We start from the raw sequence: 60,948 nt of genomic DNA, 5'->3' as shown, positions 1-60,948 counted from the left end.
ATTGAGATGTTTGAAATCAAAGGATGATGCAGCTTGGTGGGACAAATTATCATCACTTGATAAATTAGTAGCAAACTCCTCCTAGTTATTGTTGTCAAAGCTGCTGCCCTTCAAGAAAGCCTTCAGAATATCTTTATCAGTGTCATAGAGTCATGGAGGTATAGAGATGTACAGCATGGAAACAGACCCTTCGGTCCAACTTGTCCATGCCAACCAGATATCCCAATCTAATCTAGTCCCACCTGCCAGCACCCGACCCATATCCCTCCAAACCCTTCCTATTTATATACCCATCCAAATGCCTCTTAAATGTTGTAAATGTACCAGCCTCCACCAATTTCTCTGGCAGCTCATTCCATACACATACCACCCTCTGTGTGAAAATGTTGCCCCTTAGGTCACTTTTATATCTTTCCCCTCTCATCCTGAACCTATGCCCTCTAGTTCTGGACTCCCCGACCCCAGGGAAAAGACTTTGTCTATTCACCCTATCCATGCCCCTCATAATTTTGTAAACCTCTATAAGGTCACCCCTCAGCCTCCGACGCTCCAGGGAAAACAGCCCCAGCCTGTTCAGCCTCTCCATTTAGCTCAAATCCTCCAACCCTGCCAACATCCTTGTTAATCTTTTCTGAACCCTTTCAAGTTTCATAACGTCTTTCTGATAGGAAGGAGACCAGAATTGCATGCAATATTCCAACAGTGGCCTAACCAATGTCCTATACAGCAGCAACGTGACCTCCCAACTTCTGTACTCAATACTCTGACCAACTAAGGAAAGCATACCAAAGGCCTTATACACTATCCTATCCACCTGTGACTCCACTTTCAAAGAACTATGAACCTGCACTCTAGGGTCTCTTTGTCAGTAGGGAACATTTCCTTTATCCACACCCTCTCCCACAACCCCCCTCCCCTCCCCCCACTCCCCCATCCTCTCCCAGAACTTTGGCTATTTGAGACTTGAAAAAAACGGATTCTGCCGGGGTGTATAGTCCATTGAAGTTAATTTAAATAGAAAATGTGGTGGAGGCATTACTGGTGGATATCTTTAACATTCTTTATGTCACTGATACACAGTGCAAGTCTTCCTGCAGTCCCCGAGTGTGATGACATTTGTTATGTACACTAAGACTTTAGTTACTGTCTTGAGGAGGAGATCTGTAACAAATATTTTCAAAATCTGAACTGCAGTCAAGCAAGGCTGTGTGATAGAGTCCATGTTATTTACAATTCAACTAACAGGAGCACCTAGAATCATAACAGCGTGGAAGCAGGCCATTCGGCCCATTGAGTCCACACTAACCCTCTGAAGAGCATCCCACCCAGACCCACTCTATCCCTACATTTCCCATGGCCAATCCACCTAACCTGCACATCTTTAGACCGTCGGAGGAAACCGGAGCACCCGGAGGAAATCCACGCAGACCTTTGGAAACTCCACACAGACTGATGCCCAAGGGTGGATTCAAACCCAAGTCTTTGGCACTGTGAGGCAGCAATTCACTGAATCACCATGATGTGCTAGCAGCAGTGCCACACTATCTAACCAATAAAGGCAGCAAAGTTTCACAAATTAACGTGAACAGTAAAAGTAAGTTGGAATCATCAACAAAGTCAGATGAGATGAATGGAAGTAAACATAAAATGCAGATCTCTCTTACAAATGCCTCTATACTTCTAGCAAAAAAGAATTACAGCTGAATATTAAACAGTTGTTATTTTTCAGATTTGTTTGAAATGACACAATTATAAAATCCCTGCTGCCACTTGTCAAACAGTTGATCTTTGTTAAACTCTCAACCATTCAAAGCTAACAAATTCTCTATCATACAGAGTTTACATCATTTTCCTAATCCGCTTGACTGATTTGTCCAATAACATCTTTAAGAATTAAATATTTGCATTTCAGCGTTTAGCACATCTGATGATATTGGATGCAATCGGTAGCAGCCCCTGGGCTTCTATATGGAGACTCATAACAGCTTATTATAAGAGGACTCTGGATACAACTTCTGCAGCAACCTCACGCTGAGAGACACACTTCCAAGGGAATAGATTCTATCTCTTCTGATTGCTAACTATCAAAATTATAATTTTTAATATCCTCAGGCATTTTGAGAGCATGGGGTGGGTGGGGCATGTGATGGAGACTGTACAATATGTAGGAAATACATTTAATTGATTACCACATTCAGGGATAATGTTGCAATGAATATTAATGACTTTGTCATTGTAATAACATAAGAGATTGACTTACAAAAGGACCTCCCTGCAGTTCAGTAATATATCTGGCATGCAGCCTATTGATTGGGTGCTCTTTGTGCAGTATGCATGAAGCAATCTGTACAGTCTGGCACACTGACTGTATTGTCTTTGTAGCAGATGGATCAGTGTACAAGAATGGTTCAGAGCATACTCAGGGTATGTACAACGCAACAAGCCCTAACTGGAAGTGTCTCTCACTGTAATCACTGATTCTTAATGAGAACATTATTTATGAGTTTATAAAAAATCCAAAGAACTGCAAATTCTGAAAATCAGAAACAAGAACAGAAATTGCTGGAAAAACCCAGCAAATCTGGCAACATATCTGCAGAGAAAGCAGAGCTAATAACTCGGGTCCAGTGTGATCCTTCTTCAGAATCTTCTCATCCTGAAATGTGAACTCATGATTTATGAATACTGAGCACGTACAATATCATGATCTTTTGTATAACATGTTTTATATCTTTAAAATGCATTCTTCAATTTTACCAGTTGACTGGATGGAACATGTGTCTTTGAAGCTTCACTCAGTAATACCTGAATAAGTAAGTGATAACATTTTTAGTGGAACCAGAAGAATCAGACTTCTCTGGACTTCACATGAACAATATAGGCTGCTACCACCTTGAGGACCTACCCAGTTGCCCACTCACCATTCCACCTTTCACCCATTCCATATCTTGGTTCAGGTTACCTTCCAGGTCAGCTGATATTGCTCTCACTGAAGCAAGCAAGCAAGCAATCAATAGCAAGATGCCCATTTAGGGTGTACTGTCTGTGACATGGTAATGTGGCCAAGCCCACTTGAAATGGCTCAGACCTCCTAAGTGAGACCTGGGATAGATGGTTGTCTGATGAGGAAAGGATGAACAGACAAGGCTGATGTGTACTGGAGTTAAGAAGAGGAAGAGGTAACTTAATTAAAACATACAAGATCCTGTGGGGTCTAGAGAGGCTGCATGGGAAAAGGATGATTTCCCATGTGGGAGATTCTAAATCAGGAGTCACTTTAAAAATAAGGGATTATCCATTTAAGATGGAGATGAGGAAGCATTTCTTCTCACAGCTAGTTGTAGACCTTGTAAACCTCTTTCTCAAAAAGGTTGTGGAAGTGGATTCTTTTAATGTTTTTAAAACAGAGGTAGATTAATTCTTGAGAAGAAAGGGGGTGAAAGAGTATTGTGGGCCAGCAGGAAGGTCAAGTAATCAGACATGAAGGGCAGAACAGGCTCAAGGGCTACTCCTGCTTTTAATTTAAATGAGGAATTGGGCTGGTCACGTGATTTTCATTACTTGCTGAACTTCCTGTCTGCCTTCAGTCCCAGGACATGGCAATTTCATTGCAACCAGAAATAATGTGCTTTTCAGCTGCCCCTTTGGAAAGTTGCCACCTCTCACTTTATTCACTTGTGGGATGTGGGCATAATTGGCTAAGCCAACATTATTGCCCATCCCTAATTGCCCAGGGGCTGGCTAAGAGCAATCACATTGCTTTGTGCCTGGAGTCACATGTAGGCCAGACCAGGTAAGGGTGGCAGAATTCCTTGCCTTAAGGAAATTAGTGAAACAAATAGATTTTCAAAATCGACCACATTGTTGGATTCCAGATTTTATTGAATTCAAATTTCACCATCTGCTATTGTAGAGTTTGAAACCATGATGTCAGAACATAGCCTGGCATCTCGGATTGTTTCTTCAATGACATTACCATTACCAGACCACTTCCCCTTAAGTAGGGTTTTGATTGTATTTTTGATCATAGAAAAATCAAAGATTATGGGGGAAAATGCAGGAAAGTGGATGTGAGCAATATTGGATCAGCCATGTTCATATTGCAAAGTGGAACAGGCTCAAAGGTTCAAATGGCCTACTCCTGTTCCTACTTCTTATGGTCTCATTTAGTTGGTAAACAGTAAATGAGATGGGAGAAAATTGTTATTCAACTGTTTGTCATGTAGCTGGCATTCACCAATACTTATTTTGTGCCACAACTACAATTATTATCACTGTGACAAAGTGTTAGAATATTAACTAATTCTGTAATCTCCTGAAACCATGAGAAAGGTTTCAATGTGCACATATCCAACGCAGTTTGGGGAAACTGTAAAGAAAAGACTCTTAATCAAAGTTCCATTTCATCCAATAAGCCTGTACTTACTTATCTACATTGGCTTCTAGTCACCCAACTCCACCAATTTAAGATTTTCGTCCACAGATTTAAACTGCACCTTGGATGTGTGAATTCCATCATCAAAAATCTTCCATAACCCTCTGCAAACTCTGTTGTTTTCTTATTCTCACCTTTATAGATTCACCAGTCACTTTAACCCGCTTTCAGTAGCTGCATCTTCAGCTGTCTGCAAGAATTCCCTCCCAATATCTCTTCATCTCTCTGACTCCCCTAGAATCTCTATGAAACCTTTTTCCTATCGCCAATCTTTTAGTCACTCCCTTCTCACATTTTTTTTGACTTGGTGCTTCTTTTCTGTCCGATACTTCCGTGAAGTATCTTGCATGTTTTCTACATTAACAGAGCAATATAAAAGCAAGTTGTTATTGAAAACTCTGTTTCCATACATCACTCATTAATTCACTTATTCTAAATTTAAAGTTTGTATTCCCTATAAACTACTCTGGACATTCCGGCAAAATTAATAAGCTCTCCATATCTACTCCAGCAAACCCCTTAATTATATTAAGCATATTAATGAGACCAGATCTTAATCTTTGATATTTAAGAGATGACAAGCCTTGTCTGTGCAACCTGGGCTCAGATTTGAAACTTTTAGTCTCAGAATCACTCTAATGAATCTATGCTGCATCACCTTAAAAGCCTCAAGAGATATGGAGGTCAGTATTCAATGCAGTACATTAAATGGGATCTTTCCAGACCAATGACCTCACCCGATATTTTTGTTGTGTTATTTTAGTGTGCAGTACTTTTAATTATTTTATGTCAACACATATGTGTAGCATCATAAAGAGGAAAACTTGAGAGTTTGCACAGCTACACACACACACAAAACTCAAACTCACAGGAATATTGGAATCATAGAATCATGGAGATATACAGCATGGAAATAGGCCATTCAGTCCAACCTGTCCATGTCAACCAGATATTTGATATGAATCTAGTCCCATTTGGCCTATATTCCTCTAAACCCTTCCTATTCATATACCCATCTCGATGCCTTTTAAATGTTGTAATCGTACCAGCCTCTACCACTTCCACTGGCAGCTCATTCCATATATGCACCTCCCACTGCATGAAGAAGTTGTCTCTTAGATCTCTCTTAAAGCTTTCCCCTCTCAATTTAAACCTATGGCCTCTTGTTTTGGACTCACCCATCCCAGGGCAAGGTCCTTGTCTATTTACCCCATCCCTGCCCCTAATGATTTTATAAACCTCGATAAGGTCACCCCTCAGCTTCCAGTGCTCCAGGGAAAACAGCCCCAGCCTATTCAGCATCTCCCTATAGCTCAAACCCTCCAACCCTAGCAACATGTTTGTAAATCTTTTCTGAACCCTTTCAAGTTTCACAACATCCTTCCTATAACAGGGACACCAGAAGTGGCTGAAATAATGTCCTGTACAGCCGTAACATGACCTCCCAACTCCTATACTCAATGCACTGACTAATAAAGGCAAGCATACCAAATGCTTTCTGCACTATCCTATCTACCTGCAACTCCACTTTCAAGGAGCTACAAACCTGCACTCCAAGTCTCTTTGTTCAGCAACACCCCTCACGACCTTACCATTAAGTGTATAAGTCATGCCCTGATTTGCCTTTCCAAAATGCAGCATCTCATATTTATCTAAATAAAACTCCATCTGCCACTCTTTGGCCCTTTGGCCCATCTGATCAAGATCTCCTTGTACTCTGAGGTAAGCTTCTTCACTGTCCACTATACCTCCAATTTTGGTGTCATCTGCAAACTTACTAACTATACCTCCTATGTTCATATCCAAATCATTTATATAAATGATGACAAGTAGTGGACCCAGCACCGATCCTTGTGGCACACCACTTGTCAAAGGCCTCCAGTCTGAAAAGCAACCCTTCACCATCATCCGCTGTCTTCTACCTTCGAGCTAGTTCTATATCCAAATGGCTAGTTCTCCTTGTATTCCACGTGATCTAACCTTGCTAACCAGACTACCATGAGGAACCCTGTTGAATGCCTTACTGAAGTCCATATAGATCACATCTACCGCTCTGCCCTCATCATTACTTCTTCAAAAAACTCAATGAAATTAGTTAGACAAGATTTCCCACACACGATGCCATGTTGAATATCCCTAATCAGTCCTTGCTTTTCTGATTACATGTAAATCCTGTCCCTCAGGTTTCCCTCCAAAACTTTGCCCACCACTGATGTCAGGCTCACTGGTCCACATTTTTCTGGCTTTTCCTTACCAACTTTCTTAAATAGTTGCACAATGTTAGCCAACCACCAGTCTTCCGTCACATGACTTGTGGCTATTGATGATACAATATCTCAGCAAGGGGCCCAGCAATCACTTCACTCTCTTCTTAAATCAGAGATTTATTAAATTGTGACAGAACTTCTAATCCTCTGTATTCCAGACTCTTTGAGATAAAGATCAACATTTGATTAGACTCTTACATCACTTTTTTTTCAATCCTCTGACAAGTCCAGGTCTGTTTAAGGAAGCTGATATTGCAAACCATAAGGTAGCGATGGGTAAAAACAAAAGGCACTAGATTTACTTCCTCACCTGAATCATGCTGGGTTGTCGAAACCTGTCCACAGCCACAGGAATTTTTTATCATCATTTTGAATATTAAATGCCGTCAGCAATCAAGAATAAGGAAGGAAAGTAAAGGAAATTAAAGTTCATATAAATTGCAGACCAAATGCTCTGTGTGGACCAAATAAACTCACAAAGCACACCCCTTTAAGAAGCCTACCTATCCCAGAAATTCCAAAGTGCGCATTTTATGTTGATGAAGTGTGTACTGCAATTCATAAGGTATGAATTTTGCCAAAGAAGCAACTTCCAATAAATATTCAAAGCAACTTGAACTGTGGCATCATAATTCTGTCCCCAAAATTTAAGTGTACCAGAGAGTAATTTGGGTGCATGAGCTTGGGGGACCTATTTTTACAATGTTTGCCTGTCAGTAGTGTGTTTCTGCATAGCATGTGACATTTCAGAAAACAGGTGTCACAAGCTTTTTATAATTTGGAGGAGCCGGTGTTGGACTGGGGTGGACAAAATAAAAAATCACACAACACCAGGTTGTTGTCCAATGGTTTTATTTGGAAGCACTAGCTTTCGAAGTGCTGCTTCTTTATCAGGTGGTTGTGGAGCAGGACCATAAGACACAGAATTTATAGTAAAAGGTTACAGTGACATGCTGCTGAAATATATTAAACAAACTTACATTAAGTCTTTCATCTTTTAGAATTGGTTTGCTAGTTTTGGTTCATTAATATGTCAATCCCAGAATTCCTTTTAAGTCACATTCTCAAGATAAATTCAGATTTTCTGACAAAAGGTGACATCTCAGCTTAGGTAATATATTAAAGGTGTGAGGTTGAAGTCTATCTTGAGTCAGACTGATTCTATTTCTAAAGTGGGATTTACAGAATCTTACATGGATTGACTGTAGGTTATGCATTTTTTGGTCAAAATAAAATATAATTCTGCAAATACAGATTCAGCCATAAACTTATATGTGTGTGCATGCTGGAGAGTCAGAGCAAGTGTGTGCATGTGAGTGTGTGGGTGTGAGTGCATGAGAGATTGTGTGTATGTTTGTGTGTAAGCTTGGTAAAGTATGCGTGTGAGTGTGATGGGGTACAAGCCTGTGAGAGGGTGCGTGTGTGGGTGTGAGTGTGGGGTGTGTACATGTGTACGGATGAGAGAGAGAGTTTATGTACAAGAGAGGGTCTGTGTTATTGTGTCAGTATGTAGGAGTGTGTGTATGCACTTTTGTATGTGAGAGAGAGTGTATAGTGCTGTGATGTCATCTGTACTGTGACATGAATCCAAGCTCCCGATTGAGGCCATCCTCATGGGTACCGAACTTGGCTATCAGCCTCTGCTTGGCCACTTTGTGTTGTTGCTTGTCCTGACGTCCAACTTGGAGAATGGTCGCCCGAAGGTCCAAGGCTGAATATCCTGGCCTGCTAAATGTTCCACAACTAGGAGGGAACACTCCTGCCTGGTGATTGTTGTGCAGTGTCCATTCATCTGTTGTTGTAGCGTCTGCTTAGTCTTGCAATGTACCATCCCTCAGGGCATCCTTGCCTGCAGGGTATGAGATAGACAATGTTGGCCGAGTCACATGAGTATCTGTCGCGTATATGGTGGGTGATGTTCCCATGTGTAATGCTGGTATCTGTGTCGACACTCTGACACATCTTGTGGCAGCTGCCGTGACAAGTTTGTACAGTGTTGTGGTTGATATTGTCCTGAAGCCTGAGCTGTTTGCTGTGAACAATGATCTGTTTAAGGTTTGGTGGTTGCTTAAAGGAAACTACCCAGCCTTCAGGAAAACATTGACCACAACACCGTACAATCCTGTCATGGCTGCCGCTGCAAGACATGTTATACTGTCGACATGGATACCACCATTACATGTGGGGACATCACCCACCCTATATGCGGCAGGTACTCATGTGATTTGGCCAACATTGTCTACCTCATATGCTGCAGGCAAGGATGCCCTGAGGCAGACGCTATGACAACGGATGAATGGACACCGCTCAACAATCACTAGGCAGGGGTGTTCCCTCCTAGTCGTGGAACACTTCAGCAGGCCAGGACATTCAGCCTCGGACCTTCGGGTGACCATTCTCCAAGACAGACTTCAGGAAAGTAACAAAGCAAAGTGGCCGAGCAGAGGCTGATAGCCAAGTTCGGTACCCATGAGGATGGCCTCAACTGGGACCTTGGGTTCATGTCACACTACAGGTGACCCCACTGCACCATACACTCTCTCACACACACAAGTGCACGTGCACAAACACACTCCTACATACTCACACATTAACACAGACCCTCTCTCATACACAAACTCTCTCTCATCTGTACACACGTACACACCCCACACTCACACCCACACATATACCCTCTCACAGGCTTATACCCCATCACACTCACACACATACTTTACCAAGCTTACACACTCACATATACACAACCTCTTACACCCACATGCACACACTCACTCTGTCTCTCCAGTACGCACACAAATATAAGTTTATTGTGTGAATCCATATATGCAGAATTATATTTTATTTTGCTCAAAAATTCATAACCTACAGTCAATACATGTAAGATTCTGGAAATCCCGCTTTAGAAATAGAACCAGTCAGACTCAAGATTGGTACAGAGACAGACGTTAACTTCACATATTCATGCATTGTCTGAGCTGAGATGACACCTTGTGTTAGAAAACATGAAGTTATCTTGAAAATGGGACTTAAAAGGAGCTCCTGGATTTACATATTAACGAACCAAAACCAGCAAGACCATTCTGAAAGATGAAAGACTTAATCTAGATTTGTTTAATATATTTCAGCTGCATGACACTGTAACCTTTTGCTATAAATTCTGTGTCTTATGGTCCTGCTCCACAACCACCTGATGAAGAAGCAGCACTTCGAAAGCTAGTGCCTCCAAATAAACCTGTTGGACGATAGCATGGCGATGTGTGATTCTAATCTTATTATATGTTCAGTTTTCCTGCATTCATGCATTTTATATCTAAGAAACAAATGTGTAAGAAATATAAAGACTGTACCCATCTCTGAGTTTAAATCCATCTCTAGTAGTAGATTTGGAAAAGTTGAAATCATGCTAACGTGGCCTTCAAGTCCCAGTGAAGATCACACAACACTCCCAGCCTGTAATAAAGCCCGTTTTCATTCACCTCCTACAATGATCCAGCGTCATCAAATGTTAGCATTACTCACAGTTATTCCTTCAATTACTGAGGTAACCGCACTGTGATCACTTATACAACGATGAGAACCATCTTTCTGTAAGTGTTGACACTGTCCTCATTTGCTTTCTATCAAATTGTACTCATCTCCGTAGACATTCAGTCCTATACAAATAGAGAAAACCTTGTGATGGGTCCAAGTAGTATCCACTGCCAAAAACTAAAAGTACTTCTGACTATTGTAGCAGCAATTGCAGCTCATGTCATCGTGCCAACTTCGAGTGAGGCATACCACTTCTCCCAGGATAAGTGGATGGCAGACTGACAACTCGCATTTAAGCTGCAACTCTCACCCTGTGCTACATGCGGAAAGAAAATTTATTGTGCAATAGAAACATTTCCATTGACAATTTTATTGATGGATTGGACACTTTGATGGCTCATTTACTGGATTAATTGATGCAATAGAGGATTGTGAGTTACCTGACAACTGCTAAATGCAATTGATTGATGTTGAAGGAATTTGCCCAAATAGTAAAGGCAATCTCACACAACAGAAGGCCATAAAGGAAATGAGTGAATTTAAATGCTGGATTTTTTAAAATATTGAATATTGTTTAAAAGAGAGGTGTATGGCAATATTCAATTGTTGTCCTATAATCAAATGACAAAATAATAGCTTTTTGATCTTGGTACTGCTCTGGGTAATAAATGTGTATGTGTTCTTGGTGATGTTTCAGTTTTTAATAATAATCCACCAGGAGCATTTATATTATGGTTTACAATAGCCCTCAAACCTTGGACATCTGAGCCTTCAGGATCAGGTGCTATCACTGAGAGGATGTCCCCCTTTACAACACCATGGTCATTGCCTCTTAAAACAGTTATCACAAAAAATGGGTCACAATGGTTTGTTCAAACAGGCTTATGTTTCACAAATTTGTGTTACACACTGTGCTGCTCATTGCCTTCAGTCACACCTTGTCTTGCTTTATTGAGTGCGGCGGGTAGCTCTTCTGTTTGATCTCGAGTCGGAGAATTGTGTCTGATAAAGCTGGGCTGGCTTCCCTCCAACACCATCTGCCCAATCCCTTTGCCATCTTGTAATCAGCTGCTGCTGTGGAAGTCAGGATAAAGTCCGACGAAAGTACAAAGTTATCCTTTGATAAGAAAACATTTAGATTTACAATGTAGGAAACAAGGCAGTTAAGCTGCACACAGAAATCTTTCATAAACAGAAATGTGACATTGACCAGATAATCTGTAATGGTTGAGGGATAGATATTGGCAGGGGACAGGGAATAGATCAAATTGATTTCTTCATGGGATGTTTTAAAATCCATCTGAATGAGTAGAGCAGCCTCAGTTTAACAACTTATGCAGGTGACGGTGTGGTTTGGTGGCTCAGTGGTTAGCAGTGTTGCCTCAGAGCATCAGGGACCTGGCTTCAGTTCCAACCTTCTGTGATTGTCTGTGTGCAGTTTGCATGTTCTCCTTGTGTTGTGTAGGTTTCTACTGTGTGCTCCAGATTCCTAACATAGTCTGAAGATATGTAGGTTAGGTGGATTGGGCATCCTAATTTGTTCTATAGCGTGGTGGCTTAGCCATGGTAAATGCAGGGTTAAAGGTAGAAGGGGTGAGATGCTCTTTGAAGGGTTGTTGCTGCCTTAATGGGCTAATGGCCTCTTTCTGCACTTAGGCATCATAAAACAGGGCCTCTGACAGTGTAGGGATTATGTTACAGCAATCAGTTTTTCTGGATCTGGTCTTGAACCCAAAACTTTCTACTTTAGAAGTGATTCTGCAGTTTACTGAGCCACAGTTGTCAAAGCAAAGATAACATCGATGAGTGATAAGCTCTAAAACTGATAGGTAGTTCACCAAATGCTGGGATGGGCCCACTTTGATTATTCATCTCACCTCATTAGTTTGATTTGTGTTAGTCATTAATTGGGTAGGATTTGGTCTGAAATTACACCAGAAAGTCTAATCCATCTTAAACTTCCAAAGGAGAAAGTGAGGACTGCAGATGCTGGAGATCAGAGCTGATAATGTGTTGCTGGAAAAGCGCAGCAGGTCAGGCAGCATCCAAGGAGCTCCTTGGATGCTGCCTGACCTGCTGCACTTTTCCAGCAACACATTTTCAGCTCTTAACTTCCAAAGGGCCAGTTTGACTGCAAACCAATATATTATATGCTGTAGTTTTAAAGCTGCTGAAGTTATTGTCTGAGTAATAACGATGTTGCATAAGGTTACTTTCCTTTACATTTTACTCGAAAGATTCAGCCACATTTTACAATAGAATGCATTAAGCAGCAACTCAGAATGTTAGAATCATTCTTGGGAAAGACAGCAGGCTCGATATTATTTTATTCATACTTTTATTGGTTATTCCAATGTTATTATTATTGGCTTAGCCCAACAACATAAACATTTTTAAAAAGCTTATTTAACTGAGGAATTATGTTAGAAGATCAGAAATTAATCCATGTTATCCCAATCTTTTAGTAAAGGCCAAATGTATGATCCTGTGGAGTATAAATCTATTTGCCAGGCACATTTAGTGGGAAATATATTGGTTCCCATTATAACAGAAGCAATTCGATTGTATGGTGAATAATAGCTGATAAATCCAACCCAACTTGAAATTATGAAACAAGTCGAGTTCAATGAATTTATTATTGCTTTTTAAGACATTCAAAGTGAATAATCAATGGCAGGCCCATCAACTTTATGCACCTTGACTTCAGGAAGTATTTTTAATGAGAATGTTCCACTCAAGATTCATGACTAAAATAGGCAGGGGGGGTGGGAACATAAAATAGAAATTCAAAAGAATAATTAATCTGCCATGTATTTCCTATGGATGGTCTGTTCATGTTGGAGCTCCTTTGTGATGGTTAGCTGCTTTACTGGGGTGTCTGTCTGAAGACAGTGCTCAATAAAATTCTAGAGAGGAGGGAAATACTCCGCCCATTTTGGGTGATAATCTACAGAGGATCTCCCAGTAAAATCAGCACTTTTCCCTTCCACTAAGTTATGACAATCTGGGAAAGATTCACAGAAATATTCTTCCATTTCAGACGCAGTGACACTTTGCTGAAGCAACACATCCCAGTGTCTGGCTCACTTTGTCTTTCCATCTTGAAGGCAATTGACAATGGTCCCAGAAGGAAATATTACTCACCGAGTGAGTGGTTAGCATCTGGAATGCACTGCCTGACAATGTGGCAGAGTCAGAGTCAACTGAGGCATTCAAAAGGGAAATGGATCGTTATCTGAAAAGGAAACCTTCGTTGAACTACAGGGAAAAGATGGGTGAATTGAAACTTCAGAAAGTCAGCACAGTCTCAATGGACCTCTCTCAACCCTGGAACCATTTGATGCCTCAGATGTTTCTCCACTTCTCCCTGAGAAGTCACAAAGGTCTCCCTCAGCCACATTTGATACAGCAGAACAATTTAATTTCTGGTAGTTCTAATCTTCCTAACATTCCCTGTTTTCACCAATGTTTGAGGAAATAATCCAGCAATTTGCCAAACGTGATGTCTTGCTCCTAAACTTACTTCATAATCAACATTTGCAGGGTTCCTTTCTTTCCTTTCTTATTACCATGGGCCTCACACATACCAGGTTGGCTGGCTGCTCTTCCTTCCCATCCCAATGGCAGAATTTTTAACCTCTCCTAGGGCTGGGAAAGAGTTACATAGGTGATAAACATAGCACCATTGGCCAGTACTAAATCCCCCTTCTCAATTCCCCTTGCCCGATGCCCTTCTCCCCTTCCGTCTGCTCCTAGACTATTTCCCTGGAGGCCAGTAGCAGGGCAGAGAAACCGACAGGGAGTTCATTTGATTAATTAAAGCCACATTAACACAGGTTGAATGACACTGGCTGGGATTTTCCTGTTGGCCCCCAGGTCTCCTTCCAGGGGACAGATTAGTTATGTGGGTGGCTGATCCAGTTGAAAAGGCCTGTTTTCATTTCAACTTTAAGGAAGATTCCAGAAAGGTCACCTCCGGTTTGAATCCCTCTCTTTCTCACTTATCCCTTGCTTATGGAATAAATAGCTTCTTCTCTGAAAGTGAATCGTGGGGCAGGGATTGGTATGAAGACCCAGGTATTCACAATATATATTCATGATTAAAATTAGGGAACTCAATGACAAAATATACAGATGAGACAAAGCTGGGTGGGAGGGTGAGCTGGGAGGAGGATGGAGAGGTGTTGCAGTGTGATTTGGGCAGACTGAGAGAGTGGGCAAATACATGGCAGATGAGTATAATGAGGATGAATGTGAGGTTATCCCTTTGGTAGCAAAAATAGGAAGGCAGATTATTGTTTGGGAGGCTGTAAATTGAGAGAGAATGTTCAATGCGGCCTTGTGCATCAGTCACAAGTGGAGTGTGCAGGTGCAGCAGGCAGTAATGAAGGCAAACTCTATGTTGGTTTTCAGAGCGAGAGGATTCGAGTACAGGAACAAGGACATCTTGCTGCAGTTATACAGGGCCTTGGTGAGGCCACACCTTGAACATTGGGTGCAGTTTTAATCTCTTTATCTGAGAAGGATGTTCTCACTGTAGAGGGAGCACAGCGAAGGCTTACCAAATTGATTCCTGGGATGGCAGGATAATGTGTAAGGAGAGATTGAGTCAGTTAGGATTATATTCATAGGAGTTGAGAAGAATGAGGTGAGATCTCACAGAAACCTGTAAAATTATAGCAGGGCTAGGAAGTTTACATGCAGGAAGGATTTTCCCAATGATGAGGGAGTCCAGAACCAAGGACCATAGTTTAAGGATAAGAGGTAAACCTCATGGGGATATGGAGGGAGGGCGGGATTAGATTAGATTAGATTAGATTACAGTGTGGAAACAGGCCCTTCGGCCCAACAAGTCCACACCGACCCGCCGAAGCGAAACCCACCCATACCCCTACATTTACCCCTTACCTAACACTACGGACAATTTAGCATGGCCAATTCACCTGACCCTGCACATCTTTGTGACTGTGGGAGGAAACCGGAGCACCCGGAGGAAACCCACGCAGACACGGGGAGAATGTGCAAACTCCACACAGTCAGTCGCCTGAGGCGGGAATTGAACCCGGGTCTCTGGCGCTGTGAGGCAGCAGTGCTAACCACTGTGCCACCGTGCCGCCCATCAAAGGGAATTAGGGAATTGAGTTCGATGGTCAGCCATATTGAATGGTGAAGCCGGCTTGAGGGGGGTCGAATGGCCTACTCCTGCTCCTATCTTCCATGTTTCTATGTTTTAATACAGAATCATGGGCTGATAATCCAGAGACACCAGTTTAGGTTCTATCATGGCTGTAAGGGAGTTTAAACTGGAACAACTAACTCTGGAATGAAAAATAATATCATTATTAGTGACCATACTGTCATTTAAAAACCCTCTGATTCACTCACACAGTCAAAAAGCACAGAAATAGACCCTTTGGTCCAACTCATCTCAGCTGACCAGGCTTCCCAAACTAAACTAGTCCCACTTGTCTGCACTTGGCCTATAGGATACCTTTCCTATCCATGTATTTGTCCAAATATCTCTTAAATTTTGTAACTGTATCTGCACCTACCACTTCCTCTGGCAGTTAATTCCATATACAAACCACCATCTGTGGAAAAAACTCCCGCCCTATCCAGCCTCTCCTTATAACTTAAACCCTCCAGTCCCAGCAACATCCTTCATGTCCATCAAGAGAGGAAATCTGACATCCTTGCTCAGTCTGATTTATACATTAGCCACAAGATATCAGCAACGTGGTTGACTCTTTATTTCCTTGTGAAATGGTCTGGCAATCCACTCAGTTGTATTCAAGAAGGTAGCACACCATCACCTTCTCAACAGCAATAAATGCTGGCCCTCCTGGAACACCCACATCTTGCGAATAAATTCAGAAAATCCTCTCCACAGAATGCCAGTGTTTCAAATATGTTTGAATGGATAATGGAACCCAGATCTTTTTTGCCAGGTCTGTCCTTCCCTGATTTCTCCCTAACTGGAAGTAAACACCATTCTTCCCTCAACCACTGCCAGTTCTTTTCTTGTCACCAGAACATTGTCCTTTGAACATCCTGACAGCACTTCTGCCTTCAGCTTCACCGTGACATTTTTGGGCTCAAGTAATTTCAACAGACAATTCCAATAGATATAGGAGAAAGTGAGGACTGCAGATGCCAGAAATCAAGTCGAAATGCCTGATGATGAGCTTATGCTCGAAACGTCGATTCTCCTGCTCCTTGGATGCTGCCTGACCCGCGGTGCTTTTCCAGTGTCACGCTTTTCAATTCCAACAAATATGCTTCTCCTAGTTCATGCTTACTACTCAGAACAAAGTCACTCATTGCATTTGCTGATGTTCAACTCTAAATGTTATGAAATGTGGTTAAATTATAACGGTTTCATTGATTTACTTATCATTTTTATTGCTCCTCCTTCCCTTTTGATCCTATTCTCATCTATCGCCAACTCACTTCTCACAAGTGGGACTAGCTTAGTTTGGTAAACTTGGTCGACATGAACGAGTTGGACTGAAGGGTCTGTTTCTGTGCTGAATGAATCTATGCCGCAATGTGTGAATAAGAGGGTTTTTTATTGCCCACTCATTTCCCACCATACTCTCCTCTCAAAATCACGAATGTGCCAGTCTGAAATTTCACCGTTGGTTAGCACCAGAGAGAGTCCTACCCCTAAATACACGCTATTGTCTCTAACGACTCACCACTGCAGTGATTGGTTACAACAAAACAATTTGCATGACAACTTCAGAAGATGTTTGGAGTTAATCTTATTCAATTAGAATAAGCTGCTCGCCTTATGCCACTTGTAACTAGATAGCTTGTGACACAGTGGTAAAGCCCCTGCCTCTGAGCCAGGAGGCCTGGGTTCAAGTCCTACCTGCTTCAAAGATGCGTCATAACATCTCTGAAAGCGTTGATTAGAAACTATCTAACATTGGACCGAAGGGTCAGTTTCCATGCTGTATATCTCTATGACTCTATGTCAGCCTGAGGGGGGAAGGCTGGTAGTTACTCCTCTAAAGAAGAATTCTGGGTGATCCAAGATGGAGGATGGGAAAAAATTGTGGCTGTACGAGCTACTCGTTTTTGGAGGTATTTTCAGTGGTGGAGCTGATTTCCATGAATTCTAGGATCTGTACTTACTGTTTTATAATCTGTTGCATTGTTTTCAAATTTTGAGGGAAAAAAAGGTCAAAACAATGGCACTTTAAAAAGGATGAGGAGTGACAATGACAGTGATCACGTGGAAAGTGAAACAAACAGAAACTAACCTGCATAGTTGTCTGACCAGGCAGTGAACCTGTACAGCTGACTGCCTCTGTTGGATTGTTTCAGGTATCTCTGGACATTGGTGTTTGTCTTAAAAAAAATACACGAACAGTGAAATTCACAGCTGATCTTGGAGGAACCTATGTGATGGGGGATGGAGCCCACAGCAGGGAAGCAGCCAAGTGGTTAGTTTTAAAGTGTAACCTTACTTTTGTTTTTGTAAATCTACAATAGTGAGTAGAGTGGGTTCATTTTTGATGATGTGTTTGTATTGAGTTCTGCCTTTTGATTAAACTTTTGAAATATAAAACATAGGTACCATGTTAGCCTGGAGCAATGTTGGATGTAGGTTTGCTCGCTGAGCTTAAAGGTTCATTTCCAGAGTTTTGTCGCCCTATCAGGTAACACCTTCAGTGGGCCTGAAGCAAAGCACTGCTGAAAATTCCTGCTTTCTATTTATATGTTTGGATTTCTTTGGGTTGGTGATTGGAGCAGTGGAACAGTGTTTTAGAGCAGTAAGATTGTGCAATTTTCTGGGTCTGTCAATTGTTAAGGCAAAGATGGCCTTTGATCATAATCACTGATGATTATGTCTGCAGGAAGTGTGTTTGGTTGTCAATCCGACCAAATCGCATGGATTGTTTGAAGAAGCAATTAGAAGCGATGAGGATTTTACAAGAGCAGGAAGGGAGAAGAGCTGCAGATACAGTCAGGTAGATGGGTTACTTCCAGGAAAGGGAGGAGAGGGAGGCAGGTAATGCAGGCGTCTGCTGTGGTTATCCCCATCTCAAACAAATGAACTGTTTTGTAAAATGTAGGGAATGATGGACTCTCAGAGGATCAAACCCAAACAAGCAGACAAAACACATCCCTAGCCATTCTCCCCCTACATCAAAGATATCTCGGAAATGACTGCCAGACTACTCAGACCTCTTGGCATCATGGTAGCCCACAAACCCACCAACACACTAAAACAACAGCAAATGAATTTGAAAGATCCTATACGGACAACAAGCAAAACTAATGTCATTTACAAAATATCGTGCAAGAACTGTAACAAACACTACATTGGACAAACAGGCAGAAAACTAGCCATCAAGATACATGAACACCAACTAGCCCCAAAACGACATGACCCTCTCTTACTAATATCCTTACATACAGATAAGGAAGTACACCACTTTGACTGGGACAACACATCCATCTTATGACAAGCCAAAGAGAGAGACACATGAGAATTCCTAGAAGCATGGCATTCCAACCGGAACTCTATCAACAAATACATCAAGTTAGACTCCATCTACCACCCCCTGAGAAAAAGAACAGGAAATGACATCACCACAGGAAATAATATCACCAACCCAAAGAAACCCAAACATATAAATAGAAAGCAGGAATTATGTACACTGCTTCACCTGAGGCCCACCGAAGATGTTACCTAGTAGGGGGACGAAATGTCTGGAAATGAATCTCCCAGCTCAGCAAGCAAACCTACATCCAGAACCTCAGCCTGAACTACAAATCTTCTCAAAACTTGGTAGTACTGACAGCCAGGTTTCTGGTACTGAGACTAGCCCAAGTGTAACAAGATTCCAGGGGATTGTTTGTGATGGGGGCTCTCTAGTCAGAGGCACAGACAGACATTTCTGCAGACGACAATGAGACATCAGAAAGGTCTGTTGCCTCCCTAGTGCCAGTATCAAGGCTATCACTCAGAGCATGCAGAATATTCTCAAGGAGAATAGGGATCATATGGAAGTTGTTGTACTCATTGGAACTAACAACACAGGAAGAGAAAAGAACGATATTCTGAGGAGATAATATAGGAAGTTTGGCAGGATTTTAAAAAGGAGATCCTCAAGGATAGTGATATCTGGATTACTCCCGGTACCATGAGCTAGTGAGGGGAGGAATAGGAGGATAGATCAGATGAAAGCAAGGCTGAGGGGCTGGTGCAGGAGGGAAGGGTTCACATTTTTGGATCATTGGAATCTCTTCTGGGATTGAAGTGACCTGTATAAAAAGGACAGATTGCACCTGAATTGGAAGGGACTGATATACTGGCAAGGAGATTTGCTAGAGCTACTCAGGAGAATTTAATCTAGTAAGCTGGGGGAGTGAGACCCAGGGGGATGGTGAGGAAAGATCAGTCTGAGACTGATGAAGTTAGGAAAGGAACAAGACTAACAGTCAGGGCAGGCAGGAACAAAGCAGAGAATGAGATAGGACAGATAAAATAAACTACATTTATTTCAAAGCAAGAGGCCTGACAGGTAAGGCAGATGCCCTCGGGGCATGGTTGGGAACATGAGACTGACTACAGAGACATGGCTCATGGATGGACAGGACTGGCAGCGTAATCTTCCATGGTACAGTTTCTACTGGATGGATAGAAAAGGGCAGGGGTGGCTGGGAGTGGCATCTTTAATAAGGGATAACATTATGGCTGGACGTAGGGAGGATATTCCTGGGAATATGTCTAAGGAGATTATTTGGGTGGAACTGAGAAATACGAAAGGGATGATTACCTTATTGGGATTGTACTATAGTGCCCCCCAGTAGTCAGTGAGAAATTGAGAAATAAATTTGTAAGCAGCTTTGTTATCTGTAAGAATAATAGAATAGTTATGGTAGGGGATTTTAATTTTCCAAACATAGACTGGGACTGCCATTGTGTTATGGGCTTGGATGGAGAGGAATTTGTCAAATGTGCACAAGAAAGTTTTCTGATTTAGTCTGTGTATGTACCTACTGGAGAAGGTGCAAAACTTGACCTACTCACAGGAAATAAGGCAGGCAGGTGACTGAGATGTCAGTGGGGGAGCACTTTGGGGCCAGCGAACATAATTCTATTAGTTTTAAAATAGTGATGGAAAAGGATAGACCAGATCTAAATGTTAAAGTTCTAAATTGGAGGAAAGCCAATTTTGACGGTATTAGGCAAGAATTTTCAAAAGTTGATTGGGAGCGGATGTTTGCAGGTAAAGGGATGGCTGGAAAATGGGAAGCCTTCAAAAATGAGATAATGGGAGTCCAGAGACAGTATGTTCCTGTTAGGGTGAAAGGCAAGGCTAGTAGGTGTAGGGAAAGCTGGAGATGACTAAAGAAATTGAGGTTTTGGTTAAGAATAAGAAGGAAGCATATATCAGGTATAGACTGCAGAGAGCAAGTGAATTTCTAGAAGAATATAAGTGCAGTAGGGATATACGTAAGAGGAAAATCAAGATGACAAAAAGAGGACATGAGATAGCTTTGGCAAATGGGATTAAGGAGAATTCAAACCTGGAGTGCAGGTTCATAGTTCCTTGAAAGTGGAGTCACAGGTAGACGGGATAATGAAGAAGGCATTTGGTATGCTTGCCTTTATTGATCAGAGCATTGAGTCTAGCAGTTGGGAAGTTGTGGAGTGCAGGACATTGGTTAGGCCAGTTTTGGAATACTGCAAGCAATTCTGGTTTTCTTGCTGTAGGAAGGATGTTGCGAAACTTGAAAAGGTCCAGAAAAGATTTACAAGGATAGAACATAGAACATAACAGCGCAGTACAAGCCTTTTGGCCCTCGATGTTGCGCTGCCCTGTGAAACCAATCTGAAGCCTATCTATCCTACACTATTCCATTCGCGTCCATATGTTTATCCAATGACCATTTAAATGCACGTAAAGCTGGCGAGTCTACTACTGTTGTAGGCAGTGCGTTCCATGGCCTACTACTCTGAGTAAAGAAACTACCTCTGACATCTGTCCTATATCTATCACCCCTTAATTTGAAGCTATGTCCCCTCATGCTAGCCATCACCATCCAAGGAAAAAGGCTCTCACTGTCCACCCGATCAAACCCTCTGATTATCTTATATGTCTCAATTAAGTCATCTCTCAACTTTCTTCTCTCTAACAAAAACAGCCTCAAGTCCCTCAACCTTTCCTCTAAAGACTTTCCCTCCATATGAGGCAACATCCTAGTAAATCTCCTACGAACCCTTTTCAAAGCTTCCACATCCTTCCTATAATGTGGTGACCAGAACTACACGCACTACTCCAAGTGCGACCGCACCAGAGTTTTGTACAACTGCAGCATGACTTCATGGTTCCGAAACTCAATCCTTCTACTAATAAAAGCTAACACGCCGTATGCCTTCTTAACAACCCTGTCAACCTGGGTAGCAACTTTCAGGGATCTATATACGTGGACTCAGAGATCTCTCTGCTCATCTACACTACCAAGAATCTTACCATTCTCCCAGTACTCTACATTCCTGTTACTCCTTCCAAAGTGAATCACCTCACACCTTTCTGCATTAAAACCATTTGCCACCTCTCAGCCCAGCTCTGCAGCTTATCTATGTCTCTCTGTAACCTACAACATCCTTCGGCACTATCCACAACAGTACTGACCTTAGTGTCGTCTGCAAATTTACTAACCCATCCTTCTACGCCCTCATCCAGTTTGTTTATAAAAATGACAAACAGCAGTGGACCCAACACCGACCCTTGCAGCACACCACTGGTAACTGAGCTCCAGGATGAACATTTCCCATCAGCCATCACTGTCTTCTTTCAGCTAGCCAGGATGTTGCCAGGGTTGGAGGGTTTGAGCTAAAAAGAGAAGTTGAATGGGCTAGGGCTGTAATCGTCTATCTCGCTCTAATGAGAGAGCAACCTATGGTTCTCTGGGAGTATGGTGACTTTCAGCCTTTATTACTGCTGTAAGAACATTTAATTGGAATGGGATTGTCACTGTGCCTGAGGCACATGGTTTCAAACTGAGGGAACAGCAGAGTGCATGCTGTTATGAGATATGCCCCTCAAATATTTTGTTCATTTGGCATTTTAGGTGCCTTGCCCCAGATTTAAATTCTAGAAGAAAGTGAGGACTGCAGATGATTCAAAAAGTGCCTGCTGTCCTTTTCCAGCACCACACTTTATGACCCGGATTGAAATTTTGCCTAGTGATGAAACAACTACAGCTAAACACTACTATCTGCCTGAACAGACTCATAAGCTGCCAAAGTCAAAGTGTCCCCTTTTATTCTTTTAAATTATTGACACACGGCCAATGCATTCAAAATAACCCTGCACCTAAACATCACCCCTTTGCCTTGACATTCAAGTTGCACCAGAGTCCTGAACTTAGACAGGCCATTTCCAGAGCTTAAGTAAGATACAGGGGAAAAGACAGACATGTACCACATGTATTTTTAATGGTTTAATTTCTTGGAAATCTCTGCAAATGGTCAACAGAGCTTTACTTTAGAAATGCCATTTGCAGAAACGTGCTTCGCAGCTTGTTACTTCGTTCATGGCTGCACACTTGCCTGGTTAGTAAGGCTCTCTGCGCCATCCAATGGCAAACACCAGAACTACAATCACCAGCCCTTTGCCAGGTCACTGAGAATGGCTGCATAATGTAAGGATTTTCTGTCTGTTTAGATGTCAGCTCTAACCAGCTGGTTTGTTACACATATGTACTAAAGAGACATGCCACCAAGCATGTAATTCTGCTGAAGCTAAGTTACAAATTGTAAGTATCTGTATTCATTTATCAACCATCCTCATTTGCTTCATCAATGACCTTCCCCCTCCATCATTAGGTCAGTGCTGATTGCATAATGTTCAGCAACATTTATGACACTCAGAACTGAGACAGTTTGTGTCCATATGCAGGCAAGTGATATATTTGCACCACACAGAAAACTAATAATGACCATGGCTAAATTGAGAGAATTTCCCTTTGAAATTCAATGTCATTATCATCGCAAAATGATATTTCACGATCAACATCTTGGGGTTAACTCACATCGTCCGCAATATCTATTGACACAAGTCAGGAGAGTGATTAAATATTCCCCACTTGCCTGAATGAGTGCAGTTCCAAAAACCTTCAGGACCTCAATACCATCCAAGTCAAAGCAGCCCACCTGATTTGCACTCCATCCACCACATTCAACATTCACTCCCTTCTACATGAATGCCCAGTAGCAGCAGTATGTACCATCTACAATACATGCTGCAGAAACTAACCCAGAGTTTTTCACCAGCACCTTCCAAACTCACAATCTCAATCACCTAAAATGGCAAAGGTAACAGAGTCATGGGAACACCAACCCCTGCCAAACCACCCCCCCCCCCCCAAGCCGCATACCATCCAGGCTCGACCACATTGCTGTTTCTTCACTGTCACTGGGTCAAAATCCTGGAACTCCCTCCCAATTGGCACTGTTAGGGTGTAGCTACACCTCAGGGACTGCAGCAGTTCAAAGAGACAGCTCACCAACATCTTCTCAACAGCAATTAGGGATGGGAACTATGTACTGGCCCAGCCAGCAACCATCACATACCATGGACAGAAATAAATACCAATAATGGGATAATTACGTTCAAATAACATTTTAGCACAGTGGAGCATCTCATGGAAATTCACAAAACAAGATCACAACAGTATGCATAAAAAAATGCAGATCAAAAACACAACAAAATCCAAAGTAACTCATTTTATTTTTCAATGTCATAATTCTCATTGTTTTAAAATACATTCCAAACAAAGACTGAAGAATTCCGAATGACATAAGTTAACAAAAATAATGTGGAGACAGCATTCTCCAAAAAACATTTAAGATTTCCCTTCTCTATATTTTATCACTTGCTAGTGAAATAGTACTTAATTCTAACTTTCAAAGTCCAGCACTTTTGGAATGTTGTTAGTGGCTCTTAATAGCAGAAGTATGAAAATAAATTATTTACCCAAATGAACCATGAAACTGTGAAATGTGTCTGCAGTTTATACTATATTACTTAAGTAAAACCATTTTTAAAAGGTGCTCAAGATGTGTAGAGCATCTTCTGATACTTAAAAAACAATTTAAAATGTGCTCTCTCATTTAAGGGGCAATTTAATCTACTTCTCTAGCCCTACTATTCCATCAATGAAATTATGGTGAAGGAAGAATCATTGTGACCTCCATCCTGTTGAGATGAGGTAGTGACAACTGCTCTGCTTGCCTGTTTACAGTTAACAACAAATCTTACTGCGCTGACCTATAATCGTCCTTGTCCTGGGTATGACACGTTGCAGTTCCAGCATTGCAGAGTTTGTGAGGCTGTGCTAATACAGTACACTTCAGGCAATATTCAGCTTTGATGAATTGAGAGAGTGTTTGGGCTGGATTGGTTTCTGCTGAGGTGAAGTGGAGGATTGGTACTGGTCAGCACTGTGGAGGTAGGGAGGGTGTGTGGGGTGAAAGAAGCTGAGGGCTTGAAATGCTAAATGTTATGGTCCCAGAATTACAAAGCCACAAGAGGTTTAGCTCTGAAGCTGAAAATGTGTTGCTGGAAAAGCGCAGCAGGTCAGGCAGCATCGAAGCAGCAGAAGAATCGATGTTTCGGGCGTAAGCCCTTCTTTAGGAATGAGGAAAGTGTGTCCAGCAGGCCTGACCTGCTGCGCTTTTCCAGCAACACATTTTCAGCTCTGATCTCCAGCATCTGCAGTCCTCACTTTCTCCTCGAAGATTTTAGCTCTGAAGCTGTAACATTTAGCTATCATTGGTAATCTGTTGTTTATTTTTGCATTTTCTGTTTTTAAATTGAGGTGTTTTGATGTTTGAATTCACAGTTTTGAACACTTGTCTTTTCCAAACAGAATGTATTCCTTGTCTGTCACAATATTCTGTGTTGTTAATTACTCCTGACAGTAGAGGTCATACTTCAACATTGCTCCTAATTTTGTTCCTGCTAAACATGCTTCAAACTTTGCATCCATCTCTTCACTCTGCTCTTTAGTGAAAAGGGATTTCCAGTCTCCAACCACACCTAGATTAAAAACAAAACAAAGTTGTTAAAACTGGTCTGACCCAATAACGTAGAATCCTGCCACCAGTTGCCTGTCAGTTCAACACACCACCGTGTTACCACGGCAACACTACCATCTCGGGCCTGCTGCAGTGTTCCAGTGAGGCTCGGGGGAAACTGAATAAACAGTGTCTCATTTTCCATTCAGTTACTGTGCAGCCTTCAGGACTCAGTCATTGTAGATCCTGAACGTGTCTTTTACCCACATGTCCTTCCTTCAATGATGTCCTCTATCCAGACCACACCCTGACATGATATGAGCTGCTTTCAGATAATTCTCATTGGAGAAGCCCACACGTAACAAAGGAAGTGTTGCAGCCAGGAGTAAGTTTTATTGCTTTGTGAACACTGACTGTCTCCAAAGATACAGTATGACCTGCTTTGACAATGTACAGATTCTGTGATGCAATGATGAAAGTTTTGGCTGGAGAGTTACTGAGAGGGAGAGAGTACACAAAGGGAAGATCAGTGGCCAACACCATGTTCATGATTGGTATCATTCTTTGCACTTCACGATTCTTCTTACATTTTCACTTGCTCCCCCATCATGACAGGCAATACAGCAAATGTCTAACACACTGTAATGTCGTACATTACAGAGCTCTTGCAAATGTTCTGAAATATTTCCTGTTCCTGCACATTACAACATCATCACCAGTAAATCACATCATGAAAAAGTGCTTACGCCATAGGATTATAAAGTCACCAGTCAGGCCTCAGCTAGAGTTACTGTGTGCACCACACTGCAGAAAATGGATAATGGCCTTTAAAAGGGTATCTAGGTTTACCACATGTCACTTGGGATGGTAGACTTCAGATCTGAGGTAAGGTTGGAAAAGTTAGGAATTTCGTTCTTGCAACAGAGATCAGAGGTGACCTCACCGAGGTTTGGAAAGGGTAATGGAGAAAACATTTCCCTTTAATAAATGAGTCAGCTAGAAATCACAAATTCAAAATCATTGCAGGGAAAAATAAAGAGACAAGGAGAACACATTTCACTCACCAGAACAAATACAGGGAAATGGATCTGGAATGCACTGTTTTAAAAGGTGTTTTCTTTTTAATTGATGTATTCACAGGTTGAGGATATTGCTGGGTAGGTCAGCATTTATTGCCCATACCAGAGGGCAATTAAGAGTCAACCACAATGCTGTGGGTCTGGAGTCACATGTTGGCCACACTAGGTAAGGATGGTAGTTTCCTTCCCTGAAGGACATTTGTGAACCAGATCGGATTTTCCTGACAGTCGATAATGAATTCATTATTTCCAGATTTTTATTGAATTCACATTCCACCCTGTGCCATGGTGGGATTTGAAACTAGGTTCCTAGAATATGACTTGGATCTCTGGATTAACAGTCTAGCAATAATACCACAAGACCATTTCCTCCCCTTGCAAGCTTTTGTTTTAATTTATTCATTCATAGATTTTGGGCACCACTGCTTGGGCCAGCACTAATTGTCCATCCCTAATTGTCCTGGCGAAGGAGGTGGGGATGCAGCTTTGTAAACCATCCATGTGATGTATAGCCATTCAAAGTTTGGGAGAAGATTTGTAGCTCGGGTGCTCGTTGTTGTGGTTCTGTTCGCCAAGCTGGGAATTTGTGTTGCAGACGTTTCGTCCCCTGTCTAGGTGACATCCTCAGTGCTTGGGAGCCTCCTGTGAAGCGCTTCTGTGATCTTTCCTCCGGCATTTGTAGTGGTTTGAATCTGCCGCTTCCGGTTGTCAGTTCCAGCTGACCGCTGCAGTGGTCGGTATATTGGGTCCAGGTCGATGTGCTTATTGATTGAATCAGTGGATGAGTGCTATGCCTCTAGGAATTCCCTGGCTGTTCTCTGTTTGGCTTGTCCGATAATAGTAGTGTTGTCCCAGCCGAACTCATGTTGCTTGTGGAACAACACTACTTTATCGGACAAGCCAAACAGAGAACAGCCAGGGAATTCCTCGAGGCATAGCACTCATCCACTGATTCAATCAACAAGCACATCGACCTGGACCCAATATACCGACCACTGCAGCGGACAGCTGGAACTGACAATGGAAGCGGCAGGTACAAACCACTATAAATGCCGGAGGAAAGATCACAGAAGCGCTTCACAGGAGGCTCCCAAGCACTGAGGATGTCACCTAGACAGGGGACGAAACGTCTGCAACACAAATTCCCAGCTCGGCGATCAGAACCACAACATGTATGGCCATCCACAATAGAAGAATTTCTCGGATTTTCACCCACTGACAGGGAAGGAATGGTGATATAGCTTCAAGTTACAATGGCATGTTGCGTGGAGTGGAAATTGCAGGTGTTCACATGCATTGCTCTGCTTGTCCTTCTAAGTGGCAGAAGACCGACGTTATGAGCTGCTTTTGAAGGAGCCTTGGTGAGTTAATGCAGTTCACCTTGTATATGGTAAACACTGCTGCCACTGTCTGTCAATGGTGAAGACAATCACTACTGAATGGGATGAATGGGCGCTAATTAAGGGAGGTACTTTATCCTGGATGGTATATCTGCTGTGTTGTTGGAGCTTCAACCAACCAGATAAGTGGAAAATATTCCATCACACTCCTCACTTGTACCTTGTAGATCATGGACTGGCTTTGGAGTCAGAAAGTGAGTTACATGCCACAGAAGTCCTAGTAGCTGACTTGCTCTTGTAATCAGACTTTTTATATGGCTGGTTCCGTTCCCCTTCTGGTCAATGTGAACCTCACAGGATATTGACGGGGCGATTCAGTGATGGTGACGCCATTGAATGTCAAGGAATTATTATGAGGTTCCCGCTTGAGAGAGATGAGCATTGCCTGGCAGACGTGAATGTAACTTGCCCCTTGTCATCCCAATCCACAGCATTGTCCAGATCTTGCTGTATATGGATACGGACTGCTTCAGTATCTGAGGAGTTGGTAATTTTGTGTATAATTCAATAAATAATTTGAAAAGGGCATTGGAGAATGAAGGAAGGTGAAGAATTTGAGTTGTGAAATGGCCATAAGGAGCCTGCAAAGGGATATAAATGGAGTATAGTATAGGAAAGTGTGAAATTAAGAAGCATATTATTTAAATGGTTAAAGATTGCACAGCTGAGAGATGCTGAGAGTTATGGGTATCTTTGTGCATGAATCGCAGAAGGTTAGAATACAGGAACAGCAGGTAATCAGGAAAGCTAATAGAATGTTATGTTTTCTCATGAGGGGAATTGAATGCAAAAGTTGGAAGGCTACTGTTCAGTTTTATGGGGCATTGATGAGACCTCACCTGGAGTACTGTGTACAGCACTGGTCACTGGGTATATGGGAGAATCTTAACGCATGGGAAGTGGTTCAGAAAAGGTTTATTAGACTAACACCTGCAATTAGTTGATTGCTTTTACACAAGAAAGTCTAGACCTGTTTCCTCTGGAAATTTAGAACAGTCTGAAGTGACTTGCATAGAATCCCTACAATACAGATGGAGGCCATTCGGCCCATTGAGTCCGCACGAACTCTCTGAAGAGCATCCCACTCCATCCCTGTATTTAGCTTGGCTACCCTACCTTGCCTACACATTACAGACAATTCAGCATGACCAATTCACCTAACCTACATGTCTCTGGATTGTGGGAAGAAACTGGAGCACCCAGAGGAAACTCGTGCAGACACAGGGAGGACATGCAACCTCCACACACAGTCACCCAAGACTGGGATTGAACTTAGCTCCCCAGTGCTGTGAGGCAGCAGTACTAACCACTGACCCACCATGCCACTAATTGAAATATATACGATCCTGAGGAGAATTGATCTGGCAGATCTTTAAAGGATTGTCTTGTGAGAGAATCTAGAACTAGGGGTCAGAGTTTGCACGACGTTTGTCCGTTTAAGACAGAGGTGAAGGAAAATAAAACATCATTCAGAAAGTTGAGAGTTTTGGAACTGCCTTCCTCAAAGACAGTCGATGCAGAATCTTTAGATATTTTTAAGGCAGAGGTGGATAGACTCTTGGTCACCAAGGGGATGAAAGATTATCTGAGTTACGCAAGAATGTACAGTTAAGATTAAAATCAGATTAACCATGTTCTAAATGAATGGCAGAGCTGACTCGAGGGGCCGAATGGCCTACTCCTGTTTCTTGTTCATCACTTGGAGGAGCAAAAGCAGAGACGAAGCATGTTTTCACAGTGGGTCAGAAAAACCTCTTCTGAGCTGCAAGGATCAATGAACAGCATCAACACATTCCATCTTCCCTTCCCAAACTGAGCATTTCAGACCCTGACGAGAGTTCATTTCTACCTACCCTTTCGGAAGATAATCTTGCCGAAGCTGGAGTGAGTTTTCTCGGCATTGTCACTCATGGCCTGGAAGGTACCTCTGCCAGCAATCTTTTGAATCTGTTCCTCACTCAGAGACAGGCTGAAGAATTCTGCTATCGACTGCACCCCCTTCGCCAAGTCCTATTGGGGGGGAACACAACCACAGGATCAGAATGAATAGAAAACATGGGAAGTCGCTAAGTCAAAATAAATGGGTAAATTCAGGTGACCCTGTTCTTGCAGCAAGCAGCACACCAAGACTCACTCTAAGGCATGGCATGTTAGGCCTCTGACTGACCCATGTGCACCTCAAAAACATTGGAAAGCTGCAATTACGGAAAAGCAAAAGCGTGCAAGAGATTTCAATATATTCCACAGTAACCTTCTGTTTACTTGTCTCCTGTCCTATCAGTAGCCCCCATTCCAGCCCTTAGAAAAAGACAGGGACCAAATGTCACGAGGTATTAAATTCATTATTTCCTGCATTGTTTCACTCGATTCTCTCTCTCTCAGACCATAAGCGAGATCACAAAGTCATTGCGACAGTGTTTGAGGAGAAAGATATTTTCCTCTGTGATAGTTTGAGTCAACTTGAAAGAAAACATGAAAAAACTTGTGATTTTCATTTTTCTGAGAGAATCCTTTCCCAAAAATAGAAAGTCACACTCTGCCACAGGGCAACCTACTAAAGTAAGGTCAGCAAAAGAGGAAATAGATGATGATTGAATGGAGTGTTGCTGAAAGAAAACATATTTTGTTGAAGCTTTGCATCTTGCAGGCATCAGGACACTTCATAAGAAAAATACCAATAAACAAGAAGCTAATATTCATTCTGGATGAGAGAAGAGTTCTGATTGGTCTGTAAGCAAACTCTGGTTCTAGGAGGTGGTGCCATGGAGAAGGCAACAGTTGGTGATAATTGACTGTTAACTGCTACACTTTATTCAGATTTCAAATGAGGCAGATTAACTCTGACCAGTCAGGGGATTGTCCTAAGAAACAAGCCAGGGATGACTTATTTTGTTAACCTGAAGTGTGCACAATGTGTACACATGTTCCTGCTGTTTCCATGGTTTCAGTGTCACTGGGTCAAAATCCTGGAATTCTCTCCCTCATGCCATTGTTTGTCTATCTGCAGCACATTGACAGCAGAGGTACAAGAAAGCAGCTCACCAGTACCTTCAAGGGCCATTCGGGACAGCTAATAAATGCTGGCCCAGCCAGCAAAAACCACATCCCACAAGTGAACAAAAAGAACTGTGCCTTGTGTGTTAAAATGTATAGCTTGTTAGCAGTTTCTCAGTGGCCCGGTGTGGTCTCAGTGTAGAACTCTGGCCTTAAGATGACTCCTTACTGGACTCCTATTCTCAAGGTGAATCCCAGGGCAGTATGGAGTCAAGGCCTGGTGTGGACTAGGTTGGAAGGACCATTATTCTGAACCTTTAATTTTACTAATGTACTCCTATGATCTGTAATAATAGCTTATTTTAAATTTCTTTTTTTTTTCTTCTTTTCCCTGTAAGAATTTGTACTTAAGAATTTGTACTGTGGGATATAGGTAAATTAATGTTACTTCTGCAATTCTGTAATTATAATTTCTGATACAAAGTAAATGAACTCACACCAGTGTGTAATTGTTTCAGCCAAGAGCTGAGTCAACAAGAATGGAAACGATGTGGAGGAAATATATAATTGTTTTTGTATTAGCTAAAATTGTATGCCAGAATGAAACATGACGGCAAAACAATGGTAGATATTACAGGCGAATAGATAAGATGCTGTGAGGGGATGAAGTTAAGCTAGATACGCCTGTACAAACAGTAGGTATAAACATCTGTTTCCCACTTTTACAGAAACACAGGAACAAACCCCAATTAAAAGGGCTTAGTGATAAGATGCTGTGAGGGGCAGCACAGATGGAGGGAGTAGATAATGGTAAGCAAAGGATGGGATGAGGTCAAATGGCCTTGTGAGGTCAGATATAAGCATTTTGTCACAGACAAGGCCGGATAAGGCAAGAGATAAACAGGAGTAGTGGGGCCAGTCTTAGGGAAGTGGAGGATGTAAACAGGGGAGGAGCAATGTAAAACAAAAGGAACCAAATTATATAAGTATCGAGTATTTGTTGAATTCAGTGTGTTTTGTCCCTGCATTGTGGACATCACACCCACTTGCAAGTGTGAAATAAATGACACTACTGATTCAGATCTTGTCTCGGACTGAAATTATTGAAGTGAGCGAGCTTTGTTTCTCACAGTACCTAGGTACCTTTGCATCTCAGATGGTGGCATAAGTGGCAATGTGCAAACTTTTTACTGTATTTATTTGAGTCCATGAGACAATAAAGCTAATTCTAATTCTCATGGTAGAGTGGGGGAAATGCCAGGCAACTAAGTTATGGATCATAGTTGAATACAATACTGCTGCTCCTGAAGACTCACAGCACCTCGAATGTCTGATATTTTGCGGCTAGATCTGTTCACAATCTATCCCATTCAGCAAGTTTTATTGGTCCATACAACAAGCTGGAGTTTATCTTAAAAGTGAAGGCAGGGCTTTGTTTCCATAAGGATTGTGGGGTGGTCACTCCCACTGTTATAGACATATGGATTTACAGAGGCAGATCAGTGAGGACACGGTCAAATATATTTTTTCCCTCTTATCTGTCCCCTTGCCAGGGCTATGTCTTCAGAACTGGGCCATCACCATCAATAGAGTCAATCTTTACCAATAAAGCATCCAAATTATGTCTAGTTTCTTTCTCAATTGTGTAATACAGGAGTGAAAGTGGCATTAAAGTCTTCCAGCCTGTGATGAGCCCACACAGCACAAACTAGGAAATGAATCTGCATGCATTCCTGCTCGATTTCACTTGTTACTAAATGTGCTTTTGCAGGAAATTCTTCCATTGGTTTCACATATAAGAAAAACCCAACTTATGTACTGGACACTGGAAGTGATTCATCACCCACAGCACTGTGCAATTGTGTGATTGCCACACTGTGACACAGGTTTGTTGGGAATCATAGTGTCGTCTCTCTGATGTCAGAATAAAACTATTTCCCAACTTCTCCACAACATGACACAATATTTTAACTGTGTTTAATGGAGAGTGTCCAAATTCTGCCCTGGCCACACTGAGCTGGATCTACACAGGGCCAGAGATTACAGCAGCAGCTCTTCAATGCTAAATTCCCTTTGCTACCAAGTGGATGATTAACCCCACTCCTTACCTGCATATGAATATCTCCATCACCATCAGAGGAGGCAATAAACACAGGCCTGCTCCCACAAAGGGAATGGAAAACTAAAAATACACCACTCTTTTTCACACAGAGGATGCTGTGTGTATGGAATGAACTGCCAGAGGAAGTGGTGGAGGCTAGTACAATTACAGTATTTAAAAGGCATCTGAATGGGGGCATGACTAGGAAGAGTTTAGAGGGATTTGGGCCAAGTGCTGGCAAAAGGGACTATATTAGATTAGGATATCTGGTCAGCTTGGACAAGTCGGACCGAAGGGTCTGTTATCGTGCTGTACGTCTCTATGACTTTATACCTCTATATGAATTAGGAGCAGGCACAGGCCATTTGGCACTTCTAGCCTGTTCTGCTGATCTTATAGTGGCCTCAATTTCACTTTCCTGCCTCCCCTTGATAACTGTAGCTTCTTAATTAATAAGAGAATCAATTTATCTCTTCCTTAGAAATATTAAATGACTTGGCCTCCATCACTCTCTAAAGACAAGAGTTCAAAAGACTAAAGACTCTTAGAAACAAATTCCCGGAATCTCCTTTTTAAACCACATCTGCTAATATCCAGGACCACGAATCATAATGTAACGCGACTTTGCTGGAGTGCTTCATGGTCAGAGGTGTGATCTCTTGGATGAAATGTTAAACTGAGGCCCGAAATGAACACTCGGGTGGGCACTGACCAACCTGATATATAAGGTAATGGTTCAAAAGGAATCAAATGAGAAACTGAGCATCACGGTCTGAGTGAAGATAGTGAGTCCTACACAAGCATTTGTAGGGAGCAGTGCCCGAGTATTTATACCTGAACAGTATGTAATGATATTTACAAGCAATAAACTAGCTTGTTAACAGAGAACAATGCCTCTTCTGTATAGACTCTATAGCTGTGCATCCTCTAGCACTGACCATTAGAAAGACCAGAGACAAAGTATAGACAAAGGAGGACTGATGGCAAAGGATTATCTCAGACAATCCTTACTCTGAACCATATACTGGCTGATGGTATGAATTGCCAGTCATGGAAATCGGGGTAATACCACAGAGTCAATTTTGCAATTTGAAAAGTATCAAAGATCTCTGTAGAACAATAACATAGAGCTAGCAACATCAACAAATAATACAAATTGACTGAATGGTAACTGCACATCAGAATAACTTTAAAAATGTATCCTCTCGGGACATGGGGCAATAGTGGCTCAGTCCATCTTTAATTGCCTCATGTAAAGTAATTTGAGAAACTTGGTACAATATACAGGCCATTCTTTCATTAGATTAGTAATTTATTTTTTATCATTAGCACCTGTTTAGCATCATACTTGTGTTTTTAAAGGGAATTAATGAGCGGAATGTGAGTTACCATTTATGAACTCTTTTCCTAACGGGTAGCTGGCAAATTGATCTGGGCCCACTATCACACAGATAACTACAATCTCCACCTATTGATGGGCTAATATTATTTAACCTTGGCGAGGTTCTTGTATTTAAAAACAAAACAAATGGACAGAAGAGCAGGAGCCAAGGTGATTACAGAGGAGCTTTCCACTGCACCACTCAAAAGTCAAGGAAATTGCTCCACAATTCAGGATGAAATATTCAGTAAATACTCATTTGAGTGCACAATTATCTGCATAGTGCTGATTCAGTCTGTCTGAGTTCTGGCTGATTAATGGGAGCTCTTTCGCTGGAAGCAAAACTTGAAGTCTGGGGCATGTAACCCAAGTAGAAAAAAGAAACTGCACTTGCAGTGTATTAAACACTATTAAAAAAAACTAACAGTATTTGTGTTAATAGTCAAATAATACTATAAAGAGGGCATTTATTGGGAAACACACAAAGAGAAAAAGCCATTCAGCACAATCCTTTCATAGTTTTTTTTTAAAATTCATTGTGGTGGACTTGAGCCAATCCATCTACTGAGGGAAGGTCGAGAGTAGGGGTTTTCTGTTCCTGAAGACCTAGAAGACTGTTCACATGTGAGGGAGGTGAAGCCATGCACACATCTGATCTTCATTGTTTTTCTCCTGAAACAGATCTCCAGCCGGAAGCCAGGGCCTATTGCTTGAAAGGGCATCACTTCACATCAAGATCAGCAGATTGAGACTGATTTTCTCCCATTGTTACTGCCTGCCATAGGCCTTTTGGAGAGACTTACAGGTTGATGCTCAAACACATTTGGCCACATTGTGAGGGCACCTTCAATGGCCATTAACTCCTGGAGTAGAACTTGGGCCAGGTATCTGAGACATTACCCAGTGCACCATTAGACATTCCCTTAAACCTGAAGGATTATTTGATTTGGTGTTGGTTACAAGAACCCAGGAGCATTTGGATTGGTGGCTGGGTGGAAAGAGTGTTGACGAAAGATGAAATCATTGATACTGGAAATGTTTGCAATCATCTGATGTACATGCACAGCTGAGGACAACTCATTTACATCAGTTCCTGGCACTCAGCTGTGTTGAGCAATGACTTATGGTGAAAGACAGACCTATACAAGTGCAGATTGAGAAAGACAGACAATGAGGAGTTTGCACTTCTGCAGTTTGTCTCACGTGCTCATTGCCTGCCGAGCACTATGTGTTGCAATGAAATACCTTGTGAAGTGCAGGCATTATTGTAAAGTGGGAAATTTAGCAACCAATGAGTGCGCAGCAATCTCCCATGAATAGCAATCGTACAATAGTTTGATTTGTGGCGTTGGGTGTTGATTGAGGGATAAGTAATGGCCTGGATAACAGGGACAGCAACAGTACAGCACTCCCTCAGTATTGCATTATCCTATCAGGTGCTCCTGACCTCTAACTCAGTGTGTTGTCACCCAATTCCAGTTATGTTCTGGTCAATTTCTAGTAAAGGGAGGAACATGGATATGACAAATGCATCAGGAGTCCCCTTTAACTACAAAATTGCACACCCTGTTACAAATTATGCAGTCTTCTTTTTCTTACATCAACACCAGTTACCTTCCTTTTCTGAACTACAACATATTAATTTATGTATGATACTCATTCATATTGTTTACTTCAACAGCCTGCCCTGGTCATGTACTTCTTTATCTTATTATTGCTTGGGTTCCACCTGACATGCCTTCTTAATATTCTCTTTCTAACTTTTCATCTTCAGCCACATCTCAGAATCAACACAAATTATTCAATCAATTTATCAATTGTTTTTAATTTTACAAACTTCTACTCAATTGGCGAAACTCTTTTCTGCCAAAAACAAACTTCCTTATACTTTCTACATAAATTAAGTTTCTGATACAAACGATCGAGAGATAATTTTATGCCAGTTTTGTGGCAAAGGAGTAGAGACTCCCTGTGGTCATGTAAACTGCATTGGTGCAAATTAGCTGCTGTAAAATATTACAGAGAGAATTTTTACCAGATACACAACAAGCAAGGGGGATTGTTCCTCATAAGAGGGAAATAAAGCTTGATCATTCTGTTAACTGTTCCCAATAGTTTAATGCATCTAATATTCAGTTTTGGCAGAAATTAGCTCCCAATAAAGGGAGTCCTGTATTACAATCTACACAGTACAGAGGAACCTGGATTATCCGAAGGACATAGGCAGGGAGTATTTTGTTTGGTTAATTGAATTCTGGATAATCAAATGCCTGATAACATCGTTTATGCTGGATAATCCAATATTCGGATAATCGAATGCTGGACAATCGAGATTCCTCTGTCTTGGGTTTGCATCAAAAGAAAATTATACTGACCTCTTTCAGCTCTTCATACGTAATAATCTTCACATTCTCATCATCAAAATGTTTCTCCCACACAAGAGCATGGTCAAAGTAGGAGCCCCAACAAACTGTTTTAAAAATAAAAAGTAGCATCAGAGAGAAAAATGCCAATCAAAGGTTCAGTAACATATACAATTTGGTGACACATTGGGTATTTTTCTCAGAGTCAGTGCCCCTCCAAGAGTCATTTCTGTAATTGAGTTCCTCATTCTCTTCAAACAGAGGGGTAACCTTGCAACACAAGAGATACAGCATCGACCACTGTTGAAGACAACATCCCTGTTAATGTGATTCACTCATTATGAATGGATCTACTGGTGTCTTACGAGAGTGGAGAATCTAATCAGATGGTATCCCTAAGACCTAAACCTGTGAATTTGATTTATTACAAAACAGCTGTTAAATTATCAGGTGTAATTTTGTTTCAAATTAATTACTTAAGAAAGTGAGCAGAGCATTACATCGAGAGAATTAAAATGACAGGCAGCCTGTAGGTGCAGTCAGGCTGGAGGGAGAGAAATATCAGACTGGTGCATACAGACAAAATTCAGATTTAACTCATCATTCAGTCCTTGCTTTATATTTTCCAATACAAATTAAAATGGAAACTTACCTGAGTAAGTGTTTGATTCTGTACTAACACTCCATCACCAATAGTATTTACACATCTAGTTTATATTAGAAATGTGGCCAGGAATTTAATTACCATTTCTTTGGAAAACTAGTGAGACTGCTGAAAAATTAGGTATTTATCTACAACATAGAAAAGAAGCCACTTGGCCCAATCCATCCATGCTGTACACAAGCCTCCTCCCACCTCAATGCATTTCCGTTCTTCCATTCCTGACTGTAATGGACTGTGAGGATGGTTTGGGCAGAAATCCTATAACATTTAGGAAGTATTTGGATGTTCATTTGTGATGCCAAGGCGAACAAGGCTGGGATTAGAATCATTGGGAGTTTGTTTTTGTCCAGCACAGGCCCAATGGACCGAAGGGCCTTTTCCTGTGCTGTAAACTTCTATGGCTGTATGACATGTTTAGCTCACTGTTCGATGCATCAATGCTATTTGCACAATTGTTCTTTTGGAATACAAGCTCCACACCAAACCACTCTCTCTGGGAGAGGAGGTTTCTCTGGAATTTCTGACTGGATTTTATTGTGATTGGCCAAAAGCAGTTAGAAGAATTGCTCATGTAATTCTCCACTCAGGCGAGGGAAGGAAGGGGATCCAGATATTTCTGGTTTCTGCCAGAACGTGATTTGTACTGAGCTGGATGCAATCTAAAACAGGCAGTACAACTAGAAATTGGAATCCTCATTTGGCCTGACCCATTTTATCATCTGGCCTTTGAGTTATTTATCAGTCAGAGGCTTGCTGGAATTATTTTTATGCCAGCTGATACTGGCCTAATGTTCCCGAACACTTCATGCGGAGAGTTGGGGGAGGGGCTGGTATTGTTGGGAGTCTAGAGTGAGGATTCCCAAGCTGTGGAGTCATGACCCACATCGAGGTCACAAGACAAGATCTTGGCATCATGAGCTTAGTGTTTAGCAATGGGCACCATGGAGTTTCGACCCATTTCTGACAGCCCTTTAAATCCTCACCTTTTTTTTTGATAGTACATGTAGGCTTGACTTTTTACACTCGATAGTTGATAAAAATTAACCTTTTCATCAACTCCTTTCAAGGGATGTTGACATCCCTAATCCTGGTCAAGAATTAAAGGAGCCACAAAACTTCCCCCCCCCCCCCCCCCCCGCCCTTGCCCAACAAATGGACCCTCCTGTCCTCCAGCACCCCAGTCAACAACTCTAGGACATCACACACCCCCCAAAAGCCCTGGAGGTTTCACTCTAGAATCTCACAAAATCCAAGGGATGAAAGTAGGGTTTAGATCCGTTGGGATGCATTATGCTGGAGTCTGATGGTTTGGTGCACTGTTCTCAGTGGCCTGGAACTGTTGGTTCAATCTCCAACACTCCACCAGAGAACAAGGGTCAGGCTCTCTTTCTATGCTGCATTAAAACCAGGGCTCAACACTAGACTTGATGAGCAATCGAAAGAGAGGGGATGTGCTGTGTCACAACGTTACAGAGCATCAGGATGATCAGCCTCGGGCTGTTCATCAATCCCATTCAAATTTATTCAAAGTTATGCCACATCGTGTGGAAATAAATGGAAAGAGCACTTTCACGGTCAATCCCATAATACCAGAAAGTATTCACCCCGTGAAATATCCTGCATTCGGAATGTTCCAGACTCCTTGTAACAAAAAGCAAACACAGCTTGTATTTTAAAAACTTGCATTGGTCTTCAGCCTGGTCTGGACTCATATCGTCATGCCCTGCAAACAAAGGTCACAACCCTGCCCCAATTCTGAAGCTCAGATACCTCCGTTTTCCAATGTCACTAAATTTTCGATCAGGGTGTGGGGCCATGGTGGGGTGTGACATCTGGCTAACAGGTAAAGGTTCAAGTCCCACCTGCTCTAGATTAGATTATTTACAGTGTGGAAACAGGCTCTTCAGCACAACAAGTCCACACCAATACCCCTTTACCTAACACTATGGGCAATTTAGCATGGCCAATTCACCTGACCTGCACATCTTTGGACTGTGGGAGGAAACCCACGCAGACACAGGAAGAATGTGCAAACTCCACACAGTCAATTGCCTGAGTCGGGAATTGAACCGAAGTCCCTGGCACTGTGATGCAGCAGTGCTAACCTCTTTGCCACCGTGCTGTGTTGATGTGTCTGAATGGGTTGCACAGAAATATCTATGATTAGGATAGTTCTGAGTTCCAGATTCTGTTTTAAAAATACACTCAGTCAGGTTTTTGAAGCTGTTGGTTAGCAATGGCTAGATCTCAGGGTTAACTGTTTATGGATGCAAGGGATGGATTACCTAACATACAAGTTTAGCCCAATATCTGTCCATGCTGTAAAGGCAACATCTGAAAATTCCCCACACACATGACTGACATCCAGGTTTGGTAAGGAGCTAATTGAACTGAATATGTAGAGCTTAAGATTCATCAAGATCAAAAACGACATAGATACTTTACATATTAAAGTATTTGAAAAAATTCAAAAAGGAGACAAAGTTCAAGTTGAAGTTACAACAAATGCGAACGACAAGATCATCAAGAAAATTGATGGGATTTAAACTTTTTCTGGGGAGCATTGTTATAGCGCTGCCATCTAGGACCAACATGAAAACCTGTGACATGACAAAAACGGAGCATGTGATTACAAATAAATGAAGATTTTCCACCTTTGTTTTTGTAGGGTCAGTGAAATGTTTCTGGGTCAACGTTCACTAGGATTGGGGTGAAGGAAGAGCTAAGCAGTTTGTGAATTATTTCACCACGTGGAGCCTGAGGCCTGGGAGATTTGTGCTCCTATTCCTGGCTGTGTGCCTGGCCATGGACTCACACCCGAAGTTGACAGAAATGATGATGTGGCCATTAGCAACCAGCTTTCCTGTTGGAGGCCTTGCTGTTCACGGAGCCAGGCAATACAAAGTGGTGATGGGGTATGGCAGGGGGAAGAACACAAACAGGCCTCTCCCACAACCACCCACCCCAACCCCGTTTATCACCATAATCTGTGCAGATCGGTGATAGAGAAGATTAACATTGACTCTTTAAACTGAAGTCTACTTCTTTGCTGGTGAGGAGACTGCAAGAAGGGAGAGTGCCATACTCCCCTTTCTTAGTTCAGGGACCGGCCAAAGTTAAGGTGCACCAAATTCCACATGAGCCAGAGTAAGTGGTGGGTGTTTGAATCTCACTGGGTAGAATTTAATCCAGCCCATTACAGCAGCAAACATGGCGGCCAGGCTCACGTGATTACGAACTATGGCCTGCATCAATCTCCCGAGAAAACACACATCCTGGGAATGTTTGAAGCAGGAAAGGATGACGTAAGCAACTAATCCACTTGATGCTTTGGAGCCCGCTGGAATTTAAATGGTGCCTCAGGATTAAATGGGAGCCACATGGCTCTCCCCTCCCTCCTGCAGGATGCCCTTCAAATTATTTTGGCTGTCACTGTGGCCTTGGATTGCAGTTGGGAAGGGTGGAGGTGGAGATGGTTTGGGGAGTGGCTGATGCGTCACAGACACTCAGTGCTGAATTCCCAGCGTTGGAAATGTGGACTGGGCTTGGGTCACTGAGAACTATCCCCTACTTCTCTTAGCTCTGACCCAGCCCTTTGTTGCCCCTTGGGTGACCCCTTTTCTGTAATCTCCACAATCACCAGTGTCCAGGGATATAGAGGTGACCATCAGGCTGGCCCTTGGCACATTCCCTGCAGAAGCCTCTGTTCCCAGTGGCACTGACATGTTCTTAAACCCAAGGAAAGCCCCATCTTTGGTCACCAAGTGCCTGAGCTGTGCTTAACTTGGTCGGGCATCCCCACGGTAACAAGTGGTTCCTGCCAGTTCTCCAACCCAGTGAGCAGGATGTCACTGCTACATTAAACCCAGCCTTTGACCCTTAGACAAGGGGTGTTTAATTAAGCATTTGGTCATCTCGCATACGTGATGTCTCTGATTCTTGTCAACGAGAGAAAGACGATGGTGGGGAGATTGCATCACACTTCAGCTCTTAACACCTCGCCCCCATCAACATTTTTACTTTTCTCACTTCATGATGAAGGTGACTCCTTCCTGGAACAGAAGCCAGTGCCTCATTTTAACAGTTTCAAATTGACCCACCGTCAGAAGCTGGTTATTTGGTCCTACGCTCTGGAATGCTCTCCTTGAAGACCCCAACATTTCTAACACTCTTTTCTCCTTTAAAGTCTACCTCATTGACCAAATATTTGGTCATATGCCCTAATATCTCCTGAGGTGGCTCAGAGGGCCTGAGTACAAGTCACAGCCAGACTGGGGATAAAGAATGGTTCAAGTGCCAGTGGGGCAGAGGCTACAGCCACAGATAGGTTCCGCTGAAGGGGACTCAAAGAGAAGGTTCCGGGTTGAGATTGCTCCTGGATTACCACATCAATGTATTTGATGCTGGCCTGCTAGACAGCATCCCATTACCCGCTGACATTTGCACTAGGAAAGAAGAAATCAGAAGAGAAATCTTTGGTTTTACTGAAAGACAAAGGCGGACAGCAATGTCAATGGGAATGTATTGTTTTTTTAATCCTTCAACGTTTTTCCAGAGAAATTTCCTCGACTGGAGATGTTTCTCTTTTGCTTTGCTGCATATATTTGTATGCGTGATGTCAGCTTTTCCAAAACCTGGGAGTGTACAGATTTTCGTTTGCTATTAGAGAACTTGACTATTGCTGAAAAAAAAGGCCATTTTGTCAAAGCCATTTCTTTTGTACTCATAGACAATGCCTCCACCAATCAGAGTCCACTTGTCAACCCATCAATGGTCTCCTCTCAAGTCATATAAATGTTGGTTCGCCCCTCAAACTGGTGTTCTTGGAAAATGTCCTGATGAGTGCAACTGAAAATTTTTAATAAAGGACATCTTTTTCAGCAATGCTAAACTGGTATTACATTGATAGTTTATAGCTAATATTGTGTAAAATTCTAAAAAGAACTACAGAGGAACGACGATTATCCAAATATCAATTATCCGAAAATCAGATTATCTGAAGATCTCCAGGTCCCAATGGAAACATTGCATCAAAGACGTGTTTCCAACAGTGATCACGTCTTTTGTTTACAGGGATTAAACAGGCACCGTCTCCAAATGACAGACTGCCTGCCATCTCTCTCTCCCCTCACTTTCCCTGGAGTTCTACAGTATACCCTAAACCTCCCTTCCCCAGGTAATCTCTCCAACATTGTCCTGCACAGGGCAAAGGTGGAATCTGTCAAAAAGTTGCAGTAAAAGGTTGGGTGTGGCTGTGGCTGCGCGCGTGTGTGTGTCTGTGTGTGTGTGCGCGCAATTTGGAGACTTACCCCGCAAAGGCAGCAGTCTTGTTGTTGGTGTCTAGTCCAGCGGCCCCAAAGAGGGAGCGGGTGTGCGCGGGGTTGCACAGGGTTGGGGGTGGGGGGCCGTGTTGTATGGGGTTGGGGGCGGGGGGCCGTGTTGCACAGGGTTGAGGACAGGGCCTCACGCGCTGTGTGCTGCTGCAGTCTCTTAAATGGGGAGCAGACTTTAAAAACTCTTTAAGCCCCAGAGGAAAGGCATTTAATCAATTAACCAAATAATCGATTATTCGGATGAAATAGTGTCCACCCAACACATTCAGATAATCGAGGTTCCCCTGTATGCATCTAGGAATGCCTAAACCCACGAGTAATTGTAGCCAAGATGCATTACCTTCTCCAGTCATGTACTTTCTGAAGAACTCATCCCAAGATGAAAAGGTGGGCAGTAAAGGATTATTCTGACAGAAGTGATAGTAGGACACTGCATTGTCTTTGGGATTGCGAAATACAACCAGTATCTGTGGAAAGATAACAAGACAAAAGCATTTAATCTTTCTGCAGAGAAATGGAGTGTGAGCCAAACAGAATATTACCACCATCTATTCTGCTTTCAGTTTAACCAGGGGAAATCCTCCAGTGTAGTTTGCAAACCTGATTTCTATCAACATTCGATTTACTAATGAGAAATACTGTCAGCATTATTAGAAGACAATACACTCTGTCTTGTTCATGGTTTACTCTGAAACCCTACCTTTCTGGTTGTAGAGTCATAGAGATGTATAGCACGGAAACAGGCCATTTAGTCCAACTCGTCCATGCTGACTAGATATCCTAAATGAAACTAGTCCCATTTGCCAGCACCTGGCCCATATCCCTCTAAACCCTTCCTATTCATATACCCATCAAAATGGCTAATAAATTCTGTAATTGTACCAGCCTCCACCACTTCCTGTGGCAGCTCATTGTGAAAACGTTGTCCCTTAGGTCCTTTTTATATCTTTCCCCTCTCACCCTAAACCTATGCCCTCTAGTTCTGGATTCCCCCACCCTAAGGAAAAGACTTTGTCTATTTATCCTATCCATGCCCCTCATGATTTTATAAACCTCTATAAGGTCACCCCTCAGCTTCCGACGCTCCAGGGAAAACAGCCCCAGCCTATTCAGCCTCTCCCTATAGCTCAAATCCTCCAACCCCGGCAACATCCTTGTAAATCTTTTCTGAACCCTTTCAAGTCCCACAACATCCTTTCGAATGAAAGGAGACCAGAATTAAATAGATGTTTTTCACATCCCAATTTCTAGACTGAAGGAGGCTATGCAACAAGCTTGTTGTGATTCCATTAATCTGGCCCATCAAGTTTAGTAGCAATTCAATATGACTCAGCCTTTGTCTATATAAAGGAAATTCCTGACCAATACACTACAATTTCTGGATGACAGTCAAGTTTGTGATCTTATTACAGAAATCAAACTTCAACTGGGACTCTGCCAGCTAAGGCTTATTACGCTAGGCACTGATCAAACCTACTATTACACGCAAAATATGTTTGAAGTTAAAAAACAACTATTACTGCTTTTCTCTGCAGCTTTCATTTTTATCCACTTTCCTTCTTGGATTCCTTGAGTCTCTGTACGTTGCTGGTCCTTACCTCTCCAGTACCTTACCTGATTGGCTAGCTCAATTGGAATCCAGACAGAAAGACCCAGACATTAAATTACCATAAAACTCAGGGGTTTGGAAAAGATTGATTGAATCAAAACCATCCCCATCCAATTTCCACTTTACTTGACACACATTTCCCAAATGGACCAATTATTAAATCACTTTTACTCAAAGCAGTTTTTAAATTATAAAATGGGAACTCATTCAACTAGTTCTATCTGGTTTATGGATAGAAATCAAAATTTCACTGTTTGATGAAAAGTGTGCAATATATCTCTTTTGGAATGTGGTTTGTTTTAATAAGAAAATGCTGATGGATGTCAGTTACTGCTAAGAGTTCTTTTGTAGACATCATTAGCAAGTCATTCCATTGCAAGATCTATGTTCAGCCTCACCCAGAAAGCGTATGATTGCAACCCACTACGGAGTTAATGGGAAGATTTTAATTTGTTTATTTCACCTATTTTTTACTTGTAAATCTGCTCAGAGATGTTATTACAAATATCTGAAGCAGGTGAGACTTGAACCGGTGTCTTCTGGTCAAGGGGTTGGGACACTACCACTGTGCCACAAAAGCCCAATAGGAATGATTTGTTTACTATTGAGTTTATGAGCCGACTAACCAAGATCATGATCAAATCAATTAAGACCTTTGAAGGTGTAGTCAAGGTGATTAAAACCTTGGATTGGTCTCACATTACTGTGCATTGACATTTTACCTTTGTTTTCTTCTCATGTATAGATGGTGGTAGATTGTTGTAATGACTATGCGTGCCATAAATACGAGGAGATGGATCATTTTGCATTCCCTTAAATGAATAACAAAATAAACATGTGTAAGAAATCACAGACCAGGAAGGACAACTGCACCACAACGAAGGCAGAGATTAGTCTGTACTTACAAAACTATTTCTGCTAACATTTTGTCAAATACCTTCTGGTTATCTTGAAATATCTTCAAATTAAGTCAACATTAATTCCATTCCTATTTCATGACCTGTTCGGAAGTCTTTCAGGTATTTTTCTGTTTTTGTATCACATTTATTAGAGAGCAGATGAAGAAAGATCCAAGTGAACAGCAATGATGGCACCAGTAATTCATGATACTTCAGATATAATCAGAAATAGCATAAGCATACAACCAAACCCTCTTTGTATGCTTCAGGATACCAGTCAGTATTCATAGCTCCCAATGTGGATTCTGCTACCTCCCATTGTTTTATACTTTTAGGGTCCAATATCAGAATAAAACCTTTAATTCAGGCTGTTGGTACTGAAATGACAACCATATGTTCTAAGAATCAGAAAGAGGGAAGGACAAGGGCTAGGCTACACTGGTTAGTTCAAAGGCACACCAATTGTGAAAAAGGTATTTCACATTGAAAAAGACACATGCAAACCACTGGGATAGAAAAGACATGGGTTATGGAAGAAATACTGATGCTCAAGTTTAGATATAGGTACGTCACGAGAAGGTGCAAGCACTCTGGGTAAGGAACTGCAATACTGAAAAACGATAGTGCAGCCCAATTAGCAGGCCCCACACCTAATGCATCACTTCATCACTGACTACTCCAAATATCTATTCAATTATCCCTCAAATATATCCATATTAGCTGCTTTTCTGGGAAATTTGTCTTTATTCATGGGATAAGGGCATCATTGCTGAAAATGTGTTGCTGGAAAAGCGCAGCAGGTCAGGCAGCATCCAAGGAACAGGAGAATCGACGTTTCGGGCATAAGCCCTTCTTCAGGATAAGGGCATCATTGGCTAGCCAGCATTTATTACCCATCCCTAATAGCCTAGAGGGCAGTTACGAGTCGACCATGTTTTTGTGGGTCTGGAGTCCCATATAGGCCAGACTTCCTTCCCAAAAAAGGATGTCAGTAAACCAGATGGGTTTTTCCAACAATCAAAAATGAATTCATGGTAATTAAACTCTGATTTCTAGATTTTTAAAAAGTTAAATTCAAATTCCACCACCTGCTATGGCAGGGTTTGAACCAGGGAACCCAGAATATTACCTGGGTTTCTGGATTAGTCCAGTGATAATACTACTGGTACATTGCCTCCCCTATTACATTACATTCAAGTCCATTACATGCATTAATTACCAATCCTCTGTCTCTGTTTGAAAAAGTAAACTTAAATGAATTGTGCATCTCCCCTGTGCTAAAGTCTTGACAACATTACTCGGCAGTGCCATGTTGAATTCTAATCATCACACCACAAAGCAGGAATTAGAGAGGATGACAGGAAAACAGGAGATCCTTGGAATAGCATGCAGGGGCTTGAGAAAAGTAAAGATGAACTTGAGTCCTACAGTCCACAAAGAGAAGATCAAAAAGGAAACCTCATCACATTACATGAAATATTATGTTGAATACAAATAATACAGGTCTAAATGATTACTTCAAATTATGCCAGGGTAGCAGGACCAAAGGGCAACTGAAGGAAACTTAAAAGAAATTGCAGACAAAAATCTTTCACTCAGATTTTCTCAGCAGATATTAGAATAGAAATGGAAATTACATACAAATCCAACTGGGCGTAACTGGTTCATAAGATGAGAAGGAATAGCTCTCATATGCTGAATGGTTATCACTTTACTTTTCATGCAAAATATGGAAACTCAATATGGTCTAAGAGTAACATTATCAACATTCCTGCAGAAACTTCTGAACATCACTGACATTTCCTTAAATACCTGAGAATTTATTATTTAAAAGAAAGTTTTCTCACAAAACGCAACCATTTGTTTATTCATAAAGTATGAGACAGTAAAAGAGTGCAAAGAGCTTTGTCACGTGAACACTGGGACACAGAAGCTGTCAATCAATAACTTACATTGCAAGACAGAGTTGTGAGAAATTAAAATCTACAGGTAAAAGATGATTGGTTAGAAATAACAGGCAATGAAATTGTAAATTATATCTTGCTTAAAGTGTTTAACAATCTGTATGGCACCCTAATAGGTTCTAACACCCATCCAAAGTGACTTTTGTCTGATTGCTGCTCCTTTGCACAGTTCATATTTCAATGCAGCATCTCAGAAAGACATCAGTGTAAAAGTAATAAAATTAAGACCTTTATTTATATAGTGCCTTTCACAACTATTAAGATGAATCAAAGAACTTTACAGCAAATTAAATAATTTTTAAATGTATTAAATGTTGTATGTTACAGTTGTAATCAAGGAAAGTACTCAAGTAAGTTATCCGATTTAAGTAAATACAATTTGGTGACAGCACTGATCCTTAGAAGCTGATTACTTAGAACCAGCAGGATGCTATGAAGCACAAATTCAAGATCAAATATAGGAGAAATACCACCTACAATTTGAGGGAAGAATGTTATAAAGACAACATCAACACTTCTTCCTACTTTTACAAATTACTGTTTCTGTGCCAATGCCTGGAAATTAAAGCTTTGTCATGGGATGCAAGATTCACTGGGAAGGACAGCATTAATCCCAATCCCTAATTACCCTTGAACTGAATGGCGTCTCGGAGCGTTTCACAGTCACTACAATGCTGTGGGTCGAGATCCCACATAGTCCAGACTAGGTCAGGACAGCAGATTTCCTTCCCCAAAGGGCATTGATGAACCAGATGGGTTTTCACAACAATCAATTATAATTTCATGGTTACCATTACTGAGATTAGCTTCCAACTGCAGCTTTTTATTTGTTTGAGGTTAAATGCCAGCAGCTGCTATGGTGCGATTTGAACCCATGTTACCCAAGCATTAAGCTGGGTCTCTGGATGATTGATCCAGTGACATTAGCACTATGTCCATTCTAATGAGGAAATGGAGTACATCATGAAGAGAGCAAGCATTGTGAATTCAGATGAGACAGTATAGAACCTGAGCTCATTCATTGGCAATGAGCGGGATGCACAAAAGGAGCAGAATAGATGTCACCTCCCTAACTTAATAACAGAAAATACATTCATTCAGATTCACAAGAGCTTGTGTTAATCTGATGAGATGCTTGGACCAGATAGTCAATAGATTGGGAACATTGAGTGGCTTTCATAATACTTAGGATTGAGTACATGAGTACATTGAGACATGACGTGTTACAGGAAGGATGTTTGGAAGAAACAGTTGTCTGATGAGGCTTAAACATGGATTTATTAAATTACGCTGATCAGTCAACAATTCCATTACCATTGTATCGTGCAACTATCAGGACGCCAACAGGCAAGCTTTGTTCCTTATGCATCCAACAATTCTCATGTTACAATGGATGGGACATATTCCTTCAGTAGCTCCCTAGTGCACTACATTCCATGGGAGTTCAGCACCTCCCCACTGAGTATTCTTCAGATGGGTGTCATGACAATGGGGAGGTGGGAAGTATAAACCACGGCTAAATGCAATCCTGCCCTCATTAGATGTCCACTTGAAGGAATAAAATATATTATCACAGACATTGAGCTTGGCCATTGTTTCAATACAAAAACAGAAACTGCTGGCACGGCAGCATGGTGGCACAGTGGTTAGCACTGCTGCCTCACAGCGCCAGAGACCCGGGTTCAATTCCCGCCTCAGGCGACTGACTGTGTGGAGTTTGCACATTCTCCCTGTGTCTGCGTGGATTTCCTCCGGGTGCTCCGGTTTCCTCCCACAGTCCAAAGGTGTGCAGGTCAGGTGAATTGGCCATGCTAAATTGCCCGTAGTGTCAGGTAAAGGGGTAAATGTAGGGGAATGGGTGGGTTACGCTTCGGCGGGTCGGTGTGGACTTGTTGGGCCGAAGGGCCTGTTTCCACACTGTAAGTAATCTAAAAAAAACTCATCAGGTCTGGCAGCATTTTTTGGGAAGAAAGCAGAGTTAACGTTTCAAATCCAGTGACTCTTCATCAGAACTGATAGCAGCGAGGAAAAGGTAATATTTATGCCGAAGGCAAGGTTGGGGGTGGGGGTGGGCAGCAGGCCGTTAGCAGATAGCTGGAGATGGAGTCAAAAGAGAGAGAGAGAGATCTGAAAGGACTAGGTAAACAAGGGGATTATTGATATTAGGCAAGGACAGAAGAGAACCTGAATAAATGATATTGAGAGCTGAGAGTAGGACAGAATGGGTAAGTTTTGCATAAAGCAAGCCATGCCATGACAGGACCAGGTCTGAAGGTGGGTAAAAACCATGGGAGGGTGGAATCAGGCTTTAGATTATTGAACTCAATGTTGAGTCCTAGAAGCATCAGGGTCTTCACTCTCTCTAATCTACTGCTCACAGTGTGGCCCACTACATTGGAGAGATGAAATGCAGACTGGGAGACTGCTTTGCAGAACACCTACGATCTGTCTGTAAAAATGATTCTGAGCTTCCAGTTACCCACCACTTCAACACCCCACCCTGTTCCTATGGCAACATTTCTGACACATGCCTGCTGCAGTGTTCAATGAGCCTCACAAGGTCAAAGAACAACATCTCATTTCCCACTTGGGGACCCTGCAGCCTCCAGAACTCAGCATCAAGTTCAATAATGTTAGAGCCGGATCCCACCATTCCCTGTTTTTTACCCACACCCACTCCTGCTATGGCACGTGCTACAGTTAGCACAGCCAACCCATTCTCAACCCACTCTCAGGCCAATTATCACATTCAAAGAGTTACATTCAACACAGCCTAGTCTCTTACTCTCAGCTCTCATTATCGCTTATTCAGCTTCTCTTCTGTCCTGGCTTACTATCAGCCCTACCTCTTTCATATCTCTCTCTCTCTGGACTCTACCTCCACCTACCTGCTCATCTCACCACATCTTCAGCATAAATACCATTTTTTCCTTGCTGCTATTAGTTTGGATTAACTTTTCCCCACAAATACTGCCAGACCTGCTGAGTTTTGCCAGCAATTTCTGATTTTGGTTCAGATTTCCAGCATTCGCAGTGCTTTGTTTTATTTTATGCCATTATTTAGATGCTGGCCATTGCAATTTATGTTAATTAACAGTTCGCTGTTGAAATCATATCACCAGCACCTGGGTATGGTAGCATAGTGGTTATGTCACTGGCCTCAGAATCCATTTCCCTGGACTAGTGATCAGGTTCCAATCCACCTTGATAGTTGGAAGCATTTAATCCGATAAATCTAGAATTTGAAAATCTAGTATTGGATAATAGCTATCATATTATCATATTGTCCACCTGGCTCACCAATGTCCTTTAAGAAAAGGAATTTGCCATCCCTTATCCAGTGATTCTAGATCCTCAGCAGTGCTGTTAACTCTGAAGTGGCCTACCAAGTCTCTTCACTGTTAGGAAGGTGACTCACTAACAGCGTCTCAATGGTAACTTTAGGGATGTGCAATAAATGCTGGGCTTGCTGCTGAGTGCCACATCCCGTGAACAAGACTCATTGCTAAACTGATATTAATCCTAATCCATAATGTTGTGGATGCAATGTCAAAAAAGGTTGCTAGGTAATGGTTACATCCCTGAGATTCCAGATGAGCAAAGTGTTAGCAGCTACCCTCCCTCTGCTTGTAAAGGCTCCCTTGGCACTGTTTCAGAAAACTGATATACCCAGTGTCCTGACTAATATTTATCCACCAATCAATATCACATTTACTAATGATCTGCTACCATACCCATGTGCTGGTGATATGATTTCAACAGCGAACTGCTAATTAACATTAATGTCTGAGGGAATTCGCTGTGCGCAACTTGGCCACCATGTTTTTTTCTACATTACAGATTTTTAGGGGTCATGTAAAGCATCCTATAAATGCAAGCCTTTACTTTTTTTAAAAGACTAAAACACAATTTCTCATCCATATACCTCATATTTCCCAGCGTTTTCAAATTCCAATAACTTGAGTTGACTCCGAACTCCAGGTTTCCCATCTTCAGATTCATTTTGATTGACAAAGGCAATATCCCTAAGTAACAGATTCACCCAATTAAATCCTGTAAAACATGGTTAAAATAAAAAGAGTTACTACAACTTTATCAATGTAAGGAGATACTTGCTGCAGTAACAGAACCTACCCTGTATGTACATATAATTCCAGAATTACTGATCAGAGAATACAATCATATGTCTAACACCTCTGTTAGGCAGTGTCAAAGAGTGTGGTGCTGGAAAAGCACAGCCAGTCAGGCAGCATCCAAGGAGTAGGTTAGTTGACCTTTCGAGCATAAGCTTATGCGCGAAGCATCGACTCTCCTGCTCCTCGGATGCTGCCAGACTGGCTGTGCTTTTCCAGCACCACACTTTTTGACTCTGATCTCCAGCATCTGCAGTCCCCATAGTCTCCCTTAGGCAGCCACTCCAGGCACCTGACCAATCCCACAGTGTTATCTTCAGGAGTACCTTCCCTGATGGGTGCTGCAACTAAAGCTTGTGTGTGTGATGAGGGAATTGAAGTGGGTGAGGCATGAGACAGATGTATTCTTGCCAGCTCTCTATTCAGTATTCAGGGTCATACAGCATGGACACAGACCCTTCAGCCCAGCACGTCCATGCTGACCAGGTTGCTGAAAATGAACTAGTCCCATTTGCCTGCATTTAGCCCATATCCCCCTCAAGATTTCCTATCCATGTATCTGACCAAAATGTTGTAATTGTACCTGCCTCCACCACTTCCTCCAGCAGCTCATTTCATACACGCAAACCCCCCTTTGCAAGGAAAAGTTGTCCCTCAGGTCCCTTTTAAGCTTTTCCCCTCTCACCTTAAACCTTTGCCCTGTAGGTTTGGACTCCCCTACCCTGGGGAAGGAAACCTTGGCTATTTATCCTATCCATGCCACTCATGATTTTATAAACCTCTATACAGTCACCCCTCATCCTCCTACACTCCAGGGGAAAAGGTCCCAGTCTCTCCATCCTCTCCTTGCACTCTGTCCTCTGTAAACCCTGGTGAACAATGCAGTAATGGTGCAAGAACATGCCCACAACCGATCGGAAATGACAGAATGGAGGATCCTGAACATTCTGATTGAACTGCCATGTTTATATTACAGATTTCTAGTTAAGCCAGCAAAAGTCAAATCAATAAGAATCAACTGTTGAACGTTTTCCAAAGATTTTTACATTAAATTTTGGGCAAACAGTCTTTCTGTCAACATTCTGCTCTTAGTTTCACAGATATGACGGCTCCTGTTTTTTTTAAGCATAACAGATTTTCTGATTCTAGGTATGGAACAGGTAAAGGGCCAGATGGGGGAGTCCTCTTCTACATGTCATAGTGGATGGATGCCCAAATACACAGCTAATTATTCCATAAGTTACACAGCTGTAGCACGGCACCAAGGATACTGCTTCAATCTAGAAAGCAAATAGTTATATGACCAGAATGGTAAAAGTATCAATTTTAATCTTCATGCATTTTACTCTCAATGAGGCATTACACTTTCTTCAATACATTGTTAATCCACTCCTCCCCCAAGCCCAACCACACATGCCCTTTCTCCAAATCACAACCTAACCCTATACCACTGCTGCTCTGCGTTTCCCAACACACTCAACATCTGTTTTTCATTTCAACACTGACACAAACACTCTCTAGTTCCAGTTACAAATTGTATTACATTCCACTGTTCTGAGAATGTTCACATTTTACATTGGAGATACTTGCTTCCACACAACCACCAGCCCTTCATGCTCCCAACTTGCTGCTTTCATACTCAACATGAATATGTATCACAACCCAATCACAGGTCAGGCACTAACTTCACCAAAGCAATTTGGGATGGCCAATCAATGTTGGCTCAGCCAGCAACACCACATCCTGTGAAGAAATAAAATAACTGACGTCTACACTTCCTGCACAAAAATTATGGAATAACAAAAGAAATGTGGACAGAACCAGTGAAAGCCCACCCAACATCCAAGCCCTCACTCCAATGGGGGGCATTGCCATGGAGATAACTGGCACACCATGAATACAGAGGGTCAGAAATGTCAAGCTCGGATATCATGTACAGGAGTGAGAGTTTGACAATTTGCAAATATCTAAATGCCTGACTCCTTCCCTCACCTCAAATAACCAGGCATGCAGGCAGCTGGGGAACTTGGGCTGATGTTGCATTGTCACTCATCTGCCGGTGCTCAGCCTCCACTGAAGCTGCAAGCACTTGACTCTCTCAGGCACATGACGGATGGGTGGAAGGATTGCCACTTTATTATCACCAATTTACTGCAAATCAGTATTTCTTTTTGTTGCGGAGAGAAACGTTGTTGAGAAATGCTGTTGCATGGAGGGGTGGGGGGTATAGAATTATTTCAGTTCAAGCTTTCCTCAGTTAGCTATTGCCCAACTCTCTGAGCACAAGCTAAGACTGAGAGCCCACCTCCATACCCTCTGGAGGTCGTCCTTACCAAACATAATGAGCTTCACTTTGTACAGCCTGGATTGTTGGGATAATGTTGACAAATGGTCTCACAGTGTGAACGGGCCACTCCAATCAGACAGTCTCTCTCTGGGCTGTGCTGCCAAAAGGCCACAAGATTCATCCACGCTCTTGGTAACACTTTCCAAACCGGCCACCTCTACCATCCAGAGGGACAAGGGCAGCAGCAGCAGCATGGGAACACCAGCCCCTGCAAGTTGCCCTCCCAGCCAGCCCCCATCCTGACTGCCAGCGTTTCCTGCACTGTCGCTGGGTCCAAATTCTCTTCCTAACAACACTGTGGCTGGCCCTACATCACATGGACAGCAGGGGCTCAGCACCATCCTCTCCAGGAGCTTGACCAACGATACCTACATCCCATGGAAGAATAAAAGATAGCAGCAAGTGTGAACTCGCTGGCTCCTGTATGTCAATAAGGCAGATCGTATCATTGCCCAGTGACACTGAGGTCTATGAATATAGCGCTTTTATTTTGTTGGATTAAAGGGAGGGCAGAGATGGACGGGGGCACGAGAAAGTTTGACTGTCCGAGAAAGTGAAGAGTAATGTGGTTTCTAAAGATATTTCGAGTTCTCGGGAGAATTAACTGAGCCTGTCCGTCTGAATTTTCAATGGAAAGAACAGCAAATCATGTTAATAATGATACAGCTAAAGTGCTGTAATTACAGCAGTCCATGCCATCAAAAGAGAAGCAACAAAAGCTGTGAGATCTCAGTAATAATGAAGATTTAACAATCCCGCAGAAATCCCACCAAATGAGTGAAAGTGGCAGGATCTGTACAGAAGGGACTGGGATTGAAAACAGCTTTGAACTTCGGTGCAGAGACAAACTTTTTCTCATTCAAATGCATTTCTTTACTGTGAACTATTGTTCAACAAAAGTCGATAAGTATCAGACGGTCTCACCGCATTTGGGGTAGGAAGAGATCACCAGGTCTTCGGGACGAGCCTGGAAGTTGCCCAGAGCCTGCAGTGTTTGGACTGAGCTCAGCACCGAGGGGTAGAGAACGCCCTTGTAGCGGAACACCAGCTCCTCGGGTTTTAGCTGCTTCGCTTTCTCCAACATCCCCTGCACCCTCGCCTGGAAATCGGCTTTGTCAGCCTCTGCACTCCCATCGCCTTTCACCTCCATCGCCCTGGGACAGACCGGCAGAGCGCACAGCCTCCCGTTTTATTGGCGAACGGTGACTCCGACGCCTGGACGCTCGCACGCTACATGGCGTGCCAAGGGGCGATTAACAATGACAGCAAATTACTTCCTTCCTTCGGCACTGGTTTGCTCCTGCACTCTTTGTGGTTTCGCAGAGATTGGGACTGATAAACATCAAGTGCAGCGAGCAATAAAACCCACAAAACCTGAGAAGTTCTGGAACTGCTCAGCATTATCTGTGGACCTGTCCGTGCTGGGCTGGGGCACACAAAGTCAGAAGTCAGACGACCTCAGGTTCTTTCTCTGAGATGTCACCTATTGTATATTCCTATCGCTCTGCCTGACCGCACAGCATTGACACTTACTTTATGAACATACTTGGTCACCTGCAGGGACGCATTATCTGACACGCCAGTTGTACTCTTATGATTTTTTTTAATCTTTCTGCCTATAAACTCTGTCTGTCTGCCCTGCTGTCTCACCGCACCTGATTAAAGGGACTGTGATCATTAGATTAGATTCCCTTGTGCTCTCCAAAAGCTTGTGATTTCATATGAACCTGTTGTACTAAAATCTGGTGTCGTTTGGCTTCTGTCTTTAACTGTGAAGGGCAAGAAAGAGAGAAATAGTTAAACCTTGCATCTGACTAGGAAGCCCCAAGGTTAGAAATCACACTACACCAGGTTTATTTGAAAACATTAAGCACTACTCCTTCATCAGGTGTTAGTGAGTGAGGAAGATCTTAGACACAGAATTTAAAAGAGTCAAAGAGTGTGGTGTTGCAAAAGCACAGCTGATCAGGTAACATCCAAAGAGCAGGAGAGTCCACATTTCAGGCATAAACCTTTCATCAGGCTTGTGGGCCAAAGCAGATAAATGGGAGAGGAATGGGGCTGGGGTGGGGAAGGTAGCTGGGAATGCAATAGGTAGATAAAGATGTGGGGTGATGGTGATAGATCCGAGAGGAGAGTGGAGCAGATAGGTGGGAAGGAAGATGGACAGTTAGCACCATTCAAGATGGCGGTGCTGAGTTGGAAGGTTGTGGCTGGGATAAGGTGGGGAGGGGTGGGTGCGGATCCACATCCTACAGAGATTTACCTGTACTTCCACACAGGCCATCTACTGCATCCTTTCCACCGATGTGTGGTCTCCTCTACGTTAGCGAGACAGGACACCAACTTGCAGATTGTTTCAGAGAACATCTCTGGGGCATCTGCATTAAGCAACCCCACCGGCCTGCTTAACTCCCCCTTCCACTCCCCCATGGACATGCAGATCCTGGCCCTCCTCCATCTCCAAACTCTAACCAACCTCTGCACTCCCATCGCCTTTCACCTCCATCGCCCTGGGACAGACCGGCAGAGCGCACAGCCTCCCATTTTATTGGCGAACGGCGACTCCGACGCCTGGACGCTCGCACGCTACATGGCGTGCCAAGGGGCGATTAACAATGACAGCAAATTACTTCCTTCCTTCGGCGCTGGTTTGCTCCCGCACTCTTTGTGGTTTCGCAGAGATTGGGACTGATAAACATCAAGTGCAGCGAGCAATAAAACCCACAAAACCTGAGAAGTTCTGGAACTGCTCAGCATTATCTGTGGAGAGAGAGAGATAATATTTGCAACTGCCTCGGAATCTTTACAACAGCCAGAGTCCAATCCAGAATATACCCCCATCCAAACCAAGGGGTGAGAGAGATGTGTTACAGACATTATATACCAGGGAAAGGACATATGTGTGTGTGTGTGTGGGGGGGTGGGGGGGGAAACAAAAGGGAAGTTCTGGGACAGGGCTGGCCTGGTCGCTCAGTGGTAAACACTGCTGCCTCACAGCACCAGAGTCCCAGGTTCGCTTCCAGCCTCGAGGGCGAATGTCTGTATGGAGTTTGCACATTCTCCCTGTGCCTCAGTAGGTTTCCTCCCACAGTCACAAAAATGTGCCGGTTAGGTGAATTGGTCATGCTAAATTGCTCATAGTGTTAGGTCTATTAGTTGGAGGGGAAATGGGTCTGTGTGGGTTCCTCTTTGGAGGGTCGGTGTGGACTTGATGGGCCGAAGGGCCTAATAATAGGCCCTTTAGCTCAACAAGTCCACACCGACCCGTCGAAGCGCAACCCACCCAGATCCATTCCCCTACATTTACCCCTTCACCTAACACTACGGATAATTTAGCAAGGCCAATTCACCTAACCTCACATCTTTGGACTGTGGGAGGAAACTGGAGCGGCAAGAAGAAACCCACACAGACACGGGGAGAATGTGCAAACTCCACACAGAGAGTTGCCTGAGGCAGGAATTGAACCCGGGTCTCTGGCGCTGTGAGGCAGCAGTGCTAACCACTGTGCCGCCCACTAAGAGAAAATAAATAAATAAAAAAATAATATCTCAAACAGCACAATTATAATCAACACTTCTTTCATTGCTATCAGAAACTGCTGCTTAAATAAATACAAGTAGAATATTGAAGAAGGCACCCAAAATTCACTTGGTTTAAAAAGTACACTCTGAAAAAATACAATGGATTCCCAAGCAAGATGTGTTTTCCATTACACCTCACCACTACATTAATGTGAAGACACCATGGTTAGGTGTGAAATGCTAAGAGACCACTGCATGGGGATGAGCTCTCAACAAGTCAGTTTCATGCAGGCTACAACAATCTGGGAGGTAAATCTTAAAATGAAACATGAAAATTAAAAAAAAACTAAGAACCAATCCTCAATGAGGCACAAATTCATGGTGAACTCCATTTCCACAGTTGGTATCCTTCATTGGTGAAGGTATACAGTTATGTGTAAGCTATCACTTGAAGCCATTTGGCAAAAATTCATTTCCCAGCTCATGCACAAAACTGCCCATGTGTGCAAACACAGTATCTATGACCAACGCACATACTTTTTGTTTTGGAGTGTGCAAATGATTCCTTTAAAATTTTCCATGTAACGTGAAGGATTTGACTTGTGTATGAACTGTAACTCCAGCTTCTAACTTACCCTGTATCTACCTTAGAATTTAGTAAGACTAAAGCTGGGGATACTTCCTTGAGCATTTGAATAGACTTTGCAACAAAGAATAAAAGAAAGTGGGATTTTCACAAAGTACATACAATAAAAAGGCCTGTTTCCACACTGTAGGGAATCTAATCTAATCAGACTAGTAAAGATATAAACAGAAACAGAGAATGCTGGAATAAGCCTGGCAGCATCTATATATATAGAGAGAGAGAGACAACAGAGTTACCGTTTCCTGTCCCTGGGAATGGTCATGTTTGTGGTACAGAACATAGAACAGTACAATACAGGAACGGGCCCTTCCACCCATGACGTTGGGCTGAACATGATGCCAGTGAATTGTTCCCTTCTGCCTGCCTTTGGACCATATCCCTCCATACCATCTATATTCATTTGCTTATCTAAAAGTCCCTTAAACTCACCTCCACCCTCATATCTGGCAGCATGTTCCAGACTCCTACCCCTCCAGTGAAAATAATCTTGCCCCTCACATCACATTTGAACTTTCCCCCTCTCACCTTAAATGCATGCCCCATGGTTTTGGAAATTTTAGCTCTGGGGAAAAAGATTCTGACCGTCAACCCTAGCTATGCATCTCATAATCGTTTTGATTTCTTTAGAGTTTGCCCTCTGCCTCCCTCACTCCAGACAAAACAACCTGAGTTTTTCTAAACTTTCCTTATAGGTCACACTCTCTCATCCAGGCACAGAACATTTCTCCAAAGTCAGTGTGAAGGTTAGGATTATGAACCCCAAGAGCAGAATATGAACTTAAATGCAGAGAAGGGGGATATTTTCAGAGGAAGAATAATAAGGGGAGAGAAATGGGATAAAGTTCACAATTCAGAAGAGGGTACAGGGCTGAGGGAGCTCGGGGTGTATCATTGAAGGTGGAAGGAAACAGCTCCTAAAGCATGGAGGCTGGGACTTTGCTGGAGAACCCCCATTGTAGCCCAGTCCCTGGGAATTGCCAGGGAAATGGGATCATTCCCTGGGCATCTACATCTGGAACTCTGCAAATGTTTTCATTTCAACTGGAGACTTTGAAAGATTCTGATGAAATTAAATAAAATAGTTACTCAAGAAAAGTTAGACTATTAAGTACCACGTCTAACTCCTCAGTAGCTTTTCCATACTTCCCTCCCACACCCCCAATACACCACCCCAAGTGTCCTCATAGACACTACCCTTCTAGAACACTACTCACTTCAAGCTGGCATCACACACCTGGCATCTTACCCCCTTCCCAGCCGGTAACCTTCCCGGTTAATACCTTAAATACCTGATTCCCTGCCCATATGGCATCCTACCATTGCACCTGACTCTATCCCCAAGTGGTACCCATCATAGCTGGTACCCTGCTTACCTGGAATCCTACTCCCCCCATCCTCCCAGCATCTTGACATCGCACTTATGTTCCGGCTTGACAGCAGCTATCAAAATGGCTGCCAGTGCCTTCCCCTCTCAAAATACTCCAGCTGACTGCTGTCTAATGGGGCAGTGGCTTGCCTTCCTCTGACAGTTCTACGCTGTGAACAAGCTGTCAAAAAATGGAAATACTGTACTTCACTTCTGAGGGAGATATGAGCGCATATTCCTCTTAGAAATGCAGAGCTCCCTTCTTTCATAAAAAGAATGAGCTGAAATAGTAACCTATGTGAGATCGCTATTCCTTGGTAACAGCAGCCCGCCATTATTGCCTTTCTTAATCAGCATAGAGTACAATACCAAGGAGATTATGTTTAATTTGAATAAAATAATCAGCCTTCTGGGTTCAACACAGAGTTCAATGAAACAAAGCGAAAAACACAGCCAGAAATCTGAAATAAGAAATGCCCTGGAGAAACTCAGCAGTCTGGCAGCCTCTGTGGAGAGAGAAACAGAATTAACATTTCAAGTTCGAGATCACTTCTTCAGGTTCTGGAGAAGAGTCACATCAGATGTAAAAGGTCAACTTCTTCTGAATTAAATTGAATTTATTGTCATGTGTCACCGAGGCACAGTGAATAGCTTTGTCTTGCGAGCAATACAGACAGATCACAGAGTTAAGTAGCATAGATAAGTAACTAACAGGTAAACAGCGGCAAAAACAAAAACACAGGAACAAGCGAATGTTAAGAGTTTGTGAGTCCATTCAGTATTCTAACAACAGTAGGGTAGAAACTGTTTCAAAACCGGCTGGTGCGTGTGTTCAGGGTTCTGTACCTTCTCCTCGATGGTAGAGGCTGTAGAAAAACATTGCAAGGGTGGGATGGATCTTTGAGAATACTGGCGGCCTTTCCTTGAGAACGGGCCTAGTAGATGGATTCTATAGATGGATGGTTGGCCTTTGTAATTGTCCAGGCCAAGTTCACCACTCTCTGTAATCGTCTCCGATCTTGAATGGTACAGTTGCCATACCAGGTAGTGATACATCCAGACAGAATGCTCTCAATGGCGCATCTATAAAAGTTGGCACATGGACCAAAGTCAGGTGTATAGAGATTGGCCATAGATTAGCCATGCTTTCATCGAATGGTGGAACAGATTTGAGGGGCTGAATGGCCTACACCTGTTCCAATGTTCCTTGGGGAACAGTGGCAAATAGCATTACAATGCTGCTGCCAGGACAGACCCCCAGCTCAGGGGTTGGACCAAGCTCCATCTTAGGGCTGCTCTCTTGCTCGTTTTACACTCCCTCACTTTGTGCCTCCCTGGATGCTCACAGCATTCCTGATTTACCTGGCCTTGCGTGTTTGCACTTTACCCCACTCCTAGCCAGAACTACCAGGCTCACAACATTTCTGCCTTCCTTTGCCTTTTAGTGCAGAAGCAAAGCTGAAAATGTGTTGCTGGAAAAGCGCAGCAGGTCAGGCAGCATCCAAGGAGCAGGAGAATCGACGTTTCGGGCTGATTATTCTCCTGCTCTTTGGATGCTGCCTGACCTGCTGCGCTTTTCCAGCAACACATTTTTCAGCTCTGATCTCCAGCATCTGCAGCCCTCACTTTCTCCTCCAGTGCAGAAGTAAATCCAAGAATGGTCATGGTTGTAGGTCATCCTCAGTCAGGTCGCGATGAGGCGTATTTGGAACATTATGGTATGAAATCTCACTGGGCCTCACAGGCAGAAACCCTCCATGAAGTTTGTCAAATTGATGCTTAACCAAAATAAGACAAGATTCAACCTGATGATTCAACAGTGTGAACCCAGTGAAACACTGAGCTATGATACCACCCAGACCAGC

The 60,948-nt window shown here is 42.5% G+C and overlaps 1 protein-coding gene across 1 annotated transcript; it reads right to left on the bottom strand.

The window, feature by feature from the left end:
* Window positions 1-23,971: 23,971 nt before the first annotated feature.
* LOC122552662 (sulfotransferase 6B1-like) lies at window positions 23,972-54,788 on the bottom strand. The gene is made up of 7 exons (XM_043695483.2): window positions 54,471-54,788; window positions 50,992-51,119; window positions 44,926-45,015; window positions 42,935-43,061; window positions 36,610-36,704; window positions 29,612-29,768; window positions 23,972-25,301 (listed from the first exon to the last, which is right to left on the bottom strand). The coding sequence occupies exons 1-7, from the start codon at window positions 54,694-54,696 to the stop codon at window positions 25,171-25,173; spliced, it is 954 nt and encodes a 317-aa protein (XP_043551418.2). The 5' UTR covers window positions 54,697-54,788; the 3' UTR covers window positions 23,972-25,170.
* Between the last annotated feature and the right edge of the window lie 6,160 nt (window positions 54,789-60,948).

The sequence above is a fragment of the Chiloscyllium plagiosum genome, unplaced genomic scaffold (assembly GCF_037043375.1).
Source record: "Chiloscyllium plagiosum isolate Xiang-an unplaced genomic scaffold, Cpla_swu_hap1 HiC_scaffold_10, whole genome shotgun sequence".
Lineage (NCBI taxonomy): Eukaryota > Metazoa > Chordata > Chondrichthyes > Orectolobiformes > Hemiscylliidae > Chiloscyllium > Chiloscyllium plagiosum.
Note: the sequence above shows the minus strand (reverse complement) of the source record. Positions and strands in the feature narration are given on the sequence as shown.

Bases quoted from the DNA above. Each gene is read 5' to 3' on its own strand.
- LOC122552662 (XM_043695483.2), bottom strand. From the start codon at position 54,696: ATGGAGGTGAAAGGCGATGGGAGTGCAGAGGCTGACAAAGCCGATTTC. The intron at 51,120-54,470 runs GTGAGACCGTCT...CATGTTTTACAG, and splicing joins CTCTTCCTACCCCAAATGCG to GATTTAATTGGGTGAATCTG. The intron at 45,016-50,991 runs GTATATGGATGA...TATTCATTTAAG, and splicing joins AAAACGCTGGGAAATATGAG to GGAATGCAAAATGATCCATC.